Source organism: Monodelphis domestica, chromosome 2 (genome assembly GCF_027887165.1).
Source record: "Monodelphis domestica isolate mMonDom1 chromosome 2, mMonDom1.pri, whole genome shotgun sequence".
In the NCBI taxonomy this organism is placed as follows: Eukaryota; Metazoa; Chordata; class Mammalia; order Didelphimorphia; family Didelphidae; genus Monodelphis; species Monodelphis domestica.
Window position 1 is genome coordinate 79,348,303 of NC_077228.1, and position 68,386 is coordinate 79,416,688.

A 68,386-nucleotide genomic window follows, 5' to 3' on the forward strand; every position below is an offset into this window, starting at 1 on the left:
CTAATTGAAATAATCAACAACTTTAGCAAAGTTGCAGGATACAAAATAAACCCACATAAGTCATCAGCTTTTCTATATATCTCCAACACAGCTCAGCAGCAAAAACTAGAAAGAGAAATCCCATTCAAAATCACCTTAGACAAAATAAAATACCTAGGAATCTATCTCCTGAGACAAACACAGGAACTATATGAACACAACTACAAAACACTCTCCACACAACTAAAACTAGACTTGAACAATTGGAAAAACATTAACTGCTCATAGGTAGGACGAGCCAATATAATAAAAATGACCATCCTAACCAAACTCATCTATCTATTTAGTGCCATACCCATGGAACTTCCAAAAAAAATTTTTACTGATTTAGAAAAAACCATAACAAAGTTCATTTGGAAGAACAAAAGATCAAGGATATCCAGGGAAATAATGAAAAAAAAATACAAAGGAAGGGGGCCTTGCAGTCCTAGATCTCAGACTATATTAAAAAGCAGCGGTCACCAAAACAATCTGGTACTGGCTAAGAGACAGAAAGGAGGATCAGTAGAATAGACTCTGGATAAGTGACCTCAGCAAGACAGTATATGACAAACCCAAAGATCCCAGTTTTTGGGACAAAAATCCACTATTTCATAAAAACTGCTGGGAAAATTGGAGGACAGTGTCGGAAAGATTAGGTTTAGATCAACACCTCACACCCTACACCAAGATTAATTCAAAATGGGTGAATGACTTGAACATAAAGAAGGAAACTATAAGAAAATTAGGCGAACACAGAATAGCATACATGTCAGACCTTTGGGAAGGGAAAGACTTCAAAACCAAGCAAGACTTAGAATGAGTTACAAAATGCAAAATAAATAATCTGGAATACATCAAATTAAAAAGTTTTTGTACAAACAAAACCAATGTAACCAAAATCAGAAGGGAAGAAACAAATTGGGAAACAATCTTCATAAAAACCTCTGACAAAGGTTTAATTACTCAAATTTACAAAGAACTAAATCAATTGTACAAAAAATCAAGCCATTCTCCAATTGATAAATGGGCAAGGGACATGAACAGACAGTTCTCAACCAAAGAAATCAAAACTATTAATAAGCACATGAAAAAGTGTTCTACATCTCTTATAATCAGAGAGATGCAAATCAAAACAACTCTGAGGTATCACTTCACACCTAGCAGATTAGCTAACATGACAGCAAAGGAAAGTAATGAATGCTGGAGGGATGTGGCAAAGTATGGACACTAATTCATTGCTGGTGGAGTTGTGAATTGATCCAGTCATTCTGGAGGGCAATTTGGAATTATGCCCAAAGGGTGATAAAAGACTGTATGCCCTTTGATCCAGCTATAGCACTGCTGTGTTTGTACCCCAAAAAGATAATAAAGAAAAAGACTTGTACAAGAATATTCATAGCTGTGCTCTCTGTGGTGGCCAAAAATTGGAAAACGAGGGGATGCCCATCAATTGAGGAATGGCTGAACAAATTGTGGTATATGTTGGTGATGGAATACTATTGTGCTAAAAGGAATAATAAAGTGGAGGAATTCCATGAAGACTGGAACAACCTGCAGGAAGTGATGCAGAGTGAGTGGAGCAGAACCAGGAAAACATTGTACACAGAGACTGATACATTCTGGTACAATCGAAGGTGATGGACTTCTCCATTGGTGTCAATGCAATGTCCCTGAACAATCTGTAGGGATCTAAAAACACTATCCACAAGCAGAGGATAAACTGTGGGAGTAAAAACACCAATGAAAAGCAACTGCTTGACTACAGGGGTTGAGGGATATGACTGATGAGAAACTCTAAATGAACACTCTAATGCAAATACCAACAACAGGGAAATGGGTTCGAGTAAAGAACACATATAATAACCAGTGGAATCGTGCGTGGGCTATGGGAGAGGGAAAGGTGGTGGGAGTTGGGGCGGGGAGGAAAAGAAAATGATCTTTGTTTCCAGTGAATAATGTTTGGAAATGACCAAATAAAATAATGTTTAAAATTAAAAAAAAAAAGATATGGAGTAGTTTGCCATTTTCTTCTCTCCTCATGATGTATTTTCTTGGTAAAGATACTGGAGTATTTTGCCATTTCCTTCTCCAGCTCATTTTACAGAGGAGGAAACTGAGGCCAACAGGGTCAGATGACTAAGCCAGATTTGGAATCAGGAACATGAGTCTTCCTGGCTTCAGAATCAGTATTCTATCCTAGCATGACCGAATGGCAAGTTTGTTTCATTTCTAAACAACTTACAATGGCAATTTCTCTATAAGTACTGACTAACCTATTTCTTTTTTTTTAATTATATTTAATTAGTCAATTTAGAACATTTTTCCTTATTTACAAGAATCATATACTTTCCCTTCCCTCTCCCCCTTCTTATAGTCAACACACAATTCCACTGGATTTTACATGTGCCTTTGATCAAATCCTATTTTCATGTTGTTGATGTTTGCACTAGCATGATCATTTAGAGTCTACATCCCCTATCATATCCCCCTCAACCCATGTAATTAAGCAGTAGTTTTTCTTCTGTGTTTCTGCTCCCACAGTTTTTCCTCTGAATGTGGATAGTGTTCTTTCTCATAAGTCCCTCAGAATTGTTCAGGATCACTGCATTGTCACTAATGGAGAAGTCCATTACATTCTATTGTACCATAGTGTATCAGTCTCTGTGTACAATGTTCTCCTGGTTCTGCTCCTCTCACTCTGCATCACTTCCTGGAGGTTGTTCCAGTCCCCATGGAATTCCTCCACTTTATTATTCCTTTTAACACAATAGTATTCCATCACCAACATATACCACAATTTGTTCAGTCATTCCCCAATTGGACTGATTAACCTATTTCTAAAGGCTTGCATTTCACTCTTTACTAACTATTACTGCTATATTGTTAATGCTTGCATAGAAATAACTATCCATACTATTTCTGTAAGAATTACAAGTATGAAATATTATACTTAAAACATGGCAACAATATCAATCCTTAATAACTTGAGGACAATTTCTCATCTGACTCAGATTTGAACTCTGGTCTTCCTGATTCCAGGCCAAGGCCTCTATTCACTGAGTCACTTCAATTTTCTCAACATTAACATTTGATTTTCTATAAGATTTGTTGTATAACTGCCAAGTCTTTTCAGGAAGGACATCTTTGAATGTCTCCATTCTGATTTAATAAGTGAAGTAATGAGGCAGCTTTCCTGGAACTGATCTCAGGCAGAAAATATGGCTGCTAGACATTATATCTCCAGTTTTTACTATCCATTTCTTATTTCTTTTTTTTTTCACTTTAAAATTTTTTTCCAGATTACATCTAGATACAATATTAATAATCATTTTCTAACATTTTTCAAACTATGTTCTCTCCTTTTCTCTCTCCCATATCTTCCCTTCCCCAGGATGGCAGGTTAAATGATATAGAATATACATGTGTGATCATATAATACATATTTCCATGTTCATCATGTTGCAAAAGAAGACACATATCACTTATATTAGAGAAAACACATGAAGGGAATAAAATGAAGGATAGCATGCCCCAAGCTACATCCAAATCCCATCAGGTCCTTCTATGGTGGTGAAAATTTATTTTAGTCATGAGTCCCTTAGAGTTGTCTTAGATCATTGCATTGATGATAATAGTTATGTCATTCCTAGTTGATCACCATTATTGCTTTTACTGTGTACAACATTCTCCTGGTTCTGCTCACTTTACTTTGTATTACTTAATATAAGTCTCTCCTGGGTTTTTGGAAGAATCATTCTGTTCATAATTTCTTGGGGTCCAATAGTATTCCATTGCATTCCTATACCACAACTTGTTCAATCATTTCCTATTTGATGGACATCTCTTCAGTGCCCAGTTCTTTGTTACTATCCATTCTTTATCATAGACGTGACTAAAAATCTGGTCTTTAATGATAGGGCAGTCCCCTCCCATAACAATGATGTGTACATAGAAGAGGTAAACATGCTAAATAAGAGGTACCTGTAATAAACATGTCAGTTGTCAATGGATTGCAAGCCTTCTGGTCTTGGATACTCATAGAACTTGGACTGAGTTTAGCCCTCTAGACTTTCTAGCGCCATATTTTGACTAAAACCAGTGGTGTGCAAAATGACACTCCTTCAGTTCTTCCCTCTACTGGAAACTACCAGCAATTGGGTCGATATTTAGGAAACCCTCAGAGCAACAGTGAGGTTGTCACATACCTCCTCAATCCAAGAAAAACTCATTTATGCCTAATAAAGGAGTATTGATAGTCATTGAGAAGCTTACACCCCCTCTAGGCTCTACCGTACCTAGCTCCTGCTCCTTCCAACTGGCTTTCAGAATTCCAATCATCAACAGACACTTTTCTCCCAAGCTTCTCTCAAGGTCATCCTGGACTTTAAAAAAATAATATGATGTCAAATAGATTTTCCTAAGTCAAAATGAGTCTCTATAAAGACATCCAACTTTTGCTCTTTAAAGTTTTCTCTCTCTTTCATAATGGCCAATGTTTTTTGCCATGTCTTCTTCATAGAAGATTGTGGTTTAACAGTGGGTTTAGTATTTGGCTGACATAACAGCCTGAAGTCTAGGAAGGAGAACATAAACACAAGAGGTTAGGTGGGGAGCAGCTCCAGGCTCAGCCCCAGCTGCTCTATAACATTTTTTCAAAACAGCATTAATATTGTTCTCTTTCCCTATGATAGGAATAGATTAGCCATTTAATATCTCTTACAAGCAGATGAAAAAAACTAAGAGGAAAGATTTCAGCCATCCAAGGTCAAAAGTAGTAGCAAATCCATTTCCTTTAGTTGTTAGGCTGGTGTACTTTCTAAAAGCACAGGGCATGCTACCTAATGTAATCAGAGCACTGAGTTTGAATTCAGGGAAAACCTGAATTAAAATCCATAAAGCTAAGGGAAGGTGAAGGGAATATGCATTTATATAGCACCTACAATGCAGAAGACACCATGATAAGAACTTTACAAATATCATCTCTTTGATCTCACAACAACCCTAAGATGTAGGGTGACAGAGGCTGGCACAAAAGAAAATGTGCCAAGCTGAAGAGTGTGCAGAACTGATCACCATGACAGGGAAGGAGCCCCAGGAGATTGGAATCTTGAGGAGCAAAATATTCTGACTGGGAGAGCAGTTGCTCTCAGTCTGGAGAAGCCAAAGAGGGAAGGTGAATAAGACTTTCTCCTTAGGGTTACCTACCTTTTTCTTTTGTGCCAGCCTCTGTCACAGTAGGTAGTAATTATTCTTTATTTTTAACATATGGGGTTCCCTTTTTGAATATATCCCAGACCAGATGGCCCTGTGGCCCGTGGGGCAAATGTGGGAGCAGCATAAGAAGATCAGGGGCTTCCATGTCCAAAGCACCCCAGGATATAAAACTTCTGAGTAGATAGGAAGTCAGGGTTCAGCAAGGCTGTGAAAATAAGCCCAGTACACCCCCAAATGCTTGGCATCTAGGGAAGCCATTAACTTAGAAGCAGTGGACACATAGCCTTTCCCCTTAGCATGAACCCAATCTATTTTCCTCCCCAAGATACCAGATGTTCTGCCAAGAAACCATTGGCACAAGAATTCCATGTGAAACCTAACTAGGGAGTCACCTGTAGATTATTGAACCCAGCTAGGGAGTGTGAAAGAGGAGGAAATCCAGAGACTTTTTTTGATCATGCAAAGAGCCTGGAATGGATGAAAAAATCACAGCTGCAGCTGTGAAGGATGGAGAAGTGATCTTGGAATTTGGAGAGAGAGTTGGAACTTGTGTCTTTGGCTTTGAGAGAGCTAGGGAGAAGGTACAGAAGAAACCTCTCTTTTTACTGACTCCTGATACCTATCACCTCCCAAACCTCCAAGAAGTAGATGAAGATTGAGAAAGGAAGAAAGTCTACAAAAAGAAATCATCATCTCCTCTCCTGAACTGAGGTTTCTGCTGGGTAGAGCTAACAGTCAGGGTCCACCACCCTGAATCCCTCAGGGGCTTGAGGCTTTTGAACTCAAGTCACCCCAACTTTGGGAGAAGGGGGTTTATCTAGTTATCTTTTCCTCTTTCCTTTACCTTTTCCCCCTCACTCCACCTTGTTTATTACCTCAGTAGAATAAACTTAATGATTTTAGTATTAACTGGCCTGAAGACTGAGTAAGGGACATCTCAAACTGAGTTAGGAGTGATGTTAAGAAGAGGGGCTTGCTGAACTGCGACAAAGTGATAGAGGGTAATAATCTGGCAGGCTAGGTGAGGGGCCATAGATTTAAGGAAGGTTGAAGGGGAAACCAAACAGACTCACTCTCCTCCTTCTGTGTCACCTTTAACAACAGAGATACCTCCTTTGCATTGCTTTGAGGGGGAAATAACTCCATTCTCCCTCTCTAATTCTTTACCAACTGAAAAATACCCTCTATTACAGGAGTCACACATCAACATATTGATCTATTACCTGTAGAAAATAATAATTACTTCTATTAAGAACCACTGAAGTAGGGGGAAGTTAGGTGGCTCAGTGGATTGAGAGCCAGGCCCAGAGATGGGAGGTGGGTTCAAATCTAGCCTCAGATACTTCCTAGATCTGTGTCCCTGGGCAAGTCACTTAACCCCCATTGCCTAGTCCTTACCACTCTTCTACCTTAGAACCAATATACTGTATTCATTCTAAGAAAGAAGATGAGGGACTTCAAAAAAAAGAATAACTGAAGTAGTTCATATCCATTATTCTTATCTTGCAAATCATTACTTATCGTTGTCCCTGCAAAAGGTTTACCTAATCCCCCTAAAATAAATTTACCTAATAGCCTACATCATTTTCCCTATAAAGTGTGTACCCCAACTCATTAAACTTTGTCACTGCTCTAAGATACTTGTCTGAGAATTATTTTATTCCCAGAAACAACCCATTCTAAAGTTACAGAAAGAGGGGTGTTTTGCTCCCTGCCCTCTATGCTGATACAGGCAAAGGGACTAATAACAAAGGGGAAATTAAGTGTTAAACTATATATAAAGACCCCTTGGCACCTGATCCCTTCAAGACATGAATGTGAGTGATTTCAGATCACCTAGAATCAGGTTTTTAAGAATAGAGAATAAACGCCTTTCTCTGATGGAATTTAAAAGAGCAAACACACTGCCCATGCCCCTGGAAGGATTTTAAATAGTAAGGCCTTGGTGAGGGGAACATAATTATAAACCAAGATCTGATCATTTAGGAACTCTCGGTAAGGGATAGGGAGAGGATATTTCTCACTTCTCTCCCCATCAGTAATGGTATTTTGGGAGCATCTTGCTCTGAGGGAAATCCTTTGATCCACAGTTCAGTGGTTCTAGAAATTTTGAGTCATGAAGGGAAAAAAATGCACACATTCTAGATAGATTTAGATAGGGGAGACACTGGCTTCAAGAAGTGTGAATCCTGGCAGCAGAAAACAAAGTTGGGCTGTGGAGAAGAGTAGACCCTAGAAATCCAGCTAAGCAATCCATTCAAAGCGATGACATACCTCATATTACAAATATGAAGATTCCCCCAAAAGATAAAGGACATACTTTCAGGTGCTGTCATATGAAGAGTTGTGAACTGCCTTTCCCATACATTTATTCTAGACGTGTTCCTCAGTTTGAGACCACTCTTCTTACAGACACTTTTAGCTTCATAGCTAGTGTTTTTCTTTTCCATCTTAATGAATATCTTTGCCAAAAAGTTAATTGTGTCTACTAGCTGATGGCTAAAGGGAAGCATACTGATGGGGGAAGGAAGGGATTACTGATTTATGGTGATAGAAGTCACAAGCCACTAAAGTACCCAAGATGAGATAGTTCTTTCTTTGGGGGTCCAACCTTGAGTTTAAGTACCACTTGGGTACACTTAAGTACCAAAGAGGATATTACATATAGGGATCATAAGAACTGGGTTCTTCACATTGTGGCTGTAAAATTCTCCAGTCTGCAAATAAACAAATGAGGCAGATCTCTGAAGCAGTAACTATTTGTTTAAAGTGCTTGAACTCCTCCAACAAAGAGGATCCCAGACCTTCCTCATGGCTCGAGATCCCCACCTTCTCCAGAGTACAACGTTATTTCCCTTCAGTTTCCAGTTCCATACTTATATGCTTGGTTAGTCCAGGCTCTAGCATATTATCTCAGTGGTGGACTCCAAACTCATGGTATGCCCATTGGTCATGTTGCTACCAAACAATAAAGTGGACATATAGTAACTAGCCCATCTATACCCTGTCTTCATGACACTCAGCCCATCTACCCACCATCCTCAAGCCACCCATTTTTAGCAATGGGTCCTGGACACCCCTTGTAATAGATCCTAAACTGATATGATTTAGTATTAGGTCAAGCCTCTTGTCCAAAGCTGCCTGGCATGAGTCATTAGAAGGAAGTGAATCAGAGTGGAGGGGCTCTTACTATATTCCAGGACTTTTCACTGAAGCTTGTGACATCTGGGTGGAGTTTCTCTTCAAGCTATTCTGACAAGTTAAAGTTTAACATAAAATTTGTTGTGAGAGGAATCTTTTCAACTATGACCTATAACTAGTTGCTTTTAATTATTGTCTATTAATAATAAGTAATTACTCTCCCTATGGAATTATATTAAATTAGATAATACTGATTAGAACTAATCATACACATTAATTAATTCAAGATGGGCAGGGGTCTACTAAAATTGGGTAGAGTACTGTGGGTGGGGCCAGCCCTCCAGCACGGTCAAGGGTCCTTGACCAGAGTGACAGTGTTGGTGAAAAATGAAGAAGATGGGAAGCAGTTAAGTTTCACCTACAGCCAAGCATCACAAGAAACTGTTCCACCTTTGGCCTGGAGTGATCTTTATTTTTATACCTTCAGTATCTACTTGGCACACAGTTTCATTTTTCAACATACATGCTTCCTTACAAGTAATAGAATAAGTCATACATTAACTTTTAACAAATCATTTGATTAAAATTCTACAATTATCCTACATACTTTGATTCCAATGTATTCTATCAACAAATGCAAAGCTTTACAGAAGATGGATGTTTTCTCGTCATGGGGTAGACTTAACTATACATCACTTCTTCATTAACCCAAGAGGTGCTTAGACATGCAGTTAAGCTAAGAGTGATTATTCATTACACTAATCAAATACATAATCAATCAGACTTCTAAGGAGTTAATTAACACAACATTGTTGCCAAGTCAGCAGGGTCAGAGGGTATTAAGACATAAGCCAGTTTTAAGTATTTTTCCAATATCAGGCTTTCATTTTCTAATGTTTCACTAAGGTTTCCAAGACATATTACCTTGCCAATAGTTAACAAAACAATCCAGTGAGGTGGGGTGGAATGTACCAGTCTTTTCCATGAAAGGCAATTAATATACCAGATCAGGGAGACTTGTTATCCCTGGCCTGTATGGGGGTGGAGAATCTAAATACAGTTGTGTTAGGGGGTTTTATACCTAGAGAAGGGGGTCCCATCTATGATCCCCCATATAAATGGGTACATAGGAATCCTTAGGTTTGATTCTGTAAGTAGCGTTTTCTGGCAATATTCTAGGGGAATAAAGTGGGACATCTATTTCGACCCTGCAGGCATTTTGCTCTCATCTATGTTCCCCTGGATCTGGGTAAGAATAATAATCATAACAATTCCAATAATAAGGGAGTGTTAGTAAGAAAGAAGTCACATGAGTGGGGGGTTGGGTCTGAATAGATGTTTCCATCCTTCCTGGGGACCACCATGCAGTCCTCAGTTTCCACCTGTGACTGTGTCAGACAGCATGGACTTGATGGCTCCCAGAAGTAGAGGTCAAATTATTTCTCACACTATCACTCCCTTTTCCCAGGGATGTAGACTGTCAAAAGACATTGAATGAAATAAACCTTCAATGGGGACATTGATTTGGAAAAGCCTGCATCGCAATGGCTATAAGTTGGTTGTAGATCAATATCAGTCTGTTTTCTGAATCCCCAAGGCATGTCAAAATGTCCCTTTGACTACCTAGAAATAGGAATTTAAGCCTTGCTGGGCCAGAATGCACACTCCAGCTTTTAGCAAGAGGGTACAATGGAAAGGACTTGGACTCCCCAAATCCAAAGATTTAGAATTGGGTGAGAATTCTCGATTCATGGCTCTGACACTTTATGGTTGTATAACTCTTGGTAAATAACTTGAAACTTTTTAAACCCATTTTCCATCATCATGGGGGACCAGAATATTTCCTTCCCAGGGCTATTGTGAGGAAAGTGTCCTGTAAACTAAAATTAAAGGATTTTATGATTTCTTCAGTGTGGGTAATACACTCAATCTATACTTCTTACAATCCCTCTTTTTCTCAGTATACAGTCTTCATGAGTATCAACAACAACAAAAATCATCCCATGGTGACCAGGCTTCTGGTGATCACTCTAAAAAGATGAAAAACTTGGCTTGAGACTTCTTCAGTTGACAGATGCTTCTAGTCAGCTTCATGTCCCTTTCCAATTTGGAAGGATTCATCAGATTTTCACTTTTTTTTTTTTTACATAGCCTTTGATAGTCCAGTATTCTCCATACCACAATGCCATATTAAAGTAGGACTTTAATGAAGTGTTATTCATTTATCTCAAAGGAAAAAGCCAGAATCCTTAGCTTGACTTTGATGGTGATAGGACTATAGAATTCCTCTCCCTTCTCCTTACTGCCCCTACTCCATTTTCCTAAATCAGGAATTTGTTGTTGTTGAGTCATTTCAGTCACACTCAACTCTTTATGATCCCATTTAGAGCTTTCTTGACAAAGATACTAGAGTGGTTTGCCATTTCGTTCTCCAGCTCATTTTATAGATGAAGAAACCGAGGTAAACAGGGTTAAGTGAATTATCCCAGGTCACAAAGGTAAGTAAATATGTAAGGCCAAAATGATGCACAAACCAAAATCTCACACCATACACTGAGATAAAGTCACAATGGATACCTGATATAGAAATAAAGGGGTACACCATAAACAAATTAGGTGAGATTTGAACTCCAGTCTATCCTAACTCTGAATTGAATGTTTTTACCTAAAATATCTTAAAATTTCTTCAATTCTTTAAATTCTCTGATTTTATTCTTTTTTTGGTTTTGGTTTTGGTTTTTGACTGAGCCATTGATTTACATTTGTTCAATTCTAGTTTTCAGAAAGTCGATTTCTTGGAAAAGGCTTATCTCTTTCTTTTCTAAGAGACAGATATTTTATACATTCTGAATTCATTTGAGTAGAATTTCTTTTCCTATCACTTTCTGTTGATTTTTGTTAGTAATATACAGAATGAAATTCTGAATTTATTCTATATCCTGCTGCTATACTGAAGTTAATCATTATTTCAGTTTCTTTTTTTTTAATCTCTAGGGATCTCTAAGTAAACTATAATATCATCTGCAAAAAGATATAATTTTGTTTCTTTTTGCTTGTACTTATTCCCCTATTCTTTTTCCTGTCATTGTTATAATTAGCATTTCTATATCAAATAATATGACAGTGAACATCCTTTCTTTATTATTGATTTTATTGGAATTGTATCTAGTATTTCTCTATTAGAGATAATGCTAAGTCCAGATTTTAGATAGATACTATTTACCCTGTCAAAGAAACATATATTTATTCTTGGTTTTCAAATGTTATTACTTAATAAAAGTATTTTGTTTTGTCAAAAATCTTTTTCTGCATCTATTGACATGATAATGCATTTCAAAATAGTTTTTCCTATTAATATGGTCTATTATGTTTGCAATTTTCACAATATTTAACCAACCCTGTATCACTAGGGTAAAAATAATCTGGTCATAATGTATAATCTTTTTTGATATACTGTTTTGTCTCATTGTTAATATTTTAATCAGTATTCATTAAAGATATGTCTATTGTTTTCTTTCTCTGTTTTATCTTTTCTTGGTTTGGATAGCACAGCTATATTTGTTATCATTTTTGTTGGCATAGAATTGGGCAAAACAGTTACTAATAATTTCCTTTGTGTCTTCTTCATTTGTTGCAATTTTTTTTTATTTTGGAGTAATTTTGTTTTCCTATATGTTTTTCATAAAATTAGCTAATATTTTATCTATTTTCTTAGTTTTTCCTCCAAAAAATCCAGTTTTTATTCATCACAAATTCATTTGGTTGTTGTTTTTGGCTTTTGACAGGAAAAAGGAAGCAAGTAATGTTGCCTCTTCAATGATCTTCAGAATTTATATTTTTGTGTGTAGTTGGGGTTGTTTATTTAATTAGTTTTAGTTTTAGTTACATGCCCAAATAATTCTTTCATTCTTCCTCTAGTTTGTTGGGGGGGGAAATGGTTCAGAGCTAGAAATTATCTCTTAATGACAATTTTGGCTGTCATTCTATTGTTATTGTTTTCTATAACACAATTATGTATTGTCTCTATTATTTCTGACCCACATATTTTTAAGGCCATATTTTAGGGACATTTCCATTTAAGCCTGGATATTCAAATATCTTGTACTGATTATAATTTTGGTTGTGTCATAATCAATAAAGGAAGCATTTAAGATTTCTGTTGAGGTTATTGTGAAATGAAATTTGTGGGGAGTGGCATTTTCAGGTGTGCATAAAGATCAATATTTGTCATATTGTCTAGATTTAGATGAGAAGATCTAATTCCCTAGCAAAACCTCCTTCCTTTTAATATTCCTAGTGAGTCATTACTTTTATACACTTTCACAAATGACTGCTTTATTATCAATCTGCATGCTTTATCCTCCCTTCTAAGATGTCAACTCCTTAAAGAAGTTGTTGTTTTTTTGTCGTCTTCAAAGTACCTAACATAAAGCTTTACAAATTCTCATTAAGTATTTGTTGAATTCAGTAGGATCCATCCAATATGCTGCATGAGAAAAATAACTTAAACAAAATATCCTTGTCAGGAGTCATGCTGGCTTGTTGTCAACTACCCAGGCAAAGAACTGTCAGCCCTGGGGAAATGTTTCCTATAGTTTATGGCCCTCAATTTCTGGTAAACATAGATCACTAGATCAGGAAAAGTCTTCTGAAAATACTTGGAAGGTTCCCCAGTTTTTTTCTTCATCCTGAAATGAAAAATAATATATTCAATGTGCTTGCTCTAGGGTGTTTAATCCTCCATTTCCCTTTAACATTTACAAGTCTGACAATTCAATTATTCCTCCTCAAGAAAAATTTTAATTTGTGACAGGGAAATTTTTTAGTTCATTTCTTACTTCTCTGATCTTCCCAGCAGAGGAGGACTATAGCTAGAACTTCTTATTTTATAAGTAAGAAAGGGGAAACAGACAAGTTCAAATAACTTGCTGATGGTCACATACTTAACAAGTGTTAGAGATTGGATTTAAGCTCAGATTTTTCCTAACTGCAAGTCCTAACTCCACTGTGACACTAGAATTGGAGCTTTCTCATTCAGAAAGCCTGATATGAGGACTAGATTGATAGGAACACAGATTTAGAGCTGGAAGGAACTTTGAGGTCTTATCATCCTACCATCTGATTTGATGGATGAGAAAACTGGTGTCTAAGGAGATGAAGTCACTTTTCTAAGCTTTCTTTGAGGCATCTGGGTAAAATAGGGGTAATCATAGCACTTCCCTCTCAAGGTTGTTGTGAAGATGGTTTGAGATAATTTGTAAATTGTCTGGCACATAGTTAGTGCTTAATAAATACTCATTTCCTTCCTTTCAAGAGCACTAAGATAGTAAGTAACAGAGTTAAGATTCAAACCCAGGTCCTAGAACACCAGATTTAGTGCTTTTCCCATGATACTTCTTAGGGAGTGTTCCTGAAAAAATCATTGAAATGTGTGGGAAGCCATCAAGCCCATGCTGTCTGACATGATCGCACGTGAGTTCCAGAGTTGCAAAGCAACTTTCTGGAAAAATAAGGCACCCACGGAATCCTCCTGTTTGACTTATCTCTTTAATGGAATTGTTATGATGAAAAATAATACAAGAGCAAATACTTATAGGATCAATACATATGTATCCCAGTTTAATCCCCCTAGGTTATTGCCCCAAAAGATTACATTCACAGAATTAAAACTTAAAGATCATTACCCCCTCCTTTCCTTCTCTACAGAGCTACATGCACTCCCATTACAAGCCAGGCAAGCCAAGAACATCAATCACCTTCAAGAAACACTCCACTGAATTCTGTTTATGGACAGAAACCAGACAACATTGCTAGGTGCTTTAAAGTAACACAAGAAAAATAAAACTTGTAAATTGAGGAAAACCCCAAATCTGGTCTGTCATTAAATTGCCCTCTAACCTCATACCTAGCTATGAAATGTTTTGTTACCCACCTCCTAAGTAATTGTGATTGATTGTGAAAGCTGACCCAAAGTAACAATAATTCTCCTAGGTCAGGGAAAACTAACCTCTAGATCACCCTGTTTATGTTATTCATCTATAGCAATAATGTTTTGTTGACTATCTCCTTAGGCTATAATGTCTTGTTAAGTTACATGGAAATATATATGAAGAAATTGATTGTGTGCCAAAGAAGTATGTACTTGAAACCCTATATAATAAATGAACTTCTGTGCTATGGCAGAACACTGTGTGATGTCTAAGCATGTGGGCCTGAGCACACAGTGTCTCTCATCTCCATTACTCGACTGGATCGTCACACTTAGATGGAGAAACCTTGGACCCTCAGAGAGACTGCTGAATGGCTCTCCTTAGAAATGCCTGATGAGGGATATTTTTTTTTAATCCTTGAAGGATCACTTAGAGGTCAGAGAAGAAAATTTAGAAGCAATAAGAAGGGCTTCCTAAAAGTTGAGCATCCCATACCCAAAGATAAGCAATCAGTTCATCTTTTGACAATTTATCTTTAGATATCCTCTTCTTTATCCTTCTCATCACTCTTTAGGGGGGGCACTTAAAAATATTATCAAAGGACTACAACATTATTAAAACTTAATCAATATAAGCATATGAACAGGATTTCCCAAAAGTCTTAAGCTTTGGTAGTTTAAAACTATGCCTAATAGGGAAAGAGTTTATTTCCCACTCACTGACATCCATAATTCCAATTTGGCCTGAATTCTAGTTTTACAATTCACAAATAGCCTGGAAGGTAAATGGAGCAAATTCGGGTTTTGTTAAAGGAACCTATTTCCTAACAATATGTCATATTGAGAGACAGGAATGGTTTATCTTGGTAAATCACAAATTCTTTTTCCCTGGAGAACTTTACACAAAGGCAGGCTGACCACTTATCAGAGAAGTTGTAGAAGTTATACTAGTTTGGGACTAAATGGACTCCAAGTCCATTTCAACTCTGATGGTCTATGAGTTGAACAATATGAATATATGTATTGCCTAAAAGCACTCGTATAACTATATCAACTACCCCTGGGGAAGGAATCTGAATCATAAAATGTCAAAAAAGTGTCAAAAATTCTTTCTACATGTAATTGAAAAAAAGTTTTTAAGTAAAAAGAAAAAAAGAAGGAAAGAAGCAAGGAAGCAAAGAAGGAAGAAAGGGTCTTGAGGGATATCAGTAATTTGAGTTGTATTTTTGTTTCTTTGTCTTTGTTTCTTTGTTCCTTTCTTTCTCTCTCTTTCTTTCCCTCTCTCTATTTTGTTTCCTTCCTTTCTTTTTTCTCTTTGTTTGTTTGTTTGTTTGTTTCTTCCTTCCTTCCTTCCTTCCTTCCTTCCTTCCTTCCTTCCTTCCTTCCTTCCTTCCTTCCTTCCTTCCTTCCTTCCTTCTCAGTGATTTCAACAATCCTATCTGATCTAAGGGTCATTTATCATTTATATATGTACATATATATATATATATATATATACACATAGGTATCTCAAAAAACCTTAGTGTGGTTTTTAACCTTTAACATATAATGCTTATGGCTATGTATACATGTATATTTTTATAATATGTCTAGATATTATTCTTTCTACATGTGATAGACATATTATAAAGACAAATATATTCCCCAAGTTTTAGTACAGATTTAAGCTTTAATACCTACACATAGATATATAAACACATATGTAATCAGTGTATACATATATATATATATACATAGATATATAAAATTAATGCTTAGAACAAAAATACAACTTTGGGGACATACCTGCATACATATAAATGCACAAGTGTCTCTCCCAAGACCCAATCCCATATTGCCAACTGCCTTTTAGACATTTCCAAAGGGATGCCTTTAGGCATTTCAAATTCATTCTGTCTAAAAAGGAACTCGTTATTTTCCCTAAACCTTTCTTCCCAATTTTTCTGTTTTGTCAAGAATACTAATGTCTTTTAGGTCACCTAGTCACCAACTTCACATCATTCCCAACCCTTCATTCTCCATCATCCTTCACATCTACTCTTTTCCTCTATATATTTTCAATACTGCCTTCACATCATCTCTCATATCCTTTCTCTGATCACATGATCACCAGCCTAACCCAGGACCTCATTATCTCTTTCCTTGATTCCAGCCTTTCTTTCTCTGATTCTTTATAGATACTGTAACTAGGAACATAAAAGAACCATTTTATTCTGCCCCAGTCAGACCACATTGTGTTCCTTTCTGGACACTGTATTTTGGAAAGAGCCTTGATGAACTGGATTGTGTCTAGAGTACAGTAATCAGAATAGAGAAAGATAATAACCACTTAAGGACTGGTTAAAGGAAAAAGGGATGAGAAGTCTAAGTGAAGCTATAACCACTGACTTCAACTGTCTGAAGGACTATGAGATTAGACAAGTTCTGCTTGATCCCAGAAAGTAGAGTTAGGAGCAGAAGATCAGGATTATCAGAAAAGAAAAATTTCTCCTCTGAAAGAACTTTTTAACCTTCAACTACCTCTATCAACCACATCAATAGCCACCTACCTCTCAAGAATTTCTTCAGGAAGCAAATTGAAAATTAATGTATAATTTGATGAAACTTATTGCTTCATCCAAGGATTCAGGTATTAAGAGAGCACTCACCATTCATTCTTTTTTTCATCAATGTGTTCACCTATATTCCGGATAAATTTCAGCAAGTCTCCAACAGTTTCCCTGTAGGAGGGTCTGTTCTTATAATATGAATTCATACTTTCCATGATATATTTATCAATCTGAAAAAAAAATGAGCCATAGTAAAGTGAGATTTGCCCATTTTTAAGACAAGGAGCCAAAGGCAGTGCATCAGGATTTAAGTCAAAATAACTGTATTTGAGTTCTGGGTCTTCTATTATTGGCCATGTGTCACCTTGAGGAAGTCATTTCAGTTCTGTGATCTATTGATTATTCATCTGTAAAGATCAGAATAGTAATACTCATGCTCTCTGAGATACTGGGTTCTTGTAAAGATAAAATGAAATCATCTAATATCCAGTAAATCCAGAAAGTAAAAGTGCCTTATTGAGACATTCTAGAAAAGCAACAAATAAAAGAATTATATAAAAATTAGCTATTATGGAGATTATTTTTCTAACTTTGACCCTTTCTCAAGTTCCCCTGACTGCCTGATGCCAGAAAAAATGATACTTACAAAAACTACACCCCCAAAGAGAACTAATAAGGCAAACTGGGCTTTTTTCAAAGTGCATATGATTTTACTATATGTATGTTTCCAAATTTGTGGAGACAACAAATTACTCTTTTCTGAAACCCCATTTTCTCAAACATAATGCAGTTTGACAAAATGATCTCTTCCATCTCTTCCAACCCAAAGCCAGGAAGGTACACACAAGGTCATGGCAGGAAGAAGGTATGAACAGGCCACTGAAGACAGTGAGATGTAGTAAGTACTCTCCTATCACAGTCAAGTGAAAGGCAGATTATGAAGACCATGTCTTGACCTCTAGAAATCTTAGGAAACTCTCTACTTTTGCCTCCTCCTTATCTCATTTCTACCACATATTTAAGATAGAGATTACAGTAAAATATTTCCGATAGTATTTCCAACTTGGAAATGAATCTAATACATATATATATATATATATAATATATCTTATATCATATATATATATATTTATATACACATATAGTGTACCTTTGAGCAAGGACAAACAGAGTTCCTGGTGCTAATGGTGTAATAGAAAGAATACCATACATGAAGCCAGAAAACAAATACAAGTCTTCTTTCTACATATAGAACAACATCATACACAATATATCAAGATAAAGTCAAAAGGTGAAACCATAAACAAATCAGGGAAGGACAAAATAGCATACCTGTCAGATCTATTGATAAGGGAATAATTTCTGACCAAACAAGACATAGAGAACAAGTAAAATAGATAACTGTGAAGACATTAAAATGTTTAAAAGGTTTACATGAACAAAATTAATGCAAGCAATATTAAAATGGAAATGATAGACTGGGGAAAAATTTTATAGCAAGTGTCTCTGTCAAAGTCCATATTTCTCATGTATATAGAGAACCGTCAAATTTGTAAGAGTATAAGTCATTTCCCAAATGATGTTACAATTTAAAATTATATTGCCAGACTGATTTGGGGGTAAGAATATAAGTTTATTGATTGTCAAGTGTATTGATTAGGCTAACATCATAACCAATAAGGTAATATAGGTCTTCATGGCTCACTCAAGACCAGGCACAATCCAAGATGAAACAGAGCTTTATAAATAGATTTTTAGGAGCTCATTATTCAGCCCCTCCCTTGACCATATCAAGAGATCTTTAATTGGTGATAACTAATTAAGAAGTAGTCTATCAACCTATTCACCTCTCCCTATTTCCATAGGTGGACAAGTCATATACATAGGAAAAGAATCTTTGTCCCTTTCAAAATATTAACCAAATATTATTAAAAAGGAAAATATTCCTTGGGATTCCCAAAGACAAAGAAAATGCAAAAGTAGCATACTGGATGGTATCTCTGACCAAGGTTCCAGGCACAGAAATATATTAATTGTTCCTAATATGTAGGAATTTATACAGTACATGAAAAATTAATTTTCACAGATAAATGGTAAAGGGGTATGAACAGGCATTTCTAAGATTAAAAAAAATTAAACCATCTTTAGCTATATGGAAAAAATGCTTCAAATCACTATTAATTAGAGAAATGCAAATTAAAACAACTCTGAGGTACCACCTCATACCTATCAGTTTGGCTAATATGTCAAAAAGGGGAAATTATAAATACTGGAGGGAATGTGGGAAAATTGGGACCCTAACATACTGTTGGTAGAACTGTGAATTGATAACCTGGAGAACAGTTGCCCAAAGGGCCATAAAACTATATATACTATGTATATCAGATCAAATTGTTTATCATATCCAAGAGGCAGGGAGACAGGGAGGGAGAGAGACAAGTGGAATCTTATAATTTCAGGAAACATATGTTGACAATTGTTTTTCCATGTAATTGAGAAAATAAAGTATCTTTGAATAAAGAAAAAAAATTGCATATACCCTTTTGAACCAGCTATCTGACTCTGATTTTTTTTAACTTTATTAAAAGAAAAAAAAATACACCAGAGTTCCCTAGCTGAAATTAACTAGTTTCAAAGGTTCCTCCTAGGCACAGGATTGGTCCTTATCTAGACCAATCCTGCTCTGGGAAGTAGGGGGAGACATGGTCCCTCCTCTACACAGGATTGGTTCATTCAGGACCAATCCCATGCCAAGGGGGAATGTGGTCCCTCCCCCAACATAGGATTGGTCCATTCAAGACCAATCCCACAAAAGGAAGTAAGGAGGAGGGATCCCTGGGGCACCTGAGAAATGCAATCCCTGGACAGGATACTTTTTTTTTTTTTAAACTGACAATCCTCATGATGAAAATGGTATCCATCACCATAAAAGGAAATGACAAGTCTGAATACAAATTGAAGTATACCATTTTCACTTTATTTCCTTCATTAATTTTTCTCTAAGCATTATGTGTCTTTTTTTCATAAAATGATGATCATGGAAATATGTATTACATAAATAGCACATGTGTAGCCTATATCATATGACCTGCCATCTTGGGGAGGAGGGAGAAGAGAAAGAGAAGGCAAGAACATGGAATGTGAAATGTCAGGAAATAGATATTAAAACTGTAACACTGAGGGCAGGTAGGCAGCTCAGTGGATAGAGAGCCAGGCCTAGAGATGAGAAGTCCTAGGTTCAAATTTGATCTCAGACACTTCCTGGTTATATGACCTTGGGCAAGTCCCTTAACTCCAATTGTTTAATCCTTACCTATCTTCTGCCTTGGAATCTATACTCAGGTAAGGCAGAAGTAAGATTTTAAAAAAGGAATTGAAGGATCAAAAATCACAGAAATAATAAATAATTTCACAAAAGTTAATGATGAGATAATATGTAAAAACTTTTAGAATGTAGTCAAAGGAGTCCTGAGAAAAGAAATTTTAATACTAAACAGTTTCATCAATTAAAGTGGATGGGGAGAATAGATCAATAAATGGGTATGTAACTAAAAAAAAAAAACAAATCAAAAACAAATTAAAAAGTCAATACAAAATGAGCATTCTGAAATCAAAGAAAAGATTAAAAAAAGGAAAAAATTTAAAGCATCAATTGATAGATATAAGTAAGAGTTGGGGGGTTTTCCACTAATAAAATTGTTGTTATTCAGTCTTGTGCAACTCTTTGTGACCCTATTTGAGATTTTCTTGGCAAAGGCACTGCAATGGTTTGCCATTTTCTTCTCCAGTGGCAAATAGAGAGTTAAGTGACTTGCCCAAGGTCACATAAAGCTAGGAAGTTTCTGAGGCTAGACTTGAACTCAGGTATGCCTGACTCCAAGCCTAGCTCTCTATCCACTGAGTCATCTAGCTGCCCCACTTGTTGCTTAGAGACCCTTAACTAAAGACCTAGGTTATCCTGACCCAGTCATATTTGAAGATGCAAGGAGTTTCCTCACAACTATACAACCCAAGCAACCGTACATCTTATCTAAAAACCTGCCCAGTAACAGCCAATCAGTTATTGTTTTACTGTTCCTTTGACCCAATACAGACACTTGAGGGGCATGGGACATCTCTTCTACTGATTTCAAGGAATTGTGCCTGTTCATTCTCTGCCTCCCAACTTGGAAAGTCTCTAATCTTTCCTCCAATAAGAAATCAGGAGACATAATGCTGTAACCTGGTTAATTGCTTTCTTTTAATTTAATTTAATCTTATTTGAGGAATATATTCACTCTTCACTTCATCCTCTTAGAATCCTTCACTTTCAAGTCACCATTAATCTGGGACTTCTTCTTATCCTTCCCAGTTCCTACTGTCTCTTCCACCCAAACTGTTTTGTATTTAGTATTTATTTATGTGTATACATATTGTTCTCCAGGAGAATGTAAGATTATTGAGGGCAAAGGCTGTTTCATCTTTGTCCTTATAATTCTAGTACCTAGCACAAGGAATGACACATAAATGTTTATTGATCAATTGATCATCCATTTCCCAAATGGTCCCATGTCTCTTTCAAATGCTAGCCCTTCAAATACTTGCAGACCTGTCAAATACTTACTGCAGAAGCAGATGTATAAAACAAGCAAGTAAAGCACTCAGAAGCTCCTTGGCAGGGACAACATGGTTGGCAGAGTCTCATTCCCAGTTAAGTCTTTTGGGCAACATTGATCTTACCTCATCTCTCCAGTTTTTAAACTGGTCGGTAGAGTTGAGTTCTCTGAGGAGTATACTGCTCTCATTTCTTGTTTTGATGTCAGATTCATTCCCCACATCTCGAAGAAACCTGTAACGACTGAAAGAGAACTTTATTACAATTGTTCCCTCTCCCTTCTTCCTTTTTTTTCATCAAAGTGTAAATTGTGGTTCATTCATTCAGTTCAATTCATTCAGTCATTTATGAACTGGACATTCACTTACGTTTTGCAGCTCCAGAAGAAAGGATGAGAGAGCAATTCACTTAGCTGACTCTGGAATTCTGCCCCAGGGAGGAGAAGATTTTCCACAAGATCTTCAATTTCATTATTTGGACAAGCATCTATGACTTCATCATCACTTTGGGTTTGGATTTCTAAGAAGGGGACATTCCCCATCTGCACCACATACAGGACCAGCCTCCCAAGAGCCTACAAGAATCAGGAAATTCATCAGCTTATATTTAATGAACTATACCTGCTCTCTGCAAGGCATTCTAATAGATGTGAGAGATGCAAAGGTGAGTAAACCTAGCCCTTGCCTCCCTGGCAAACACAATCTAGTTGGAGAAATAAGGCAGGCATTTATGCCTATATAAAAAGACAATTGGTCGGTTGTTTTCCTTCGTACTTGAAGGGTTAATGTATAGTATGTTGGACTGTGGCTCATCAGGCCAACCTCAGAAGGCTCTACTTCAGGTCAGGCACAAATAGCCCATAAGGACATCTGGGATGGAAATGTCTCTAAATTTGTGCATCTCAGTTTGTTTGTTTGTTTTTGAGCTACTGCAATTCTGCATTGCTCCTAGAGCACAGTGGCTTCTTTGAGGTGGGCATGCCAAGAAGGATGGTCCTGTGAGAGTGTCTTCTGAGTCTTACAATGGACACTAAAATCCTTCAGAGAGACCCTGAGAAAGTCCTTGTTTTACTTCTTCTATCCTCCATGTGAGTTCTCTGTAAAATAGTCTTTTAGGCAAATGTACATTTGGCATTTCAACGATGTGGCTAGCCCATCAGAGTTGAGCTCTCTGTGGTAGAGTGCTTGGTAGTTCAGCCAGAGAAAGGGCACATATCTGATTCCTTATCTTGCCAGATGATCTTCAGAATCTTCCTAAGACAATTCCAATGGAAGTGATTCCATTTCCTGGCATGGCACTGACATACACTCCAGGTTTCACAGGCACACAAAAATGGGGTCAGCACATCAACTCTGTAGACTTCAGTTTGGTAGGCAATCTAATACCTCATTTCTCTCACACATTCCTTCAGAGCCTTCCAGTCACTGAGCTAACTGGTTATAGATGCAGCAGCCTCATAATCCATGTGGACATCCATGGAAAGTATACTGCCAAGGTTGATGAACTTATCCACAGAATCCAAAATTTCTCCATTTGCTATAACTGATGGATCCATGTATGCGTGGTTCAGTACTGGCTGGTGAAGAACCTTGGTTTTCTTCATATTAATTGTTAGGCCAAAAATACCACAAGCAGCAGAAAATTAATTTGTACTCTGTTGCATCTCAGTCTCAGAGGCTGCACTGAGTGCAAATCATCACAAACAGAAAATCATGTGCCAGCTCTCCCTCCACTTTAGTCTTGGCTTTTAGCTTTTTCATGTTAAATTATTTATTATCAGTACAATAGTTGACTTTGATGCTATTTTCATCCTCACTGAAGGCATTCCATGACATCACTAAAAATATCATGTTAAAAGCATGAAAGCAAGCACAAGGTCCTGCTTCATTCCACTGGTGACTGGGGGAAAGGGAGAGCATTGTCTAGAATCCAGAACCAGTGCAGTGCCATCTTGGAGCTGGTGTACAATACTGAGGAACTTCTCTGGGCAAGCAAATTTTGCCATGATCTTCAACAAACCATCATGACTGGTGATATCAAAGACCTTGGTCAGATCAATGAACACTGTGTACAGACTGCTGTTCTGCTAGTGTTTCTGCTGAAGTTGTCAGGAAACAAATACCATATGACCACTCCTGGCCCTTGCTGAAGCCACACTTGCTATCAGGCAGGTGACCATCTTTCCAGCAAAAAAAAACAGCCTATTAAGGAGGACTCTAGGAAGAATTTTTCCAATATTGACTAAGAGAAAAGCTCCCCTGTGATTGTTGCAGGAAAACCTATTTCTTTTCCCTTTACTGAGATAGATAATGGAGGTATCTTTAATCTTCTGAGGGATATCCTCGTCTTGCCATATAACCTGGAAGATTTCAGTCAGCTTTTGTATGAGCAGAGAGAAGAGAAATAAATGTGATTCAGCAAAAAGGGAATATACCTTTAGATCGTCCTTAATTTTCTGCTGAGCTTCATCCAATTTTTCACTCTTATCAAAATCTACCAAACAAATTTTACCTGTAGAATCTGACAGAGAAAGAGACAAGAGATTGTTAAGTGGATCATCTTTCCATGGATTGACAACAAATTCATATGACCATGCACTCTAAAATGCTATTTTTCGGGGACTTCCGGTCAAGATGGCGGCTTAGAGAAAGCTAAAGTTCAGATCTTCGGAAACCCTTCCTTACTGAACTCAAACTATATGCTCCTAGGGCACTGAAATTCAAAACGAACAACAGCATAGAACCCGGGAATCCTTCTCCTGGACCTGGACCTGGATCAAAAGGTACGCCCCCCCCCAAAAGCCAGAACTCGAGATCACTCGGACCTAAGGGGTAGGCAGAAGGAAGGTCCCAGGACCCATCCCCCCAACCCAGAGCGCTGAGTCTGAGGCAGCAGAGGGAACCTCAGAGCCTCAGGGCTGGCTATCCTGAAGGCTGCTTCCTGAAAACAACCTGACCCAGTTGCGGGGGCACCCAGACAGCAGGGAAACAGAGAGAGATGGGGGGAGCCTATAGCCCCCTGACCAGATCCTTCCATCTGAGTCTCACCGAAGGTCCCTGCCTCAGGGCATACTCAGTCCGAGATTAATCCTATCACCAGCCCTCAGAGCTCCAGGAAGCCACGGCCCCACCCCCTCAGAGAGCAGGGTCATCTGAAACAACAGTAACCCTCAGGGCTGGCAAAAGGGCCTCAGGAGCAGGCTATTCTGAAGGCCGCTTCCTGAAAACAACCTGACCCAGTCCCGGGGGCACCCAGACAGCAGGGAAACAGAGAGAGACAGGGGGGAGCCTGTAGCCCCCTGGCTGGATCCTTCCATCCGAGTCTCATGGAAGGTCCCTACCTCAAGGCATACTCAGTTCAACCCACAGAAAGTTAATCCTATCAGGAGCCCTCCGAGCTCCAGGAAGCTGCGGCCCCTCCCCCCTCAGAGTGTAGGCTCTTCTAGCCGGCTAAGGCACTGAAAGAAACACTTCCCGGAAAGGGCCAAGCCAGACTCAGAGGGTGGAAGTAAGGCAACGGAGAAGCATCGGGAGGGAACTGAGGAGGGAAGTAGCACAGAAACACCAGCAATTTCTGGCCTCCCCGGGAAGACAGAACAGCTGAGGAGAAAGGACAATTTGCCTAGAGCTAAAACTTCTGAACACGAGACAGAGATAAGAAAAGCTAGTCCTCCCCATTCAGATAGAGATGGCAAACTCCACATAAGCACAAAAGCCTCAAAATTCCAAGAAAAACAAGAAGAAGGGGGCGACTTTGGACACATTGTATGGAGCAAAAATACAAAATACAGAGGAGATAGAAGAGGAAACACAAGCAAATGCTCCGAAACCTCCCAAAGGGAATGGAAACTCTCCACAAACCCATGAAGAATTTGAATCGGAAATGATCAAAAAGATGTAAGCCTTCTGGGAGGAAAAGTGGGAAATAATGCAAAAGAAATTCAAGCATCTACAAAACCAGTTTGACCAAAGTGAAAAGGAAAACCAGGCTTTAAAGGTCAGAATTAGGCAACTCGAAGACAACGAGCAAGAATTAATAAAGCAAAGCCAAAAGACCAAGAAATTAGAAGAGAACATAAAATATCTCACTGACAACATCATAGACTTGGAAAATAGAGGGAGAAGAGACAATTTAAGAATAATTGGACTACCAAGTAAAGTCAGAAATAAACAGCAAACTCGACATCGTAATACAAGATATAATCAAAGAAAATTGCCCAGAGATCCTAGAACAAGAGGGCAATACAGGCACTGAAAGAGTTCACAGAACAGCCTCTACACTAAATCCCCAAAAGACAACTCCCAGGAATGTAATTGCCAAATTCCAAAGCTTTCAAGCAAAAGAAAAAAATCTTACAAGAAGCCAGAAAAAGACAATTTAGATATAAAGGAATGCCAATCAGGGTCACACAAGACCTTGCAAGTTCCACTCTAAATGACCGTAAGGCATGGAACATGATTTTCAGAAAGGCAAGAGAGCTGGGCCTTCAACCAAGAATCAGCTACCCATCAAAACTGACTATATACTTCCAAGGGAAAGTATGGGCCTTCAACAAAATAGAAGATTTCCAAGTTTTTGCAAAGAAAAGACCAGAGGTCTGTGGAAAGTTCGATATCGAAAAACAAATAGCATGGAATACCTGAAAAGGTAAATATGAAGGAAAGGGAAAAGGAGAAAAATGTTATCTTTTTCTTTCACTCAAACTCTCTTCTATAAGGACTAAATTTATATCAATCTATGTATACTAACATGTGGGGAAAACATAATGGGTAAATAGGGAGAAAAGAAAAACCAAATAGAATAATCTTTCTCACACAAAGATTCACATGGGAAGGGGAGGGGAAGAAAACTCCTATAAGAAAGAGAGGAAGAGAGTTTTTACTTAAACCTTACTCTCAGGGAAATCAACTCTGAGAGGGAAGAACATCCAGATCCATTGGGATCTAGAATTCTATCTTACCCAACAAGGGAAGGGAGAAGGGAAAACCAAGAAGGGGTAGGGGGGAGGGAACACAAAAAAGGGAGGGAAGAAGAGGGGAGAGGGGGAGGGAACAAAAAGGGAGGGACTAGAAAGGGAAACATATGAAGTGAGGGGACAAGGGGGACTGATTTAAAGTAAATTACTGGACTAAAAGGTAGAGCTGAAGAAGAAAGGTTAGAATTAGGGAAGGATATCAAAATGCCAGGGAGTCCACAAGTGACAGTCATAACTCTGAACATGAATGGGATGAACTCACCCATAAAACGTAGATGAATAGCAGAATGGATTAGAATCCAAAACCCTACCATATATTGTCTTCAACAAACACACATGAGGTGGGTAGACACCCACAAGGTCAGAATTAAAGGATGGAGTAAGACCTTCTGGGCCTCAACTGACAGAAAGAAGGCAGGATTGGCAATCATGATATCTGATAAAGCCAAAGCATAAATAGACCTGATCAAAAGTGATAGGGAAGTTAATTATATTTTGTTAAAAGGGACTTTAGATAATGAGGAAATATCAATAATCAACATGTATGCACCAAATAATATAGCACCCAAATTTCTAATGGAGAAAGTAGGAGAATTGAAGGAAGAAATAGACAGTAAAACCATATTAGTGGGAGACTTGAACCAACCGTTATCAAATTTAGATATATCAAATCAAAAAATAAATAAGAAAGAGGTAAAAGAAGTGAATGAAATCTTAGAAAAATTATAATTAATAGACATATGGAGAAAAATAAATAGGGATAAAAAGGAATACACCTTCTTCTCAGCACCACATTGCACATTCAGAAAGATTGACCATAAATTAGGTCACAGAAACATGGCACACAAATGCAGAAAAGCAGAAATAATAAATGCAGCCTTTTCAGATCACAAGGCAATAAAAATAATGATCAGTAATAGTACATGGAAAACCAAATCAAAAACTAATTGGAAATTAAACAATATGATACTCCAAAATCATTTAGTTAGAGAAGAAATCATAGAAACAATTAATAATTTCATCAAGGAAAATGACAATGGCGAAACATCCTTTCAAACCTTTTGGGATGCAGCCAAAGCGGTAATCAGAGGTAAATTCATATCCCTGAGTGCATATATTAACACACTAGGGAGAGCAGAGATCAATGAATTGGAAATGCAAATAAAAAACTCGAAAGCAATCAAATTAAAAACCCCCAGCAGAACATCAAACTAGAAATCCTAAAAATTAAGGGAGAAATTAATAAAATCGAAAGTGATAGAACTATTGATTTAATAAATAAGACAAGAAGCTGGTACTTTGAAAAAACAAACAAAGAAGACAAAGTACTGGTCAATCTAATTAAAAAAAGGAAAGAAGAAAAGCAAATTAACAGCATCAAAGATGAAAAGGGAGACATCACCTCCAATGAAGAGGAAATTAAGGCAATCATTAAAAATTACTTTGCCCAATTATATGGCAATAAATACACCAATTTAGGTGATATGGATGAATATATACAAAAATACAAACTGCCTAGACTAACAGAAGAAGAAATAGAATTCTTAAATAATCCCATATCAGAAAATGAAATCCAACAGGCCATCAAAGAACTTCCTAAGAAAAAATCCCCAGGGCCTGATGGATTCACCAGTGAATTCTATCAAACATTCAGAGAACAGCTAACTCCAATACTATACAAACTATGTGACATAATAAGCAAAGAGGGAGTTCTACCAAACTCCTTTTATAACACAAACATGGTACTGATTCCAAAACCAGGCAGGTCAAAAACAGAGAAAGAAAACTATAGACCAATCTCCCTAATGAATATAGATGCAAAAATCTTAAATAGGATACTAGCAAAAAGACTCCAGCAAGTGATCAGAAGGGTCATCCACCATGCTCAAGTAGGATTTATACCAGGGATGCAGGGCTGGTTCAATATTAGGAAAACCATACACATAATTGACCACATCAACAAGCAAACCAACAAGAACCACATGATTATCTCAATAGATGCAGAAAAAGCCTTTGATAAAATACAACACCCATTCCTATTAAAAACACTAGAAAGCATAAGAATAGAAGGGTTGTTCCTAAAAATAATAAACAGCATATATCTGAAACCATCAGCTAATATCATCTGCAATGGGGATAAACTAGATGCATTCCCAATAAGATCTGGAGTGAAGCAAGGATGCCCATTATCACCTCTACTATTTGACATTGTACTAGAAACAGTAGCAGTAGCAATTAGAGAAGAAAAAGAAATTGAAGGCATCAAAATAGGCAAGGAGGAGACCAAGTTATCACTCTTTGCAGATAACATGATGGTCTACTTAAAGAATCCTAGAGATTCAACCAAAAACCTAATTGAAATAATCAACAACTTTAGCAAAGTTGCAGGATACAAAATAAAACCACATAAGTCATCAGCATTTCTATATATCTCCAACACAGCTCAGCAGCAAAAACTAGAAAGAGAAATCCCATTCAAAATCACTTTAGACAAAATAAAATACCTAGGAATCTATCTCCTGAGACAAACACAGGAACTATATGAACACAACTACAAAACACTCTCCACACAACTAAAACTAGACTTGAACAATTGGAAAAACATTAACTGCTCATGGATAGGATGAGCCAATATAATAAAAATGACCATCCTACCCAAACTTATTTATCTATTTAGTGCCATACCCATGGAACTCCCAAAAAATTTCTATACATGTCAGACCTTTGGGAGGGGAAAGACTTTAAAACCAAGCAAGACATAGAAAGAGTCACAAAATGTAAAATAAATAATTTTGACTACATCAAATTAAAAAGCTTTTGTATAAACAAAACCAATGTAACTAAAATCAGAAGGGAAACAACAAATTGGGAAAAAATCTTCATAGAAACCTCTGACAAAGGTTTAATTACTCAAATATTTAAAGAGCTAAATCAATTGTACAAAAATCCAAGCCATTCTCCAATTGATAAATGGGCAAGGGACATGGATAGGCAGTTTTCAGATAAAGAAATCAAAACTATTAATAAGCACATGAAAAAGTGTTCTAAATCTCTTATAATCAGAGAGATGCAAATCAAAACAACTCTGAGGTATCACCTCACACCTAACAGATTGGCTAACATGATAGAAAAGGAAAGTAATGAATGCTGGAGGGGATGTGGCAAAGTAGGGACATTAATTCATTGCTGGTGGAGTTGTGAACTGATCCAAACATTATGGAGGGCAATTTGGAATTATGCCCAAAGGGCGATAAAAGAATGTCTACCCTTTGATCCAGCCATAGCACTGCTGGGTCTGTACCCCAAAGATATAATGGGCAAAAAGACATGTACAAGAATATTCATAGCTGCGCTCTTTGTGGTGGCCAAAAATTGGAAAACGAGGGGATGCCCATCAATTGGGGAATGGCTGAACAAATTATGGTATATGTTGGTGATGGAATACTATTGTGCAAAAAGGAATAATAAAGTGGAGGAATTCCATGGAGACTGGAATGACCTCAAGGAACTGATGCAGAATGATAGGAGCAGAACCAGGAGAACATTGTACACAGAGACTAATACACTGTGGCATAATCGAATGTAATGGACTTCTCCATTAGTGGCAGTGTAATGTCCCTGAACAATCTGCAGGGATCTAGGAGAAAAAACACTATTCATAAGCAGAGGACAAACTGTGGGAGTAGAAACACAGAGGAAAAGCAACTGCCTGACTACAGCGGTTGAGGTGACATGACAGAGGAGAGATTCTAAACGAACACTCTAATGCAAATACTAACAACTTGACAATGGGTTCAAATCAAGAACACATGTGATACCCAGTGGAATCACGCGTCAGCTATGGGGGGTGGGAGGGAGGAAAAGAAAATGATCTTTTTCTTTAATGCATAATGCTTGGAAATGATCAAATAAAATATTATAAAATTTAAAAAAATAAAATAAAATGCTATTTTTCCTCTCTGAAAAAGATATTAATCATATCTTTCACTTCTCAAGTGTTTTGTCCTTTCCAAAGCACTTTCACATATATAAATGCCTAGCCTATCTACCACAGGACAGCTATTCTGTCTTTCTAGTGGTGGGCACAGATTTGCAGTGATGCATCCACATGCTCCTTCATATGGCCAGTAACACATATTAACAAGATACTAGGTGCTCCTGAAAAGCTAAATTCATCTGGCTCAGATAAATTACATCCCAGGGTTCTGAAAGAGATGAAGAATATAATTGTTGAGCCCATTGTCAATGATCTTTGAAAGTCCATAGAAAGAGGGTGAAGTTCTGCAACATAGGAAAAGAGTAAATCATGTTCCTGTTTTTAAAAAAGGAAAGAAGACAGAATCTTCAAATTACCGGCTAGGAAGCTTAATTTCTATCCTTGCCAAAAAGTCTAGGGTATGTTATTAAAGAGATGGTTTGTCGGTCTTTCAAAGGGGAAGCAGTGATCCATAAGAGCTATTAGGTGAAAACATTAAGCTGACGATCATATCTTGGGATTTTGAAAAAGTTTTAGACATTCCAAAAATTATTAAACAAAAACAGAATTACTTTGGCATTCAGGTAAATTTATTCTAATCCAATAAGCATTTACTTAGGAAAGATTTTTTATGTGCATGGTACCAAAGGCCCTGCTTAGAAAGGGGAATGGCTGAATATATGGTAAATGTATGATTGATATGAGAGACTTTCTAAGGCAAGATCCTTCCCCCATCATGTTCTTTTCCTCTTTTTCCCCTGTGGTAACATCAGCATAAGCAGCATCATTATTCACATTATCTAGTATTTTAGGATTTAGAGAACAAGTTGGTGAGTTGTGGGTATTTTCTACATTTTACAGATATAAAAAAAAAAACAACTAAGGCTCAGAAATATAATATGGCTTGCCCTTGTGTATATAATGAGTCCAATTCCAAAAACATTTTTTTAAACTCTACCTTTTGCCTTAGAATCAATACAGTGTATTGGTTCCAAGGCAGAAGAGAGGTGAAGGATAGGCAATGACTTTCCCAGGGTCACACAGCTAGGAAATGTCTGAGGTCACATTTGAACCCAGGGCCTCTTTCTCAATCCACTGAGCCACCTAGCTGACCCACTAAAAGCATTTCTTAGTGTAAGATATTGTGCCAGATACTAGAATAGGGGATTCTAACTTGAGATTTGCAAAAAGATTTCAAAGTATATATGAACTTATATGGTGGGGAAAAATGGAATTTTTATTTAAACTAACCTCTAGCTGAAATTTAATATTTCCTTCAATTATTAAAAATATATAATTAAGTAAAAGATATATGATATATAACATAACATATCATAATTGTATATTTAATATAAATATATAATTTCAAATTTTAATTAATTGATTCAAGAATTTTAATACAAAACATGATTCTGTGATGGAGTTCATGGGATTTATCAGATTGCCAGAGAGGTCTATCACACACACACACACACACACACACACACACACACACATAGATTTCCATATCCAGAAATACAAAGATATTATGAAAAACTTAACATCCCAATGGACCATCTGACTCATACCATTGGGACAAAAAGGTACATATTTCCATTTGTAACCTGTGGACCAACCCCTCCCCAAGCTCTGCGCTCACATAGAGCAGGTCAAATCTTGGGAGCTCACTAAAAAGGATCAATTTTTCTTTAGCTCCTTGCCTGCGTAGAGATTTGAGGAAGTAGCCTACTTTGGGAAAGGTCTCTTTGGTGATGCCAGTAAAGATGGTATAAACCTGAAAAGCCAGGAAGGAGCTTTCTCTCTTTTCTTAGAGTTAGGGCTTTGGGGGGTGGGGGGGCTAGTACTTCCCCAACTGTGTACCAGGTCATGCAATCTGATCTTTAGGACTAATTCAATAGGTCTCTGGTCTATAATTCCCTTCTATTTCATTCTATACACATATGTCTGTGTATGTATGCTTGTTTTAGTATAAACTTCCCATGCAAAGAAGTTCTCTGAAAAACTGTCATACTCGATTTAGCCTAAAATGTCCCCAAAGTAAGCAGTGAATATTTAAACCATGTCTGTACAGTACTTATACAGCTCTGTTTTCAAGGGTAAATCTCCATGTGATATTTTGAGTGCCATCTACCAAGATCCCCAGGTTTAGAAGACTTGTTCTGAAGGGGAGTTTGGGGAGGAACTTGCATTGAATGCAACTTTCTAATTAAATCTACTTCGAAGAACACTGTAGAGTTAGCCTATGTTCCCTTGGCAATCATTCAATACTTCTGGGAGAAGGGAACCTAAGATGACAGAAGGAAACTGATCCAGGATAAAGAATTTGCTGCAGCTTCAAAGTGAATAATCCCTATATCAAAAATTGACTGACGGGTTTTGGTAGTGGAATGGGATGGTATAAAGAAAACTAAGTGATCTTATTTTTGAAACTCCCTAAACCTCAAAGGCTGGGCTGGGGACTCACCTATCAAGATATTCCCTGGGTGCAAGTCTTGGTGGGTATAGTGGCTTCCATGTAGTTCTTGTACTAACTTAAACAAGGACTTGAGAATGTTTTTGGTGAAGTCTTCATCCTTCAAGGCTGCTGCTCTTTGGCCAGCCAGATGTTCCTCCAGAGTACTCTCACAAAGAGAAAAGCACAAATATAAGCAGCTCTTGTCACTCTCTCTCCCATGAAACATCATCAAATTGCTATTTTTCTGGCACTGCTGGATACAGGCAATTTCCTGCTTAGCCCGTTCACTGTCTTCCCGGAATCGCTTCACAGCTACTTCTTTTCCATCATAGAACCCCAGATACACCCCACCTTCAGAAGTTTCTGCAATTTTGTACTCTTTATAAATGAAAATCTTGAGTCTGCCAATCATGGGACGGTACATTTTATGGAGCTGCTTCAGCGGGTCTCGCCATCGCTGACTGTTTGGTTCCCAGGCCTCATCAGGACAATGGAAATTCTCATGGGCGCCATAGTACCGAAGAAGGCTTTTCATATCCTTGTTGTACTTCCTCTCAGCTATATTAATGAGGTCTCCACAGTCTACTTTGGCTCCACTTTCACAGAGCAACTTGGCAATGCCAACACGATTCTTTTCAACAGCAAGCAGCAGAGCTGTGTTGCCATCACTGTCTGTCTCATTGATATCTATGCCATCTTTTTCCAGCAACATCTTTACTAACTCATCATCCTTCTCTACTGCCAAGATTAAAGGTGTTTTTCCTTTCTCTCCCCTCACATTGACATCAGTTCCATGAGCTAGGAGGATGTGTACAATCTGTTTCACATTTGCAATCTCATCATTCAGTAAACTATGAAACAAAACATTCCTGCCCATGTTGTCGCAAACATTCACATCTGCCCCCATCTTTTCAAGAAGGATTTTCACTGCATTGACATGACCATTTTGGGCTGCATCCATTAGGGCTGTGCACCCCCCTTTGCCCAATTTCTTTTGTTCCTCACTAGTTTGTCGTCCTAAATTCACATTCGCTCCATTTTCATATAGTAATTCTAATGCCTCCACTTCACCATAACAGGCAGCTTCCATAAATGCTGTGAACCCATTATTATCATGTTCATTGACATCTGAGCCCTTAGAAAGAAAAAGTCTCAGGAGATTCACATCACCCATAATCCCAGCTACAATGAAGGGAGTGGCACCATTGTCCTTCCTGATATAAGGATCAGCACCTTTATCTAGTAAAAGCTGAACCATCTCCTTGTTGCATTCTGCCACAGCTTTATGCAGTGGAGTCCATCCCCCCACCCCCCGGACATTGATATCAGCTCCTTCTTCTAACAGCTGTTGGACCAAACCAAAAGCACCGTGATGAACAGCTTGAATCAAAGGAGGACATCCTTCCTTGGGGGAAAAGGAGACTGTGGGTTTCTGCTGGGATTTGCTGTTATTGGCTGCCATGAAAGTTGATGTCAGATGACAATGCTGTATCTTGAGATTCTCTTTGCCCCTCTTGGAAAGAAAAGTTAAAAAAAGGAAAAGGAAAAAAGCAAGGAAAAAAAGAAAATCCATCTCCTTTGGACTTGATTAGAAGGTGAAACTCTGAGAGTTGAGAAGGTGAGTGTTGTCTTGCTTACAAACAATGTTCTTTGGCTCTTTTGTTTTCTCCATCTGTTAAAAAATAAATTTGTCAGTTAACCACATAAGCCACATTAAAAAACAGATTTTTCTGCCCAGTCCCTATAATGCTGGCAATTGTATATCAACCACCACCCACCTGTCTTCATCCATCCTCATCTAGATTGCTCAATAGATTGAGAGTCAAGCCCAGAGACGGGAGGTCCTGGTTCAACTCTGGCCTCAGACACTTCCTAGTTATATGACTCCAGGCAAATCATTTAATGCCCATTGCCTAGCCTTAAGTGCTCTTCTGTTAGACCAATATACTGTATTGTTCTTACTGTTGGGAGGGTTTCTAAGGAAAGGAAGAAAAAGAAGTTCAGCACCTGGCTGACCTCATACTACAAGAACTTCAGCACCCAAGCTCAGGCTCTCTCAAACTCCCTAATCTGAACCTGGGAAATATGTTGACGAATAGGAGAGTCTCCAACCCAGATGCTGGGATTTAGGGAGTTTAAAAAAAATGAGAGCTTATTTTTATTTATAACATACCTTCATATGTACAAAAAAGTCCTACAGTCAATTTTTGCTAACCTGCATTTCCACCATCTCTTTAAATGCCACAACTTCCTCCTTCTAACCACTTTGGTCACACCTAAGTAAAGATGGTATCACACTGGGTTTCACTATTACCCAGAAATGTTCCACTTCCCTAATTTAAAACTGATAATCTTCTAACTAACCACAATCTCTAGTCCTTCTGTCTCTCCCCAGGCCTCACCCCCTCTAACCCATCCTTCACCCTCATTAAGGTCTCTAATTTCTCTGCACCCAGGGCTTTTTCAAGTCATTTCTCCTGCCCTGACTTCACTTCTTTCTTTCTCTAATTTTGATACTGGAATTAGTCAGCTCAGCCCTACACTGTCTTCTAATTCTCTTCTCCTCTCGCTTCCATCCAATTACTGCTCCTCCCTTACCAGACCTGAGCCCAGAACTATGCCCACCATCCTTCTCTCCTACTGCTATTCTGTCACTGAGAAAATCCTACAGCTGTACTAATTGGGTACATTATTAAGTTATAATAAGAATGACATTTATCGAATAGCAACCATGTGCCAAGTACCATGCTAAGCACTTTGCAAACACTCTATTATCTCATTTGATCCTCTTTAATTTCACCTGAAGATTCCCTCTCTTTCTTCAGTGTAAGGCTCAGGCACCACCTTCTCCATAAAGCCTTTTCTGATCCCATCAGCTGATAGTGTTCTTCCTATCAAACTACCTTGAATTTAACTACTTTGCATTCATTTGTATTGATCCCCTTCATATTGTCATATTCTTCTGTATGTTCTTATTGTCTACCCATTGGAACAAGCTCCTTAGAAAAAGAGATCGTTACAGATTGTATGTGCATCCCTGAAACCTAGTACAGTGCCCGACACGTAATAGACAATTCATAAATGCTGCTGGGAGACCCCTATATCACCTACTCTCACCCAAGTCCCGCCCTGGCCTCTGTCTTTCATGATCGAACTCACAGAGCCAAATGCTTCTAGATTCCCCATTCCAGAGCTGGGAATAAGAAGGGTCAGGATGTAAATGAAGAAACAGGAAAGGAAGAAAAAAGCGTCTAAGAGATCCAGCGGTATGGGGGTGGGGTGGGGTTGGGAAGCGGGTAGAAGAGGAAGGAAGAAATGAGGAAGGAAATGTTTACCGGACGTGTTACTTGCTTTTAGTTTCATTTCTCTCCAGCAAATAGTTCCTTGGCTAGAAAAACAGTTCCCGGTCAAAAGAATTGTACTAATGATGTTAACAGCAGATCAACAAAGAGTTGAGTTCATGCCTAGCCGGGTTTGACCCCCGAGGGTCTCTAGCCCCATTCTAGGGCTTGCGGAAGGGACTGCAAGTTCCCCGTCTGAAAAATCCTAAAAAGGGCTATTCCGCGGGTTGTCAGCTCTCATTCTGCCCACACTTACCTTCGGATCCCCTAATTCTGCCTCAGATCTTCCTGCCAGCATCTCTCTGGCATATTAATTCCCAAACCCGCCGACAGCATTTGGTTGCAACTCCTCTCCTAGACAGCTGGATGCTTTAATGCAAAATGTCAACTGAGTAAGTGAGCCTTAGCTCCTGGGTTTTATTCAGTGTAACGTCATGAAGTGAGGGTGGGGCAAAGAGAAGGAAATCAAAAGAAACAGTATCAGGACTTAGCATACCGGGACTTGCCCAGAAGTGTTGGGGGTTTATCTAAATTCGAGGTCCAGGCTCCCAGATGCTTTATAAACTTTATAAATCCATAACTAATATATGCCTTAAGCCTTTCTCTGGACAGAACATAACAAGTGGGAGACCTGTGGCTTTTCCCAATGTAACTGATTCGCTCTTTTTTTAATTATTTTTTTATGGTCGTCCTTTGTTTTTGTTTTGTTTAATAACTTTTAAAAATTTTCCCCCAGATTAAATATCGCTACAATTTTCTTTTTTTTTAATTTATTGATTTAATATTTTTTCCCCAGATTATCTCAGACCTCAGTCCCATCCTTACACCATAAAAGGTATCACCGGACAAAAAGAAATGTATATATATATATATATTGTATCTTTCCTGTTTTTGTTTCTCAATTCATTCTCAAGTTACTCTTCAAATATTAAATCTGTAACTCTATATAATTTTCTCTTGGTTTTACTCATTTCACTATTATTTCATGTAAATATTTCCAAGTATTTTTAAAAATTAACCTGCTCATTGTTTCTAACTATACAGTGATATTTCATCATAATCATACTACAATTTTTTCAGCCACTCACTGATTGTTGGACATCCTTGTAATTTCCATCCCTTTCCTCTACAATGAGAGCTGCTATAAATATCTCCGAACATTTAGGGTTGTTTTTTTTTTTCTTTTCCCCTGATCTCCTTAAGAAACTGACCCAGTATTGTATACAGGTATACACAGTTTTATAACTCTCTGGGCATAATTCCAAATTGCTCTCCAAGATGGTTGGATCAATTTACAGTTCCACCAACACTGTAGTAATATCCCCATTTTTCCACATGCCCTCCAACATTTGTCATTTTGCCCTTTTGTCATTTTAAGCAACCTGATAGGTGTGAGATAATATCTCTAAATTAAATGGAAGAATACCTATAAAAATATAAACTATCTAGGCTATCGGAGGAGGAAAAATAATGTCTAAAAACCTATTTTTTTTTAAAAAGAAATTGAGCAAGTGGTAAATGAATTTCCTAAAAAAGAAAAATAGCATCAAGACCAGATGAATTTACAATTGAATTCTACTGAATATTTAAATAATGTTCAATTAATTCTAATTTTAACTTTAGTTTTAAATTTTTTAAATTTAACTTAACAAAGAACATCTAATTCTAATATTAAATAAATTATTTAAAATATTAGGAACAGAGGATACTAAATTCCTCTTAAAAAACAAATGTGATGTTGATACCTAAACCAGGAAGGGCAAAAACAAAGAAAAAAATTATATATAAAAATTATATATTAAATCATCACCTGAGTACAAAAATCCTCATTAAAAAGTTATCTAAATATATGTATAACCCAATGAAATTGCTCATCTTTTTTGGGAGGGGGAAGAAAGAGGGGAAGAAGACAAAAAGAATCATGTAACCATGGAAAAAATTTTTAAATTAAAAAATAAAAGTAAATGTTCCCCCCAAAGGAAAAATGAATAAATAAATGTGTAATAAATTACAACAGATATTTTTCTTATTTCTTAAAAAAAAGCATCCTAGGAGATCACAGCAAAATATCACAAAGATTCTATATTGAGATTAAATAAGATTTAAACCAGGAATGTGGGAATGATTTAATTTAAGGATTATATTAACAAAACTGATTTAAACTATATATTTTTATCAATTGATGCAAAAAAAAAGTCTTTTATCAAATACAATACTAAAAAAAAATGGAAGGGGGCAGCTGGGTGGCATAGTGGATTGAGACAGGCCTAGAGACAGGAGGTCCTAGGTTCCAATCTGGTCTCAGAAACTTCCTAGCTGTGTGACCCTGGGCAAGTCACTTAACCCCCATTGCCTAGCTCTTACCACTCTTCTGCCTTGGAACACAGTATTGATTCCAAGATGGAAGGTTAAAAACACACACACATTGGAAAATTGACTTTTTCTTAAAATGATACAAAGCATCTACTTAAAACCATCAAAAAGTATTATTTGTAATAGGCATATGCTAGAAGTCTTCCCCAAAAGATCAGGAATGAAAAAAAGGATGCCCATTATCACCAATGTCATTTTATATAATATTAGAAATTCTAGCAATAGTAATAAGAAAAGAAAAAGAAACTGAAGGAATCAGAATGGACAAAGAGGTAATAAAACTTTCTTTATGCAGATATATGATGGCATATATGGAAAATCCTAGAGATAATTTTAGCACAGTAATAGGATATAAAATAAATATACATAAATCATCAGCATTTTTATATATCACCAAAAAAGTCCTGCAAGAAGATGTACTCCATTTAAAATAACCATGGATAGAAGAAAATCCTTGGGAGTATTCTTGCCAAAACAAACCCAGAAACTATATGAAGGTAATTTTTTTAAAAATTTACACAAATAAAGTTTAAAGGCAGATTTAAATAATTAGAGAATTAAATAATTGAAGAAATATTAATTGTTCAGATTTATGAATAGGAGAACTTATGAGTGAACAAGAAATAGAGAGCATTGTAATATATCAAATGAATAATTTTGATTACATTAAATTTAAAAGTTTCTGTACAAATAAAATTAATGTGGCCTAGATGAGTAGGAAAGCAAAAAATAGAGAGGAAATTTTTATAGATAGTCTATAAGATTGGGGGCTTTTATCTAAACTATATAGGGAATTTTGTCAATTTTATAAGAATAAGAGCCATCCCCCAATTGATAAATGGCAAAAGATATGAACAGATAGTTTTGGTCTTTTCTTTAGGAATGCTTGGAAATTTATTTTGTTAAATGCCCATATTTTCCTCTGGTAATATACAGCCAGTTTTGATGGGTAGGTGATTCTTGGTTGTAGACCCAATTCTCTTGCCTTTCTGAATACCATATTCCAAGCCTTGTGGTCCTTTAGTGCAGAGGCTGCCAAATCCTTTGTAATCTTGACTTGGGCTCCTTGATATCTGAATTGTCTCTTTCTGGTTGCTTGAAATATTTTTATCTTGACTTGGAAGCTCTTGAATTTGGCAATTATCTTCCTGGAGATTGTCTTTTGAGGATTTAATGCAGAGAGTAATCTTTGGACTCTTTCAATGTCTATTTTGCCCTCTTGTTCAAGAATATCAGGGCGGTTTTCTTGGATAATTTCTTGTAATATGATTGTGGGGAGCCAATAGACCCCCCTCTGGTTGTCATAGTCATAGTGGGAAGCTAGAAAACTGCAAAGCAGCCCCCCAAGACCAAAAGCCCCCCCAATAACCCCCTTATGTGACTTCTCTTTCTTCAACTCTCCCTACTAATGGACTTGTTATGATTATTGTTTCCTTCCCAATACAGGAGAAATAATATGAGCAAATACTTATAGTATCTCTCTCTCTCTCTCTCTCTCTCTCTCTATATATATATATATATATATATATATATCCCACCTTAATTCCCCTAGATTATTGCCCCCCCAAAGATTGCATTTATACAATTAAATCCCAAAGATCACTACCCATTGCTCCCCTCCTTTCCTTCTCCACAGAGCTACTTTCATTTTCATTACAAGCCAAGCAAGCCAAGAACATCAATCACTTTCAAGACACATTCCACTGAATTCTGTTTATGGACCGAAACCAGGCAACATTGCCAGGTGCTTCAAAGTAACACAAGAAAAACAGTACTTGCAAATTGAGGAAAACCCCAAATTTGATCTGTCATTAAATTGCCCTCTAACCTTGTACCTAGCTACGAAATGTTTTGTTACCTATCTCCTAAGTAATTGTGTTTGATTGTGAAAGCTGACCCAAAGTAATAATAATTCTCCTAGGTTAGGGAACTAACCTCTAGATCACCCTGTTTACGACGTTCATCTACAGCAACAATGTTTCATTGACTGTCTCCTTAGGCTACTTGTCTTCTTGTTAAGTTCCATGGAAACATATATGTAAAAAATTGATTGTGTGCCAAAGAAATGTGTACTTGAAATCCTATATAATAAAGGAACCTCTGTGCTTATGGCAGAACTGTAAAAATTTAAATTATATCTCTAATAATAAAAATATATTTTATGATGTTTATTAAGGATTATTAGAAATCAAGGATACAAAATTAAAACCCATGACTGGATTAACCCATTCAAAATCCCTGTGCTTAGTTTACCACTATACTTGATACATCATTGCAATGGAAGAGAAGAAAGCGTGGGAGGCATTACTGCCAGTTAAATACCAATTGTGATCTCACCAACGTGAGGACTCAGGTGAGATTATAGGGAATTCTGGGACATACCAAGGACTTCTGAGGATTGAAGTCTAGGGTTCAAAATCTCCATTTTTACAGAACACTGTGTGATGCCTAAGCATGTGGGCCTGAGCACACAGTGTCCCTCATCTCCAATACTCGACCAAATAGTCACACTTAGATGGAGAAACCTCAGACCCTCAGAGAGACTGCTGGACAGCTCTCTTTAATGATGTCAAGGTTTCTATTTTTTTCCAGGTTTTCAGGTAGACCAATGATTCTCAAACTGTCTCTCCTAGATCTGTTTTCTAGATCAGTTGTCTTTTCAATAAGATATTTTATGTTTCCTTCTATTTTGTCATTCTTTTGACTTCGCTTTATTAATTCTTGCTGTCTTTTGAAATCATTAGCTTCTAGTTGTGCAGTTCAAGTCTTTAAAGAATGATTTTCAGCTATAATCTTTTGATTTTCCTTTTTCAGTTTGGTCTATCCTGCTTTTCATGGCTTGTGGCAGGTCAATTCTGGTCTCCAGTTTGCTTATTATTTCATGTGATTTTTGTGCTTCTTTTTCCAAGTGGGAGATTCTGTCTTTCAAACTGTTATTTTCTTTTTTAATTACTTTCGTTTTTATTTCCCACTTTTCTTCTATCATTATTATTTGGTCCTTGAACTCCTTTTTGAGTTCCTTGAGAGCTTGTGACCAATTTCCATTTATTTTTTGAAAATTTGGATGTTTGCTTGTTTATCACTCTCTATTGTCGCTTTTGTGCTCTGCTCTTTTTCCCCATAGAAGTTATCCAGTGTAAAAGCCTTTTACTGTTGCATCTTATTTCTTTTGGTACTTGTGGATTGTAGTTCCTGAGTGTTGGTGGCCATTGCTGTGTTAATTTTTTTTCTCTCTGTATTATCTTCACTTCCCAGCCACAAGTCTGAGTAAGGAGGGTAGGCAACTCTATATGAAGTGTGCTACAAAAAGCTTTCCCCCAAGGCTGTTTTTCCAGTCTCTGCTGAGTCTGCTGTTGGTAGCCTGTCTCTGCCCTATCTCAACACCTGGGCTAAAGAATCCTCAGGCTGGGGTCCCAAGTCTCACTGCCAAGGCTCTGCCCTGCCTTCGGGGTTAAGTCTGTGATGCCTTCAGCCAGCCCCTGAGAATTTAGAGATTGCCCTGACCTGTACTCTGACTCTGGCATGATAGGTTGTATGGGGAAGAGATGATCAGTTTGTGCTTTGTTAGGTGTAATTTTACCTCCTTATAGTGTGGAAATGCCCAAACCCTACCTACCCTCAAGACAGCACTCTGTGATAGAGCTCCTTCATTTGTCTGATTTTTATTTTTGTCCTTTTGAGACACTTTTTTGTGATTGGTAGTAGGGAAAGTCATAAAGTTTCCTTCTACTCTGCCACTATCTTACCCTGGAAGTCCTAAACAGATAGTTTTCAGATGAAGAAATTAAAGCTATATATAGGAAGATGAAAAAGTACTCTTAATCATTACTGATTAGAGAAATGCAGACCAAAACAATTCTAAGATATTGCACACCCACAATTTTAAATATTGTTCTCTGACATTTTGCTACTTTTATTCTTCCTCTCTTTCTCCCTTCCACCTCCTCCCCTTCCCCAAGACAGCATGTAATGATATAGGTTGTACCTGTGTTATTATCCAATACATATTTCCATGTTCATCATGCTATGAAGAAGACACATATTGCTTACACTAGAGAAAAAATCATGGAGGAAATAACATGAAGAATGGCATGCTTTCTTCTGCATTCAGACAATGTCATTTCCTTTTATAGCAGTGGAGAGCATTTTTCATCATGAATCTCTATGAATTGTCCTAGATCCTTGCATTGCTGTAAGTCATTCAGTTGATCATCATACATTATTGCTGTTACTATGTACAATGTTCTCTTGGTTCTGTTTACTTCATTTTGTATCATTTCATATGTCTTTCCAGGGTTTTTTTGTGTGTGATCATCTTGTTTGTCATGTCTTATGGTGCAATAGTATTCTATTATGATCATATGTCATAACTTGTTCAACCATTTCCCAACTGATGGGTATCCCTTCAGTTTCCAAAATGTACCTGATTCTCAGACCTTGTCTTCATTGTCCCAAACCCTTTTTCTTTGAGTAAGTAAAACAATAATAAAGGACACCTTAGTGGTACAGTGAATAGAATGCCAGCACTGGAGTTGAGAGGATCTGGGTTCAAATCTATCCTCAGATACTCCCCAGCTGTGTGACCCTGGGCAACTCACTTAACCACTTTGCCTAGTCCTTGCTCTTCTGTTCTAGAAATGTCACCAGGACAGAGAATAAAGCTATAATAATAATAATGGCTTACAGTTGTATAGAGCTTTAAGAGTTATATAGCACTTATTTGAACCAACTACCACTCTATGATACAGGTATCATTATTAGCCTCTTTTTTCAAATGAGACTTAGATAAGTCAAGGAACTCACTTGGGATCACAGAGAGTAAATGCCTAAATCAGGATTTGAACCCATGCCTTTCTGAGTACATAAATCCAGAAACAGAGACATTGATACATTTCAATTTCACAAGTTTTCAATATATCCATCTGACACTGGTCCACATATTGGAAAGTGGGATGGTTATGGCAGAGATCAAGCCACACTCATGACAATACTCTGCGCACCAAGGTAAATATCATAAAGAGTGGCCCTTACACATTCCATTGGTGGAGGAGTTGGTAGATGGAAATCTCAGGAAGACCACCAGACCTTGGGACACAATGCTAAGAGGAAGGAAAGACCCTGGGGAAAGCTGCTGCTGGAGATTATGCCAGGACCAAAGAAGAGAAGGACAAGACCAGCCTGGGATGGAGTTCACCTGGGATGCAGAAGGCTTTGGCCTCCTACAACATACCAAGGTTTTCATGTCCAAGAGCTATGAATGGCTTTCTTGGAATCCCCTAATGAATGTGCATGTTAAACTCTTCTATTTTAAGAATAACCAACATCCAGGCTACCTGGAACCCCCATACTCATGGGTCCCCATGACTTAATATTGGATGGACATAACCTTAATCCTCTACAACTAACCCTAAAGCCCCGACTAACCAGTTCTCTAACTGTCATCAAGACATTGATATGAGGAGAAAAAACAAACTAACATCCCAACAGGGACCTGGGTAGAGGAACCCTTGATTGCATGACATTCCTGTGACAAACTCTCCTTCTCTAAAAATACAGGGATTCAGAGCTGAACCTAGGCTTCCTAGACAAAAGCTTCATTCCTCTGCTATTCATCCCTCCTCCCTCATCCCCTCCTCCCTCATCCTCAGCCTGCTCATTATCCCTATCTTTCCTGGATTCCTCTTCTCCCTGTCCTTTCTTTGCCCTCTGGAACACCTATTCTATAATTAATGAACAATTCTTTGTATCAGAGGGCTTCCTCTCAAATTCCCATCTCTTTTTAGTCACTGAAACCTGGGTTCCTCATTTCTCCTCCTCCTCCAGAAGATGTCAAATTCTGGTCATCTTCTCCAGGTTTCCTTGGGTCCTCCAATACTTTGGAACAAGAGGAGAATCAGGCATATATTCCTTTCTCCTCACTGCCACTTCTAAAACTTTTCCCTACTTCAGTCACTTTCCTCTTAAGAAGTTCACAATCCATTTATAGTCATTTATTCATACCCAGGTAGCAGTTATCTATCCACTCCCAAGTAATTCTCCAGACTTTCTCAAGGCTCAAGGAGAATGGTATCTGCTTCACAGCCTTCCTCTGTCCTTATGCTAAGAGATTTCAGTGTGCATGTGATATCCATTCAAATATACAATTTATCAGCCTCTTCAATTCCCATGATCTTCAACTTGACTGAAACTTGGCCACACATAAAGATGGTCATATTCTTGACTGCCATCATCTCAATGGTCCCAAGCTTAAAAATTCCTTTATTCTGAGCACTTTTTATCCTGTTTCACTGTGTCTCATCCCTCCAAAATCTATTTTTCATACTCATCATTTGGTAGTTCCATTACTCCTGTATTTCAAGTTCTTTACCTCTGCTCTAGCCTTATTTTCCCCTCAGTGTATTCTTGACCCTATTGAACCCAATCAGTTCAACTTTATGCTATCTTCAACTCCTTGAATTCTTTGTGCCCTTATCCTATTGGTCATCATTTCCATGTCCCAACCCTAAGTTGTCCTCACCATTTTCATTCATATTCAGTCATGTTCGGATGACCCTATGGATTCTGTCCATGGAGGTTTTCTTGGCAAAGATATTAAATTGGTTTGCCATTTCCTTCTCCAGTGTATCCTCATTTTACAGATAAGAAACTGAGGTAAATAGGGGTTAAATGGCTTGACCTACAACCATAATTGTTCTGTCCATCCACGTTCAGTTTCAGGATCACCCTCCATTCTCTCCTCCTCCTCACCCCACATTTATGCTCAGTTACTCTTTTGTCATCTCATTTCAATCCATTCATAGTATAAGAACATTGAGGTTGGAGTCAGAAATCCTAGATTCAAATTTGTCTTCAGATGTTTACCACCTCTATTACCTTGGGCAAGTCATTTAGCTTCCACTCAGTTTCCTCATTTGAAATGGTTAGATTAACTAGCTTCTGAGGTTCTTTTCAGATTTACATCTCTGATCCTGTGATTTTCTCACCAATCACACTACAACATCCATAATTCAAACTCATCTACCGCCCCCCTCTGTTCCACTACCATTCCACACAGAGTTGCCATACAGATATTCCTAAACTGTAAGTCTCCCCATATCAACCATCCACCTGTTCAAGAAACTTTAGCAGCTCCCTTTTGCCTCCAGTTTAAAATACAAACCCCTTTATGGACAATCAAATCCTTGAAAACTGGGGACCAGATCTATATTTCCAGGGGGTTTTGCCTCTGTACTTTGCATACATTGTCCCTCAAAACTGTGATGTTCTCCCTCCTAACCTGCATTTCTTGAAGTTTTGAGGTCCATTCAAGACTCAGATGAAATGCCACCCCCATTTGAAACCTCTTAATCCCCCCTGATTGTTAGAACTTTCTTCCCTCAAAATACCTTCCATTTACTTGCTCTATATTGAAATATCTGCTTATATGTTTATATGTTGTCTTTAGATATTTATAAGTCTACCGCAATATTATTTTCCCCAGTAGAATGTATATTCTTTGAGGACATAGATTATTCTCATTTCCAAGTTTCTGTTTCCAGAACCTTGAAAAACCCTCCCCCAATCTACTTAATAAATTCTTGTAGATTTAAGTTAAATGGTCTCATTTCCTCATTAAACTCTAAGCTGTAGGTTAGGAGGTTAGCAAGGACAGCTAGATAGTGGAATGGATAGAGCCCCAGACACAGAGTCAGGAAATCCTAAGTTCAAATCTAGCCTGACACATACTAGCTATGTGACCCTAGTAAAGTCACTTGACCTCTGTCTTCCTTCCATTTCCCCTTCAGTTAAATGGGGATAATAATAGCGCCTATCCCCTGAGGTTGTTGTGAGAATCAAATGAGATGATACAGGCAAAGTGCTTTGCAAACCTTAAAGAACTCCACAAATGCTAGTTATTATTTTATAAGCCAGCAACCACAAAAGAGAGGAGGAAGGTAGCTTACATTCAAAGCTTATTCCACCTAGCTGTGTGATACTATGTAAGTCACTTAACCCCATTTGCCTCACCCTTGCCCTTCTGTCCTAGAGTGGTCACTAGGACAGAAAGTAAATATATATTTTTTATTTTTAAAAGCTTTTTCTAGGGAGGTTCATGAAAGAATAGTCTTCATATGGCTAATGGAAGCCTCCAAGGATCTATAGACAAGAACTTGTCTATTCATTTAGTCTAGATCTCAAGCTGAGTCACTACCAGTTATGGGAAGAGCCCATGTGCCTTTCTTCTCCCATCAACACATGAGCAAGGCAGTACCCCCAAAAATCAGCCCCAGTTTTCCTGAAGAGCTTCTTTTTATGAGATATATTGATCACTATTTCCTTTTTTCCTCCCTCAGTTTCCAAGGATTCTAGGGAAATGAGTGATTATTTTATCTATTACCAAGAATTATTTTGGGGGATACTGAAGCATTATGATTTACTGGAGGGAGAAAGAAGGGGAAGGGGAGGATTATGATAACCCAAGACTGTCACCTAAATTGAAATATGAACTTGCTTCCCTCTACCACACCTCCATAAGGTTTTACCTTCACTTATTAGAATGTAAGCTCCTTGAGAGCAGGAACTTTATTTTTACTTCTATTTCTATTCCCAACACTTAGCATAGTGGTAATTGCTTAATAAATGTTTGTGTTGGGGTTTTTTCTCTCTCTGTCTCAACTTTAGCTATACTCAGAAAATTTTCCAGAGCACATTGGTTCAGCTTTCCACACATTAGGTCACTGGGAATATAGATAAGGGGCTTCTGGAATAGGAGAATCAGAAATTAGAGAAATAATAAAAGTGTGGTTTACGTTATTCTGAGCCTAATTTTCAAATTTAACTCTTTATTTTCCTAAATCAATATCTAGATTCTAAATGTACAGCAAATACATTAACTTTTCCCCCAGGACTAGGAAATGGATCAGTAAAGGAATACTAGGGGGAGGAAAGGCTTGAGAACATCACATCCAAGATTACATGCAACTGAGTTAACATAACAGGCAGATAAGTTAATATAGGACTTGAGAGAGCACTGACTTTTGTTTCTTTTTTTTTTCAGTTATATGTAGAAACAATTTTTCACAATTATTTTCTGACATTTTAGGATTCAGATTTTCTCTCTCCCCACCTCCTTCATCAAGATGGTAAATAGTATAACAGAGGTTATATCAGTGCTTTCATGCAAGGAGGACATAACCCCTTGGTTGGACTCCTTGAAAGATTCTACAGCTATATTGTTTTGTTCTTGTTTGGTCATTTCAGTTGTGTCTGACAATTTGTAACCCCATTTGGAACTTTCTTGGCAGAGACATTGGAGTGGTTTGACATTTCCTTTTCCAGCTCATTTTACAAATGGGGAAACTAAGGCAAAGACTTATCCAGGGACATAAAGCTTATAAGTATCTGAGGCTGGATTTGTACCCAATAACTATACTTTAAGATAAATGTGTATTATGCCCCTATTATGTGCCAGGCACTGTGTTAAGAATGCAAAAGAAAAAGAAAAACAATCTTTGCTCTCAAGGAGTTTATAATCTAATAAGGAAAAAATATGCAAAAGAAATTGAAAAAAAGGAGCAGAGGGAACACAGAGAAACTAGAGTCAGTTACCCTGCACAAGAGCATGATAAAGATGGTGGTGAAGTCAAAAACGAGTAGAGCAGAGAGCGGTAGATGAAGAGATGGCTGATATTTTGAGCCTTCTTTAAAGGGAGGCTCTGGGAGGACTTTTTACTCTGTTCTTTATAGGTAAGCAGCTGAAGATATTTATAAGGTATAAGAATAGTAAACCTAAAGCAAAGTCCAAGAGTTTCCAGGTGATAAGTGTATTTGTGATAAACTTCATTCTGAATAGGGCATGTCAAAACCAAATGGAGTAGGTGGTGGCAGATGAAGTCCATAAGGCAGAGCTCTTGCAAAGATACAGAAACAAAAGTTAGAATATTGAATGGGCAACGGCCTGTAAGCCAGTTGGACTGGGATTTAGAGAATGGTGAATAGGGAGTAAAAAAAAAAATACAGGTCTAGAAAGATAGGTGAGAGTAAGATCATGGAGAGGGCTTTTGGTTGGGGTGTGAGGAAGAGTCAAAGAAGACTGAGTTGGTGAACCTAAGTTGGTCAAGGCATGGTGGTGTCCTCAACACAAATAGGAGAGTTAGGAGGGCAGGATTCCAAGCAAAAAGATCCAGTTTTATTTTGGACTAGTTTGAGATGTTGAAGAAACATTCAGGTGGAGATGACCAGCAGCTCATTTTCTATCTAGACAGAGATCAATTTGAGAGTTGATGACTAAATATATAGATTTGGACTTTATCATCACATGCCATGCCTTAGTCACCAGTACATACACTAACAACCTACCCTCCTCCATACCAGTTGCTCCATCTAAATCATTCCCACCATCTTACAGTACATATTGCCAGGCACCTAATAAATGGTAAATAAATGATGAACCCAGTTGAATCTACAGTAGTTCACCTCACCATTATTTTCCCAGTCTAGCTATATTTTTCTCTCCCAGAGTCTTTCCAGTTTGGACTCTGGTGAGTAGAATCTTTCTCAATAATGTAATATTCTAGCTAAGAATGAGGAAATTTGACTGAGTAGTTTTAGTTGTCCTTTGCAGTTTGATTGTCTTCTGTTTGTAGTTGTCCATTAAAGGAAAGAATGAGGAATTGCAAAACAGAAACTAAATTTGTAGTTGTAGATTGAAGGAAAGAATGAGGAATTGCAAAACAGAAACTCAGTAATCCAGGAAACCAAGGACTGTGGAAGGAAAATGAAAATGGGGAGGAGAGATGGAAGTTGAAAGGGTAAAAAGATCTGAACTGCTGGTGAAGCATTATGGCACTCAGAATAAAGCAACGTAAGATTCCCAGATTTGTGCATTCAGATGGGCAGAAGCAGAAAGTCTGTAGAAAGTCAAAGGAGCCAATTGGTAATAACACCCTACATGTACACAGGACTTTAAGGTTTACAATATCTCATTTGGTCTACTGAACAAGCTCCTATACCCTTCCTACTTCGAAGCAGGATTCACAGAACAAAGCATCACCACCTGCTTCAACATTGAACCTCAAGGGGGGACCTGGTTCTGTTGTTCCCTCAATGCAGTTCTCTCTTGATCTACTGATCCTCTACCTAGACTCAGTCCTCTAGGGCAGCAGGTAGGTTGCTCAGTAGATAGAAATCCAGGCCTAAAGATGTATGGTCTTGGGTTCAAATCTAGACCTTAGACACTTCTTAGCTGTATGAACTTGGGCAAAAAAACTTCCATTGCCTAGCCCTTACCACTCTTCTGCCTTGGGACCAATACACAGTATTGATTCTAACATGAAAAGTATGGGTTGTTGTTTCTAATACTAAAAAGATCTGAGTAGTTCAACAAAAGCTGAAAAAGAAGAAAGAGTTCAAAAGGGGAAACAAAAGAAAAAAAGACATTTTATTCAATTTAATATATGTATATATTAACTCAAATTAAGAGTAATTTAATTTATGATAACTATTTTGGTTGTATATTTGAATTCTTATTTTGTTGGTGCTTACAAGTTCAGAATAGATTTAGAAAAAATGAAAAATGAATGGGAGCTCTTGTTATGAACTCTTTCCTCCAATAACTCTTCATCACCCCCCAATGAGCTTGATTGACATTGCTTCTTCTCTTTCTGTTACCTTGCCAAAACCAACTCAGACACTGGGTGGCTTCCCCTTAAGAAATCTAAACCGATTGTCCCCAATACAAGCAAAGGGGGAATTCATCCCTTTGTACTTTTCTCTGGGACTGATTGCCTTTTTCTAGGAGTTGGGCTGGTGAGCAAATCTTTGAAATTACTGATGTTTACATCTATCTATCTATCTATCTATCTATCTATCTATCTATCTATCTATCTATCTATCTATCTATCTTTCTATCTATCTATCTATCTATCTGTCTGTCTGTCTGTCTGTCTGTCTATCTATACATACATACATACACACACACACATATATATGTAGCAAGGAAGTTCATTCCCTCCCCCTCCTGAGTAGCCTGACCTGTCTGTCAATATTCCTCACATAACACAGCTACACCAGAGTCCACATACGTGCTGTAATAAAAGGGAGAGGGCAGGTCTTTTCTAGGCTTTTTGGCTTTTGAACAAACGAGGGAAGAGAGCAGACAGGTAAGGGGGAAAGAGGAAGGGACTGGCAGGCTAGGCAACTGATGGTCAGGTTACTTAGAGGAATGATGAGATTTAAAACTATGATTGTCTACACTTTCTAATAAACTTTATAAAATATATATCTGGGTAGAAATATTAATTCAATTCTTACATATATGCATATATATATACACATATACACACATATATTTTGTCCATATTTATTTATTTAAATAGAGCTTTCTGAAAACCAAGGACATGAAAACCATTATCTTAGCACATTGGATGATAATTCTAATACAACTCTAATCCTAGGAGACCATTCTTCAGTTTTCTAAAGTGATTGCAATGTCTTTCAAATCTTTCTTTTTCTCCATAATGTAATCAGAATGATTTAATGACAATGAATTAGACTGAGATTAGTACTTAATAAAACTTGAGCAAATTTTTCTTCTTTTTGCCTAGAATCTCTCTTTCTCTTTTTTATGTAACTATAAACCTTGGTAATAACCCTTTCTATGCTGTCTTGTGTATCAGCTGTGGCTTGGGTCTCTATTAAAATGTTTTTCCTTAAAATAAATGGTTTTTTAAGTTACAAAAACCAAAGTGAAACAAATAAGCCCAAGAAATTCAACTCCATAAAAGGAATTCAAAATCTGGTGAAATTTTACAAGAAAAGTAAATACTCAAAAGGAGATTGACTCTCTATGAAGAGGGCTAGAATCATCAGAAAATGGCCACAGGGGGGAAGCAGAGTGTTATGAATGGGGAAAGAGGCTGCATAGTGTGGTCTTACTTTCATGCTATCGTTCTTTCAAGGATGATGCTTCCAAGAATCCAGGTTTGCCCCAAAGGCCAACTATTCTGCTGTAAGAGAGGAGAGAAAGCTGAGAAACATAACAGAGAATGCTCCAGCTTTCATAGAGACCAAAGTCTTGTGAACAGCCTTGTAGATGGACTCCCCAATTGGTAAGTTACAGACTTCTGTACTGGTCATCATATTTTTCCTAGACTCAGTCATTTTCACCAGTTTGCTGTCAATATAGGAGTAAAAACACTAAGCTTGAAGTCAAAAGAGATTTACTAACATTGGTACTAGCTACATAAGGGGGAATTCTCATAATCTCTCTGAGACTCATTTTCCTCATCTGTAAAATGGAGATGAAAATCATTTCAGTGCCTACCTTGTTGTCATAGGTCATAAGTATATGTAGAGCTATAAATGACCTTAGAGATTAATACAGTTCCTTCCTTTTATAGATGAGGAACCTGAGATACATAGAAAGGAAGTGATTTATCTAAGATTAGTCATGTTATAAGTAACATTGGCAAGGTTTGAACTTGGATCCCCTTGATACCATCCCATACTACCTTTTGTGAAATCCTTTGCTAACCTTTTAAAAATTATAGAAATAGGGAAGCTATACGGCACAGTAAATAGAGAGCTAGGTCTGATGTCAGGAAGACCTCATTTTAAATCTAGCCTAAGATTCTTCCTAACTGTGTGACATTGGGAAAGTCATTCCACCTTGTTTGGCCTCAGTTTCCTCATCTATAAAATGAGCTGGAGAATAAAATGGCAAATTCCAGTATTTTTGCCATGAAAATCCCAAATGGAGTCAGGAAGAGTCAGACATGACTGAAATGGCTAAATAGCTGAAATGACTTATTACATCCACCATTTCTCTATTGATGTTTGTATCACAAATGTCAGAGAACATAAGGCTATACCATGATCAAGACCACTGAGAATTTCCCCCAAATTAAACCAAGCAGTTAGCATGGCACATTTATGCATTTGGATCTCTTATTCTGAGCAAAATCAACAACAAATGACTCATTAATGCCTTTCACAACTCACTAAGCATCATTCATATCCTATTTTTCTTCCTCCTTTCCCTCTCAAGCAAATTCATCTGCCTACTGAATTCCTCATTCTTTACCATCACAGACTACTTTAATTTCCTTTTTTGTGTAATGGGAGAGTTGGAAGAGAAAGATGAATTTAAGTAGATTTTCTCTACTGTCCCTTCCTACTCGAAGTTCCCTTATCTGATCCTGTGATTACTGGTCCCAAGGCGCTTGGAAAAAAGATTCCCACCAGTGTCTGAAGCTATTCAGTACCAGAAAATCTAAACTTGGGCTATTTTATCTAACCTAAACAAAAGAACAATTTTTTTAATGTGAGTGAGCTTTGTCTCAAAGCCACATAATTGGAGACAGGGAGATGGAAAATAAAGGAAAAAGGAAAAGTGACAGCAGTAGAAATAAAAGAGCAAAATTTTTTTTAATTTTTTTTTTATGAAAACCCTTACCTCCATCTTGGAGTCAATACTGTGTATTGGCTCCAAGGCAGAAGAGTGGTAAGGGCTAGGCAATGGGGGTTAAGTGACTTGCCCAAGGTCACACAGCTAGGAAGTGGCTGAGGCCAAATTTGAACCTAGGACCTCCCGTCTCTAGGACTGGCTCTTAATCCACTGAGCTAAAAAGAGCAAATTTTAAAGAAAAGAAAGGGTAAAGAGGAAAAAAGAAATGACAAAAAAAGAGCAGAGAGAGAAGAGAGAAACAGGAGAGAGCAAGAAAGAAAAAGAGAAAAAAGAATAGCGAATACAAGTTTCATGTATCTTTTTCTAATCTCCTATGTATATGGAAAATGCTCATTTTATTTTGGTGTAAAGTTTCAGAATGAAAAAAATCTAAACGTTCTCCCAGCTTTAGAGGCACTCTCAAGTATCAGCTATTGTGATCATTCCCACAATTTGAAATCCCAGGTTTGCCAGGTCCAGCTCCTCTTTTATTTTAACTGGGCAAACACAGCCCAAGGAAGTCACAAATCATCTCCTCTGCCTTTACAGCATCCATTTCCCTTTATAAACATGCCCTTTAACTGGTGAGCAGACATTCATCTTTCATTTGATGCCTGCTTGTGACATCCAAGCACCAGGCACATCTGTGAGCTCCCGCAGAAATTTCCAAATGTTGATCACAGAGTAGCATGGACAAACAGCACCCCCTCCCCTCATGTCCGAAGTTTTGCCCTTCCCCTTTACCCACCCCCACCCCAATACAGACACTTGAGACGATAGGTCACCATTTGGGGCTTTCACTTTATTTCACCAGAATGTAACATGCTGTCATACTGGAAAGGAGGATCATGGGTTTCATTCACAGCTAGGAAACCGGCTCCAAATGTAAGAATAAATAAATAAACATAAATGTAAGCTGTGAAGAGCCCCTGAGCCTCCCTAAGGGGTTCCCAGCAGCCTCAGAGGTAGAATTGGGCAAAGAGGAGGAAAATCTGGCTGCTAGTTTTGAGAGGTCCTCCAGACAGGGGATTTGAAAACGACAAATAATAAATAACAATAACAACAGCAACAACAATAATAATAATAATAATTAGAACAACAATATGTTAAATCAATGTCCTCTCACATTTAAATACTTTTCTCTGGAGGAGCTCTCATGGTGAAAAGGGTAGTGTTCATTTTTCTCCTGGATCAGAATTCTGTAGCCATCTCTGCCTGGGTGCCTACTTCGATCCTATCTCCAGTCTGGATAACTGGCAGCCTCAGGGAGGAATGCATTTGTTCAGAAACGTCAGAATGGAAAGGACAGGTGTTGATTCTCTTAAAGGTCCTGCCTCCTGTCCCCTGACCATGTCCCCATTCCCTTTGTACTCTATCCTTTGAGCCATGGTCTTTCCCAAACTCCACAAAAAACCTCAACTCTTTGGCTTAAGGTAACTCTGGTTCACGTTCTGCCATGTTCTGCCCAGTGATTGTAATTCCCAAACCAAGGCCAAAAGCCAGATCCAACAGTTGCTTTTGCCTTCTTCTGTCAAATTAAGTGGAGATATGATAAAAACAGCTATGAACTGGGAGTCAGGAGACCCAACTCTCATTTCATTCTGATTTTTATGCCAATTCTGTCCTGGCAAAGGTCACAAGAGGGTCTAAGACATTGATTTTCCATTAAAAAAAGTTTCCTAGGTGGAACTTCATAACTGACTCAAGGATGTTTTCAACAAGGTCCAGAACCTATCTGGGTTGACTATAGGCACAGTTCCTTATATGAACTCCTTTTTCCAGTGGCTCTTCAATATCCACTACTAACCTTGATGGCATTACTTCTTCCATTTCAGTTACCCTGCCAATACCACCTCTTTCTGATTCATTCACTGACTGTTGGGTCTGGTTTCCTACCTATTGGCACTTAGCTACAGGTAGAAGAGATAGAAACACCAGTACAACAGGCAGAGCTCTTGGGTAAGTGGTAAGTGAGGGCAGAACAGGGCAATTCCTTTCCCAGAATATAATAGTGGTCCCTTCCTTGTCCAGACCACCACTAGCCCAGAGATCTTGTTCTTCTGCCCTTTATGTCTGCCCATTTTCAGGTTTCCATTTACACCCATCAAAGACCCAAGAACCCTTATTTGTCCCAGTGAGATTGAAAGGAGCCAATGGGATCTATTGACCAGATGTATCCTTTGTTCCTTTTGGCTCCCTACCACAGTGGGAGTGGGGTGGGGAGAGGATTCCCTTTGTTAACAGTTTAGTCTGAAATATTTCAGGAGAGTCAGAGTCCAGGACATAAGGCTCCAATTACTTTTTCTCTGTGTGTCCTTTCCAATTGCCTTGCAGCTCCCGCCTCCCCCAGAGAGCTGCCCCATCCAGAGGCTCAGGTGTGTGAACATTCTCCAACATGGCGGACGGACTGGGAGGGAGAAGCTGCAAGGGCCTGTTCTACAAGGTCTCTGTATGCTGCTGATTTCAGGAAGCGAGGGTAGGAGTCCTTCTCCATCAGGGTGTGAGTCTTCCCTTGAGCCTCATCAAAGCATGTCGTTGTGGCTTCCTGCAGGTTCTTCCGGGTGAGCTCTCTTGTTTCGTGGTCAATGTTTACCTGGGGAGAAAAAGGAAAGAGTTGTCACAGTGGGCACAGGGAAAGGATATTCTCCATAAGGACCCCCAAAAGCAGTGGGAGTCAGAGAAAAGCACCCAGAAATCATTGAGAGACCGGGCAATCCAACCTTAATTTTCATTAACTAGCTCTGTGAATTCAGACAATTCAGTAACAGAAATAGCAGTAATAATTGGCATTTACAGAGCATCTTATAGACTGCAAAGTACTTTATATATATTATCTCATTTGAGCCTCACGACAATGCTGTAATAAAGGTATTTTAGTTATTGTCATCCCTATTTTACAGATGAGGAAAGGGAGGATCAGAGAGATCAGTGACTGATCCAAGGTCAGAAGTTGAATTTGAATCCAGTCTTCCTAACCCCATGTCTAGCATTCTGTTCTCCATATTGTATTTGGAGTCAAAAAAACTGAAGTTGAAATTCTGTATCTCAGAATAATCAGCTGTGAACTAATTGCTTCACCTCTCTAATTTTTTTCCTCATCTGTAAAATGGGAGTAATAACACCTATACCACCCTACCTCACAGAGATGTGAAGATTAAATAAAACAACTTATCCATACATAAGCAGCTAAATGGCACAGTGAATAGAGAGCATTGGTGAGTTCAAATTTAGCCTCAGACATTTACCAACTATGTGACCTTGGGCAAGTCACTTAATCCTGTTTGCCTCAGTTTCCTCATCTGTAAAATGAGCTGAAGAAGGAAATAGCAAACCACTCCAGAATCTTTGCCAAGAAAACCCCAAATGGGGTCATGAAGAGTCAAACACAACTGAAAGTGACCAAACAACAGAAATCCAAACAAACAGTGACCTATCCAAAGGCAGCTTTTATTGCTAAGCCTCTGTGCTTATGTCTACACCTCTAAAACAAAGATTTAGAAATATTATCTCTGTTGTCCTTCAAAGGGTTCTTGTGAAAATCCAATAAAGGATAGCTGTTTGAAAAGCACCTCAACTCCCTGAATTCGAACCCAGACCCTACTAAACCATTGACTCTGGACCTGTGTAAAGCACAAATCATCAGCCTGGTGGGACAAGGGCAAGAGGTGGATGATCTCTGGACCATCTCAGTCAACTGACCTCTTTGGGAGCATCACTGCAGATGAATTCTTCAAAGATTCTGTGTGCCCTGGTGGCCAACTTGGCAGCTGATTGGATTTTCTTGAACTCCTCACAGGCCAGCCAGAATTCCAAATTCTCCTCACTGAACTCAGTCTTTAGGAAGGCCCGGAATGCAGCTACCCCATCTGCAATAGGGAAAGGAAAAGTATTGAAAGAGGTCAAGTTAAGGGATTGAAGAAAAGGAGAAAAAGACAATAACTACAGTTAATGGGGCCATTAGTACATGTAATTTTCTCCAGGCTGGCACTGTGTACTTGATGTTTTGAACAAAAGATGAATCCCTATGGCTCCTTCTTGCCATGGTCTGCCCCCATTGCCATTAATCTAAGGCTCTCAGCACCCAGTACAATGAATGTGGAACACATCACATGCATACCCATATGGCATACAGGATATGCCATGATATAGTTAGGATCATACTTACTTTGGCTGCTCAGTAACTGGTTAAAGGACTCCTTCCATACTAACACATCTTCTGGAACAAGTCTGTGGAAAATAAATCAAGATATTTTAAAAACACACCCACAAAACTCATTTCCTACCACAGTCCTACCTTACTAGGCAGTCAGATACTTTCACAGATTCCCTCAATAGTTCCTGGGTCTATTCCAGAAGATGAATTTCTTAAGGGTAGAAATTAAATTTTTTTTGGTCTTTGAATCACTAGTATTTTACACAAAATGGATGTTGTTGTTCTTTTTAATTGAATCCTAGTCAGAGGTTTCTGGCTTCATCACAAAAGTTATCAGAGTGAAGGATCAGAGGACCTTAAATCTCACCAGGGCTTTGGTCTTTCTCCTGATTCTAGCTATAGATATAGTATATAGTTTCAGTGGGAGATTCTCCTAACATGGCAAATTCAGCCTTGGGTCCATCTGTTAGTTTATGGACTATATAACTCAATGTACCACACATGAAATCACCCAATGACCAATCAGACACAGGAATTTAGTGATATGTTCTACTGAAAAGGGTATGCCCAAGATCTCCTTTAATTTTCTAATTCCTTCTTTTCTCCCTCTCCTTCATTCTCTCACTTTCATACTTTTCATTCACTTCTATTTAAGGCTCTGGTTTGCCACCAATTCACTCTCCCTCCTAAGAGACAATCAGTCATTCATGTTCAATAGAACTTACTTCTCTTTGCTATGTTTGTTGCCCCTCTCAAATTTGCTGACATTCCCACTCTCAGTGCCCAATTCCGATTTATGAAGGAAGATTCCAAGACGAGTCTTGAACTCTTTGGCTCTGGAAGACAAAGAAAAAACATCCAAGGATTATCAGAGGAACCAGGGAAGAAAGAGAACCAAGCTCTTAACTCAACAGGTTTGTCTCTCTCCAATATAATAGCAAAGAGAGTTATGATAGCCTAAGAAAGAAAGAGATCGTCCTTTAGTTGGTAGTATTTAAAATCTAAAAAAAAAATTGACTTTCATTGCTGTTGGAGATGTGACAACTCAGCTCCTGCCAAAATCCCTTTACTGTCATTAATACTAAGAAAATAATGTTTAAGCTCATCCTAGGAAGAGCTTATATACACTGATCTGAGTGTTTATGAAATTGCATTTGTATTATTCAGTGCTTCAAAAAGATCTCTGTGTGTATAATTTGTGGGGAATGTTTCAGGAGGAGTAGAAGAAATGTAGTGAAACTAAATCTTTGATTTCACTGTCATAGAAAACTCCCAGTAAGAAAATTTCCTCTACCAATGAAAATAAAGAACTCCTCAGACTGAGACTTGGAATTTTCTGGAAGTACCAAAAGAGTAAATAATTTAAGGATCATATTGCCAATACATGTTAAGATGGCATTTGAACCCAGGTCTTCCTGACCAAGCAAAGCCAGAACTGAGCTATGCTACTTTTTTGTATATGTTATATGTATATAAAGTTATTATACATGAATACATACATACATGCATATATCTGTATTCATGTATGTGTTTAGAGACACATACACAGAGAGATTTATAGTAAAGTCATACAAACTCCTGAACCTCTCTTCCCTAATGCACTTCTGAGCATCCTCCCACTTTTGTTGTTTGGGGAACAATGTAAGATTCTTCTCTATAGTACTTCCACCTTCCAACTTTTGCTCTTATCCTCTTTCCTCCCAGCTACCAGTCCGAACAGGACAGCTGGATCCAGCAAGCTCTTTGGAGTAGCTCCCTGAGAACTAGCATGATACCAGTTGCTGATGGTAGTTGGGAATGTGCTCCTTTCTTTTCTATCCTTTACCCCTTTCCCTAATAACAGAAAAGTTCTGCACAGGATCACTTGGGACCGAGATCATGAGAATTCCAGTTCATGGGAATAAAAACCAAATCTCTTGGGAAAGCTGAAAATGACAGCCTCCAGGAAGACTGGCATTTGAGACCAACTTTCTCTATAGTTCTCATAGTGTCAAGCCCAATGGTTGCCTAAGAAAAGCTACAGAAACAAGGAGAGAGTTCTCTGCACCTCTCCCTGCCCCAGAGGCTCCCAAACCTTTTGGGACTCTTCCGCTCCTCCCTATAGCGTCTGACGGTATCAGAAGAGGCAGTCTCCTGCTCTCTCCCATCGCATGTGCCTCCTCCCCTCCAAATCTGCAAGGCAGTAGGTGCCCTCACTCTCCCTTTTACTGTGAAGTGACAGTGGACTGAGTCCAGCTATCGGTCCCAACACTGCCTCTAACGTTGCAATGAGGTCCAGAAGCAGTCCCTTTGCTTTTCCGGGCTTCATTTTCCTCACCTTTAAAATTAAATTTAACTAGGCGATGGGCATGGTCCTGGGGGCTGCTCTAGCACACCCCATTACTCTTCTCCCCTAATTATTTGGGCCACTTTAGGAGCCCAAACAGCCGGTGCCAACTCTACAAATGCCCCTTACCTTTCCAGACAGGTGCTGGGAAATGCAGAGAGTGTCCGACACATCCTAGCAGACGGCAGGCAACAGGCTGGGGAGTGAATGGTGGCAGGCTTCTGACCCGTTTTCCCAGTCAGCCTCGTAGTAGCAGTAGCAGCCGCAGGAGGAGGGCGTCAGCTACACTCTGGTGTTTAGTAGACTGATGCTGCGGGCGAGAAGCCTCTGCTTTATATTATAGCACAGAGAGGGGAGGAGAGGAGGAGAGGAAAAGAGGAAAGGAGGGGACAGTGGGCTCTGGGGCTCTGACCAATAGGAAGGGCCATCCGTCCGGGCTCTGACAACGTGAAAGGAAGATTGCCTCTCCTCAGTAATAACGGGAAGGAGAGGGAGGAGGGGGTCACTAGGGTGAGGAACTGAAGCTGGGGCTCAGACAATATCCCTTGCAAATCACATTCCCAGCTAGTGGCTAGATAATGGGACCGACAGAATTACCCCCCTCCTGTGAATAAAATCTTCCAAGGAGGGCTCAGGAGGGGAAGGAGACTACAGAGACAGAGGCTGCGCTGGGAGTCGTGCTAGACGCAGGGTTTGGGAGAAAGAAAGAGCCCTCCATCATTTGGCAAAATAACAGGAAATCATTTGGCATTGTGGAGTGAACAGGGTGTTCATGGGAGCTCTTCAGCATGGCTCACTGAAAAGCCCGACATTGTAAACACTTCAAGGGCAAGGACCCAAGCTGCTTCTCTCCTTTAATATCGTGCCCAGTACAGTGCACTGTATTCTCTGGGGGGCTGGAACACAGAAGTGCTTGATGTTGATTGATCGAATTGACTCCTAGATGGATTAGGTCCCACACACCCCCTAGCAATAAACTCTTCATACCTCCCAAGATCAGCTATAATTTCTGTTTGGTTGTTTTTGTTTTGAAAACCCTCACCTTCCAGCACACAATCAATACTAAGTACTGGTTCCAAGGCGGGAGAGCAGTAAGGACTAGGCAATAGGGATCAAGTGATTTGCCCAGGGGTCACACAGCTATCTATTTGGTTTTTAAAAGCCTTCATAACCTGGCCTCAACCTATCTTTTTAGCCTCTTCATGTTACTCTCCTCCACATGCTTTCTGGCCCAGCCAAACTGGCTTTTTTGCTGTTCCTAATACATGGCTATCTTCCATCCCCAAGTCATTATACTAATTGTATCCAGTACCTAGAATGTATTCCCTCATCACCTCATCTTTTAGGATCCCCCTTTCCTTTAAAACTCTGCAAGAGCTGCCATCTTCTACATGAAGCCTTTCCTCATTTCCCCACAACACCCCCACCCAAATTTTTGTTGTCTTCTGAAAGGAAAGTGAACTCCTGGAAGACAGAAGCAGTTTAACTTTTGTCTTTGTATACCCAGCATCTAGCCCAGTACCTGATGCATTTAGGAAGTGCCCAATGTGTGATTCTTCATTTATTGATTGATGAAATGTTAGAGCTAAGAGATCACCTTATATATATATAGTCAGAAATAAAATGTCTTGGCCAACGTTGAGAGTATTCAGTCAATAAGCATTTATTAACCACCTACTGTGTGTCAGGCAATAGACTAGATCTCTGGTCCTCTGAGCCCCCAGCTAGTGCTTTTATGCCACACGATTCTGTCATCTGCAAAAATTCTAGTTAGGGTTGAGCTCCGCACTCCCACCTCCATTCCACTCTGGAATTTAACCTGAGTCAATTACACTATTATTCCCTTAGTTTAGTCATCTTTAAAATAAAAGCAATAATCTATTTAGTCCCCTCCCCCTCAGAACTTAGTTTTGTACCCCCTAGAGCTGACCCCCTCTGTTTTCACCTCACACAAGGATGTCTTAAGGATAAAGGAGACACCAAGGGGGTAAACATTTTTAGTTTCTTGGAACAATAGTGCTTTGTAAAGGCACAATGTTTTTATTCAGTTCATGGAGGAGTATCTAGGGGGAAGAAAAGAGAATATTGTATTGCAAAGCGTTAGCCCAAACCTACATAGTTAGATGCCTTTCTACATATTGCTTGCTCCATTCTGTTAAATATTTAGGGCCCAGAAAGAAAGAGAAAAACCAAATGGAATAATGAGCAGCAAAATTTAATATTTATACAGCATAATAAAATTTGCAAAGAACTTTACAAACATTATCATATTTGATCCCCATGACAACCCTTTGAGGTGGATGCTATTATTATCCCCATTCTACAGATGAGAAAACTGAGGCTTAAAGAAGTGATTTGACTAAAGTTATAAAATAATAGGGGTTAATATTTGAACTCCAGTCTTCCTAACTCCAAGTCCAAAACTCTATCTACTATGCCAGCTAAACAAAAAAGAATAAGTAGATAAGGAAAATGGGAAAATAGCAAAAAGGAAAAAATGAGTCAAAATAGAAATAAGGACAAGGGGGGGAAGTAAAAAAAGATCAAGAGGAGAGTCAAGGAAAAATAAATAAGAAGAAAAAATGGGACTGAGAGATTGGCCATTATCAGAGCAACAGGTGGGAAAGATTTCCTCTTCTAAAAGCAGATTCCATTAGATTGTAAACCCCTTGAGGGCAGGGATTATCTTTTCCCTCTTTTTGTATTCCTGGTGCTAAGCAGGATGGTGAACATTTTAGAGACCATGTGCTGTGCTCTGCCACTCCCCAGAGACCAAGTCCCTCACCTTACCCCAGACAGGAAAGTGAAGAAGCACTCCCATTAGGCTGCTGGGCATATGAAGTGAGGAACATCCTCAGGTGTTCATGGAGAGGGGGAGGAGAGCAGCTCAGCCTGAGTCCCTCTGCTTTTCTAGTAATGAATTCTGGCAGGAAATGGATTGTGTGCCCACAGAAAGGGCTCTGTGTGTTCTCTCTGGCACACATGCCATAGGTTCGCCATCATGGAGCTAGGGCATAGGTGCTTAATGAATGTTTATTGGCAATGGTTCCCACTCAGTAAAACCATGGCTCTTTCTGATTCCACCTTCTTTTCTACCCTCAAATTCCCCTGAAACAGTTAAAGTAGTCAAATATAGAAGTATGTCAATGGCACCTCTTCAGCCCAGGAGTACTGACCAAAGGCAAAAAACAAGCAGCCTTCTTTCATAACTGTTCTCACCCCTTGAATTAGTCCAGAGCTAGGGTGGTTGGAGTGAGAAGAGTAGAAATGGGGCTAGAGAGCATGATCTTTGAAAGGAGGGGAAAGAAACAAGGGTAATATATGAGTACTATAGTATAATATGCAAACCTTTATATATAAAAACAACTTCCCCCTTTTTTTTTACTTTCCCTTTCTTTCTTAAAATTTATACTGAGTATGAGTTCCAAGGCAGGAAAGTGGTAAGGGGTAGGCAAATGGGGTTAAGAGATTTGCCTAGGGTCACACAGCTAGGAAATGTAGGCACCTGGCTTCCCCTGTAAAGACAATTTCTAAGACCCTTATAGGAGGAACTGTGATTTGACTTATTGCCTTTTAGACACACAACCTTATTCCCAATAAGAAGTAAAGATATGAATTTATAAAACATTTGGAACGATGGCATTAGGGCTATAGTTATTTGTTATAGGAAAGACTGGTACCCTGGGATAGTTGTCCTCCATGTGGAATAAATCGGTTTCTACAAGGATCAAATCTTTATCCTTGTTTTCATTTTCACCATGCCCAAGCCAACTAAATTAATTAGGTCATGCATGGCTTGAGAATATAACATTTTGTATGTATCTAGAATCCTCTGAGATGCTCAGAAAACCATATGCTTATGTATCCCACCCTGCTGTCATGAGTTGAACAAAGACTAGATCCCAGTTTTACAGATGAGAAAACAGGGGCACTTGACTTATCCCAAGACATCCAACAAGACACTGACAGAACTGGAACCTGGAACTAGATCTCCTGGATCCCTAGACTAGTGTTCCTTCCCACTAGACTAAAAGAGAGCAAGAGAAAGAAATACAGATTGACAGTTAGTTGGGTGACACATAAATCCAAGGACACACAGCTCAAGGATTTGGAGATGAAGAGCTCTCTCTGAGTTCAGCCTTTCTGTTGCCATAGTTACCTCTTCAGTTTCCAGTCAGAAACTTTTTGAAGTTTGCAACTGATCCCATTTTCTTCACTCAGCAGGATCTCCTCCACACCTGTCCCAGGGGCCAGTTAAACCACCCATGGATGGAAGTAACTGATACAAAATGACCCAGCCCTCCCCCAAAGTCACATAGTCCTAGTTGGGTTGTCCTCTTTTTAGAGAAAGCAGCGGTACAGAGAGTGGGGTGGCTGTGGTCAACCAGTCCATCCCAACTGGCACGACTAGATGGAAGCAGTCAAGGTGAGGCTCTCACTTTCTATTTTCTAGGCAGTGAAGTGGCCATGTGACTTCCCTTATCTTTCCAGAGAAAGCAAGCTCATCATTCCTCCTTTCTGCCTCCAGCAACACCTCCACTGATAAGTCTGAAGCCAAAACAAGTTTCCTAATCTCTAATTCTACCACAGCTCCTCCAAGATTAATCCCACCAAGGATTCCAATTGAAAGGGGAATGGAACAACATATTTATAGTGCCTACTATGTGCCTGGCATTGTGCTAAGCACTTTTATTTTTAAAGCCCTACCTTTTATCTAATAATCAGTACTGTTTATTAGTTCCAAGACAGAAGAGTGGCAAGGGCTAGGCAATGGAGGTTAAGTGACTTGCCCAAGGTCACACAGTTAAGAAATGTCTGAGGTCAGATTTGAACTGAGGAACTCCCATCTCTAGACATGGCTCTCAATCCACTGAGTCACCCAGCCACCACCCCAAACAGTATTCTTGACACAGAGAATGCTAAGGAGGTACTGGTTACTGGAAACATCTTCATGAAGTGGTGAGATCTGAAGGATGGGTAGATGCAAAGGAAGGGAGAGACACCTCTCAAGGGTATGAAAATGAAAGAATGGAGAGAAAAACCAGCAAAGATGTGGCAAAAGGGAAACAGGGAAGAAGCAAAATCAGATCACAGAGGACTTTGCAAGCCAGGAAAGGAGTTTAGACTTGAAGCCATGAAAGGTTCAACAACTATACTGTATTGTGAGGGAAAACAATCCAGACAACAAGGGCAGCATTAAAACTGAGATTCAGGTGGGACAGAGAATCAGAGATGGTCTCTGTAAAAGTAAAAAAAAAAAACTAAGTAAAAGAGGCATTGCTGAGGCAGTGGGTGCCTTCCCCCTACAAATGACTTTCCCATGTATTTTATTTCTCTCTCTCATCTAATAATGCCCATGTCCCCTTTGCCCCATCTTTTCCCTCCCCTTATTAATCTAGTGCAAACTCACTGCAAGCAGAGACTTCTGCTTTTAGAATCTCAGTGCCTTTCACAATGTCAAGCACATAGTAGGCACTTCATAAATGCTTGCTAAGTTGAACTGGATCATTAAGCCAACATCCTCCCACCTCCTCCCCAGAACTACAGTGAATGAGTTCAACTTCACTGACTGAGGGCAACCCCAGAGAGTTGGCATGGTTCAGCTTATTTTTTCCCCTGATTGTCGCTCTGGAGCAATGGGTGCTCCATGCCCTGACTGTTAGTGCTATTGCCTCTTATCACCCCAATTTTCCTCCCTCCCACATCAGAAAAACATGAATCTTTCTCCCTTTGATTGTTTTAAACCTCAGGCAACAGCTTCATGTTCTTCGTGGCATTCTTTTTTTTTTTTAACCCTACCTTCCATCTTAGAGTCAATACTGTGTATTAGTTCTGAGGCAGAAGAGTTGTAAGGGCAAGACAATGGGGGTTAGGTGACCTGCACAGGGTCACACAGCCAGGATATATCTGAGGCTAAATTTGAACCCAGGACCTCTCATCTCTAGACCTGACTCTCCATTCACTGAGCCATTTAGATCCCCCTCTCCACAGCATTCTAAGAGTCATTGCTAGGAGCCCCATTTGAGGGGATGAAGGATGAGGATTCTATATAAATCAAGGCTGGTTGACTTCTCCCAGGTCTTGGGTAACATGGGAGTCAACAACTTCATCCCATCTGATGAGATGGAGGACTATCAAGCTTTGCCTTCAGCTGTACCTCTGCCTGCTAAGATGCTCGAGGATTTTACCATCTGCCCTAGAGTCTCTCAGCACTGTCAGGTTAACTATGTGACCTAAAAACCCCCAGAAGGAGTCCCTAGGTTATATAAATAGTTATGCCTAGGGAAAGGCTTCCCTCCTGCACTGTATTTCTAGGTCTTTCCATCTGCCTCACAACTAAACTTTCTTTTATAGGTTGACTTCTTAACTAGAGTATGAGCTCCTTGATCCAAGGGACTGTTTGATTTTCTAAACTTGTATCCCTGGCTCTTAGCATACTGCTTAGCACATAGTAATTGCTTAAGAAATGCTTTTTTTCATGCATTCACTGATTCAAGAGTTCTGGGAATGGCTATTCTTAATGAAAGACATTTGATTCTAAATTAGTTATATGACTTCTCTTTCTACTTCCTTGTCTCTCACTTCCTTTATCTTCTCCCAAACCCTTCTTCTTCCCTCCATCTTCCTCTTTTGCCTTCTTTCATTCATATTTTCCATTCACTATCTCTGTCCTTAATCTTTATGTCATCAATGACCCTGGACTTTTCTAAGCCTGCACTTCTCAATCTCCTGTACTGCCCACTGTTATTCCTAACCATTGCTCATGAGAATCATTTCCTCTCTTGAATTCCTTCCATTAATAGCTGGGACTTTATTTCTCATTTTCTTGTTATGTATCTTCTACAAGGATTAAGTCAAGATTTGATTTGAGCTACAGTCTTTTCTCCTCTCTTTCCAGCTAAGTATACTTTATAGCCTGTTCTTATGTGTAAATGAGGCAGCTTTTTGGCACAGTAGATAGAATGCCAGGCTTGGAGTCAAGAGGGTATTTTCCTGAATTCAAATCTGACCTTGGGCACTTATGTGAATGAAGAACCATGTTGAAAGAAAGAGAAAGGAGGGAGGGCAGGAGGGATGGAAGAAGAGAAAGAAAAGAAGGTCCATAAGACATATTTTTTAAAAACTGTACAGGTGCAACTAGGTGGTTCAGTGGATTGAGAGCCAGGCCCAGAGACAGGAGGTCCTGGGTTCAAATCTGCCCTCAGACATTTCCCAACTGTGTGACCCTGGGCAAGTCACTTGACCTCATTTGCATAGTCCTTACCACTCTTCTGTCTTACAACCAATACACAATATTGATTCTAAGAGAGAAGGTAAGGGTTTAAAAAAATTATACAGGAGAGAACAGAAAGAGGGCCAGAAAGAAACATAGGTAAGCAGGACAGCTTTGAAAGCTACAGTTTGAACTTATAGAGGGTGTCTCCAACATTTTATTGCAACTTCAAGCTTTAAGCTTTATGTAAAACTCCAGTAAGACTTTGGAGACACATGTACTTAAAAAGAAAAGCAAGCTCTATACCATGGAGATTTATATTTCACTATAATCCTCTTTTTCTGTACTGTATTATAGAATTGTTCTTTTTATTTCCATTTGTTGAATTCAGAATAATCATTTTTTTAAAAATTTTTAAAGAATTTAAAGACAAACTCAAGGTGCTCCACTGGGCCCTGAATGAACCATATTCCCAACTACATCCTAGTCAGAATCCAAAGCCCTTGGCCAGCCACAGGGCGACAGACTAGTTTCCCCATTGTCCTTGAAACTGGACATGGTCAGGACCTGGGTCAGACTACCTTGGCATGGCCTGGTATGGCCTAGTCCAGTCCCTACCCTTGCTGTATTCCCTGAGTAAAAGTGAAATCCAAAAACCCCCCACCCCACCCCCAGGGATGAGTGTTCCTGGTAAGATACATTGCTAGGCACCCTATATTCTCCTCTTCCTTTTGGTCACTTGGAATCTATCACATCAAACTGAGCAGGCTCAAAGTGAGTAGAGGGTTGTGATAGACACCAGTTGGTTCAAGAACTGAGGCCAATTTGGAAGCAATAGTGTCCATCTGGCAAGTACCAAATGCACCATCTCCCTGTGCCAACTTCCCCTTTCTCTCTCCTCTTCTCTGTCCCTTCTAAGGTCACCAAGAGCACTCCGTGCATAAAGAACATTCAATGCAGAGTTCTCCAATCACTCACCATCCCTCCACTCTAATGTAAAGACAACATGCATTTATTAAGTGTTTATTATGAGCCAATCTCTGGGTATACAAAAAAGAGATGAAAAAAAGTCTTTCCACTTTGGAGAGGATTATAGAAAAGATCTTGAGCTTTGGGGTGAAGCTTGGCACTGACTTTGCTCCATCACTGCTCTGGACTCTGACCTAGCTGCAGAGTCATTGACCTCTTCCTGGCAGACCAATTTAGGTCTATATTTTTCCATTTCTTGTGAGTCAATTTGGTATAGTAGGGAAATGCTAGCTTGGAGTCAGAAGCTTCAAACCATGGGTCTGCCAAACTTCCTCTACCTCTGTGACTTGGAGCATGTTACAATTTCTCCAAACTTCAGTTTCCTCATCTATAAAATAAGCAACTGAGACATGGTGACTTCTAAGATCCCCACTAGTTCTAAATCAATCATTTTCTCTTTCCTCATCCAAAAGAGGGAGGAGTTTCCACAAGCTTACAGAGGAAGCAGATAAAACAGTGACAGCCTCAGAACCCAATTAACCCTGGGGTCATAAGAGCTAATGCTGGGTGTATATTTACATTACATATGTGTACTCAGTATGCTTTGCACATGTGCTACTAACTGATTGGAATACATATAGGGATGGAGGGGTCTGCGATGAATGGGGGGAGGGTTGATGTGCCATGACATGAGGGTAAGAGGTGCTAGAGGGCAGGGAGTGATTTCTGGAT

The 68,386-nt window shown here is 38.7% G+C and overlaps 2 protein-coding genes across 2 annotated transcripts; both read right to left on the reverse strand.

The window, feature by feature from the left end:
* Positions 1-8,827: 8,827 nt before the first annotated feature.
* On the reverse strand, positions 8,828-36,614 carry RNASEL (ribonuclease L). Its single transcript, XM_007480924.3, has 7 exons — positions 36,452-36,614; positions 32,864-34,526; positions 23,883-23,968; positions 21,817-22,022; positions 21,574-21,691; positions 16,954-17,084; positions 8,828-13,064 (listed from the first exon to the last, which is right to left on the reverse strand). The coding sequence occupies exons 2-7, from the start codon at positions 34,425-34,427 to the stop codon at positions 12,926-12,928; spliced, it is 2,244 nt and encodes a 747-aa protein (XP_007480986.1). The 5' UTR covers positions 34,428-34,526; positions 36,452-36,614; the 3' UTR covers positions 8,828-12,925.
* Positions 36,615-53,774: 17,160 nt separating this feature from the next.
* On the reverse strand, positions 53,775-60,122 carry RGS16 (regulator of G protein signaling 16). The gene is made up of 5 exons (XM_001375143.4): positions 59,602-60,122; positions 57,872-57,982; positions 57,159-57,220; positions 56,693-56,859; positions 53,775-55,586 (listed from the first exon to the last, which is right to left on the reverse strand). The coding sequence occupies exons 1-5, from the start codon at positions 59,643-59,645 to the stop codon at positions 55,365-55,367; spliced, it is 606 nt and encodes a 201-aa protein (XP_001375180.1). The 5' UTR covers positions 59,646-60,122; the 3' UTR covers positions 53,775-55,364.
* Between the last annotated feature and the right edge of the window lie 8,264 nt (positions 60,123-68,386).

What these genes read in the sequence shown, in the direction of transcription:
- RGS16 (XM_001375143.4), bottom strand. Translation starts at nt 59,645, where the DNA reads ATGTGTCGGACACTCTCTGCATTTCCCAGCACCTGTCTGGAAAG. An exon ending in CCCAGCACCTGTCTGGAAAG is followed by an intron (nt 57,983 to 59,601) that starts GTAAGGGGCATT and finishes TTTGTCTTCCAG; the next exon opens with AGCCAAAGAGTTCAAGACTC. An exon ending in AACAAACATAGCAAAGAGAA is followed by an intron (nt 57,221 to 57,871) that starts GTAAGTTCTATT and finishes TATTTTCCACAG; the next exon opens with ACTTGTTCCAGAAGATGTGT.
- RNASEL (XM_007480924.3), bottom strand. Translation starts at nt 34,427, where the DNA reads ATGGATTTTCTTTTTTTCCTTGCTTTTTTCCTTTTCCTTTTTTTAACT. An exon ending in CCCAGGGAATATCTTGATAG is followed by an intron (nt 23,969 to 32,863) that starts GTGAGTCCCCAG and finishes TTTCTCTGTCAG; the next exon opens with ATTCTACAGGTAAAATTTGT. An exon ending in AAATTAAGGACGATCTAAAG is followed by an intron (nt 22,023 to 23,882) that starts GTATATTCCCTT and finishes TGATTCTTGTAG; the next exon opens with GCTCTTGGGAGGCTGGTCCT.